Consider the following 72,089-nt stretch of genomic DNA (forward strand, 5'->3'; position numbering starts at 1 on the left):
TGTCCTGTTTTTGGTGATTTATTAATGATAAATTATCACCCATGTTAGATGTCTTACAGATGGAATGAATTGATACACATGGACTGTGAGACTTTTATTTATAAATGTACATTGCAAAAAATAAAATAAAAAAAATCTTAGTTTTGTGCACAAATGGTCTCATAATATAAATCATGGTTAGCAAGAAAAGTCATAACTGTCATTATCATCATGTACTGAAGCCACCGAGGCTGAATAAAACTGACAGAAAGAGCTTATTCATGTGTTTGTTTAGACAAAGAAGAGAAGTTAAAAACTAAAAAAAATAATTGCACAAAGCAACTGCTACATCAAAAATAATAAAATCTAAGTTATCATATATACACTGTTCAAAAAAGTTAAAGGAACACTTATTAATTTGATTACAGCATCAAGTCAATTAAACTTCTGGGAGTTGATCGGGTCATTTCTGGTCATTCAAGTAGCAGAAGGGGTTAATTAGTTTCAGCTGCTTTTGTATTTGTGGAATTAACAGCAGGTGGACTGTAATGTGCAATAATGGGATAAACCCTAAAACAGGAATGGCTTTACATGTTGAGGTCCACTGGCATTTTCCCTCCTCATCATTTCTGGCTGTTTGTTCTTTAGTTTTGCATTTTGCTAGGTGCTCCAAATACAGGAAGAAGCTGCTGTGGTCTGGCTATTGGAGAACATGGCTTGTTTATGGCTTGTCATCAGAAAGAGCATGGTTGTCGAAGCAGATGATTTTGTTAGAGTCTTGTTTAGTGTCCCTGAAGAAGAAATATGGAGCACTGAGAATCAAAGCCACCACCCAAACACACAGACTTACATAGGATGCTTTGCATACATTTTGGTGGTACTGAGCCACACCACAGACACACATCTGTCCACACTGATCACCACCAGAATGTAGACACTGGCAAACATGTTCAGAAAGCTGATGGTGGTGTTCAGCTTGCACATAAAGTTGCCAAAAGGCCAGAGGAAACCTGAAGCTACGTATGTCACACTCAGGGGCAGAAATGCTACAAAGACAAAGTCAGCCACAGCAAGGTTGAGGAACCAAACTGTGTTAACAGTTTTCTTCATCTTGAACCGGGTCACCCAGATAACCACTCCATTCCCGAGCACACCACAGACAAAGGCCAGGGAACAGAGTATGAGAGGCATTGTGTTGTGTATCATTATATCATTGCCAGTATCAGGTGCAGCAGTTGTACTGATTAGATCAAAGGAGTCGGTGGTCGTCTCCATCACTGTCTTAAGAATGACATAAAGAAACAACAAAATTAAATCATTTTGTAATGTCTGTTTTTTAAAGCTCTTCTTTCTTTCTTTCAGTGCATTCACACTATCGTTTAAAAGTTTGGACACACCTTCTCATTTAAAAGTTTTTTTCTTTATTTTTCGTACCTTCGACATTGTAGATACATAGTATCTACAATGGGACATCAATTACATGATGCAAGATATATGGAATTATGTAGCAAAGACAAAATGGTAAATGGCCTGTATTTGTATAACACTTTACACACTCAGTTATCCACCCATTCACACACTGGTGATGGTAAGCTACATTATAGCCACAGCCACCCTGGGGCGCACTGACAGAGGCGAGGCTGCTGGACACTGGCGCCACCGGGCCCTCTGACCACCACCAGTAGGCAACGGGTGAAGTGTCTTGCCCAAGGACACAACGACCGAGACTGTCAGAGCCGGGGCTTGAACCGGCAACCTTCCGATTACAAGACGAACTGCCAACTCTTGAGCCCCATGGATAAATAACTTTAAATATGTCGGATATTTTAGATTCCTGAAAGTTGGTCACCCTTTGCTTTGTTGACAGCGCTGCAGTCTGATTGGGGCCATTGATCTAGAGTGTGATTAAAGTGGTGGGTGGGTTCTTTTACATTTTGAGAGCAGCCAATTGAGTCTAATAACAGATTAAATGCCATGTTGAGGCTGTCATTTTTAGCATCTACATGGATGTTAAAATCATCCACAATAATTATTCTATCTGAACTGAGCACTAAGTCAGATAAATTGTCTGAGAAATCAGACAAACTCTGTGTAAGATAGATGATAACAAATAAGACTGGTTTCTGAGTTTTCTTGAAATTTCTACTGGTATAATGTCCATTCCTTGTGTTTCTTAGCCCAAACAAATCTCTTCTGCTTGTTGCAGCTGTTTGACCATAAAGGCCTGATTCACAAAGTCTCTTCTGAACAGTTGATGTAGAGATGTGTCTGCTGCTGGAACTCTGTGTGGCATTTATCTGGGCTCTAACCTGAGATGCTGTTAACTTGCGATTTCTGATGCTGCGTATTTTTATGGTGAGGAACATTATTCTGAGATTGTGCCTTCAATTTATAGATGTAGCCTTTAATTTTTTTTAAATCTTTGCCTCTTTAAGGTAATGTTGTCTCAGTCTTGTTACTGACTTGTTGCCAGTTAACCCAATTAGTTGTAAAATGTTACCTCAAGCGGTTTACTTTTCCAGCCTTTTGTTGCCCCTGTCCCAACTTTTCTGTTGCTGCCAACAAATTAAAATTAAACAATTTTTTTTCATCAAATAGTAAAATATCGCAATATAAACCTTTGACATGCTTTCTGTCTTCCACTGTGAATAACACATGGCTCTAATAAGATTTACAGGTCACATGTTTTATTTTATACAGCAACTCAATTTTTTTTCTTCTTTATTGGAATTCAGGTTGCAAGTCTTGATTCCAGTTAAGAAAGTGATGAAGAAGTAAAGAGCTGTGATGATGACAAATTTATGAGATAAACTAATCAATCTCAATCCGCCAAGTTATCAGAAATTTATATCATTAGAAAATTAAAACCACTGCCCAAAGATACACCTCAGGGCTGCACGATTTTGCATAAAATGAGAATCACGATTTTTTTTGCTTAGAATTGAGATCATGATTTTCTCACGATTTTCTTTTCCAATATAAATATTTATTGCACTTATTAACGCCACATCAACTTCGTAACAGTTGAGACTGAACATAAAAACAATTCAGTTCAATGTACTGTATTGTGTTTACTGTGTCCCAAAGTGCAGTTCCAAAATCCATCAAGTGCTACGACAAAAGTCAGGCCTTTATGGTGAAATAGCTGGCAAGAAACAACTGATAAGGAAAACCAAGAAGCAGAAAACATTTGTTTGGACTGGACATCATACCAGTAGAAATCTGCGCTTTGGTCTGAGGAGTCCAAATTTGAGATCTTTGTTTCCACCCGGTCTCTATATGCTTGGTTGCCACCGTGAAGCATGCAGAAGGCGTGATGGTGTGTCTAACTGTGTCTTTGCTCTAACATATGTTGAAAATGTGACTCATGTAATGCTGAGCAGGTTATTTCAAGTATGAAATTGTGTGTTCACCTGTGATCACACACTTTGGTTTCCAATGCACATGAATGGTCAACAAAAAGAAAGACTTCACTGAGTGAAAAAGGATAAAGATACAAGCTGGTGATGATCCAGTGTAGCTGGTCTCAGGAGATGAAGAAACAGCCTGATCACCTTCTCTACAAAATCAAGATGAGTTTAAAAACTAAATTTTAGTTTTTCAAGGTATGTATGCTACTTTATATTTAAAGTGCTCATATTTCAACTGAATGCTGTTATGTGTATGCATCTCTACACGTATTATAGGAAAATTTATAATAACCCATATGGAAAAGAAATAGAAAAAAACGTATAAAAGATTTGCATAAGATGTGGCCTACTTCATATAGTGAATCATATAAGGCTTCTATGATTTACTCATGAAAGTGGCCACTTTCTCATTACTTTCATATATTGTTTTAGTAAATATCCAAAACATACAAGTTTCATTTATATAATTTTTCAAGGGATCTTATATCTGTTTTCACTCTTGTATGCTTTTCATACAAGTTTCACACAAGACATACAAACTTTATAAGATTTATATAGATCTTTTCCATATGGGAATCCACAGCAGATCTGATCAAAAGCAAAACTTTGTTCTTTCTTGCTGTCTTTCAATGTTAAAGTACAAAACCCCATTTAATTCAATATATTTTCAAGTCATATTCCACCACAGTTTTCTCAGTATTCCATTTTGAATTATATTTATTTTATTTTTAGCTTAAAAAATAAAAAAACACTAAGAAGTGTTAAAGTATACTTTAACACTTCTTAGAAGGGGACCTAGTACAATACACACACTCACGGACTTCTGATTAGTTCAATTGTTTTATTTACAGTGTGCTGTCAGACTGCAATATTCATGTTTACTTTTCTGCTCAGCTTGCTCGGTCACTCAGCTCAGCTGCACCATTATTTCTCTTGTGCCAAGGCTGGGGGTGGGTGGTGGGGCATGATTAGGCAATTGTTATATGCTGTGTCTACCAGCCTCCCCGGGAACTGCCCCTGAACCCACTGCCCCACTCTTCCCCTGCAGCTGAGCATTTGATATCAGTGTAACACACTGCCTAGAATACAGTTATGTGACATCATCATCAATGAATATGAACTAGATGGAATCGATCTTGGCTTTTAAATTTTTTGTTGACTTTGACTACATGTCTGCTCTTACTTATTTCTGTTGCGCTCTCTCTCTCTTTGTCATCTTCATCCAGCTTTCTCCCTTTCTCTCCCACTCGATCCCCTGCTTCAGTCTTTCTACTGTCACCAAAAGTTAAATAGAACAGTGAAACACTATTTAAAAACTAATAAAGTTATAAGTTCTGTTTCAATTTATAACAGTATTCAAACTGAATTCAGGCTGCCCTTGGCCACTGACAGGCAACAGCCTTTTGATTTGTTGTCACTTGGCTCTGTAACTGTACTGTCAACAAAGGATGAAGCCAAATGTGACCAGAATGGGAATAGAAAACTTTAATGAACTAAGACAAAAACCTCTTGTGATAATGGCCCATACTTTTTTTTCACACCTTGGCTGATAAATAAAATAAAATGTAAGTAAATATAATACTTTTTGTTCAGCCAGATAACACTATTTATTTCAAAAAATATTATCATCCAATATTTGATGTGTTCAGTTAATACTACTGATACACGTATCAAAGTTTATTTATAAAACCACACAGGAACAGTGAATAAATGAGCAAGAATGATCACTATTGTCATTATTTCTTGACATCCCTGGGGTTAAAAAACTTTTAAACAGAGAAACTATCAGTGATATTGTCTGAGATAGTCATATATGTTACTAATGGAACTGTAGGAATGTCAAATATTTAATATAAAATGTAAATGTTTACAGGAGAACTCAGTGGTGGTCAGCTCATAATAAGATATTAACATAAAACATAACACGGATTATTAATATATGGAAATGAATGGCAGACTTCATGAGTTAGTTAAAGCAAAAATAATAATAATGATAATAATAGCACAAAGTTAACGCAGAGCTGTGAGCCAAAGAGGCAAGAAAAACAATACAGCACAGAAATAATACATCACAGTACCATTAGCTGTTTCCATAATTTTATGAGCGGGGTTTATTTGAACAAAATTAAACAAAATTACATTTAACAAAGGTTTATAAAGATTTACTCTGGAGTCATGTTTACAGCTAGTGAAAAGTCTCAAAGAAATTTTCTATTAAAGGTTTTAACATGTTTATTTGCTTCACATACAGCTTTATACCTCAGTAATCGAATCTGACTTCTCTCTGCTCTGCCTGGTGTTCACTGACTTCATGTCTCTGGGAGAGCGTGTCTCCTCTTCCTTGAAGGCACTCTCCAGCACATTCAGGATGGATTTTCGTATTTCATCCTTAAAATCTTGTCTCAAGAAGACATACAGCAGTGGATTCAGGCAGCTCTGAAGAGGGATCAAATTCTCGGCAACGATGAACACAGTTAGAATGGTATGGTTATATAGTGCATTTGGTACCATAAATACCACCAGCTGAATCATGTGAAAGGGAGCCCAGCACAGAAAAAAAGTGACAATAACGGAAGCAATAACTTTAAAGGGGCGACTTGATTGACTGGCCAACACGTTCTCACTCCCAACTCGTCAAATGTGTGACGCATGGTCAGGCTCCCTCTGCTTCACTTATCGACGCGCAGGGTACCCCCCTGGCGTCGAGAATTGACGTGCAGGGTCCTCCTATTGAATCCTATGCTGATCCCTAATCGTTGTTTATTGACGACAAGAGATTTCCGCGGAAGAGCCTGTTGTTCGTATATTTATATATTTCCAAAATCACATAGTGACGTGTACTGAACACAATATATTATATAATGTAAACAACTACCTGAGAAACAGCAGATACAGCAGATAAATTAATTATAGGCCATTACTTTTGTATCGTTTATTGCATTTATGGAGGGAGAGGTGTATGCTGGGTAATGGCACAGCTAGCGACCGGGTGACTTTATTCACCCTCTTAGGCTGTTATCAGTCCATACAATGGGCATTATTAGCAGAAATCAGTCCCATAGATGTGGGCCATCCACCTGCTAGATTGTTCAGAAGGTTGTTATCATCCATCCAGATGGAGGATCACTGACAGGAGCGTGGGAAGACTCCAGAATCCACTCTGGCTGGAATCCGGTGGATACAGCAGCGTTACAGGTAAGACCATTTAAACGGACAGCATTTATAGAAGGACTATTAAAAGTCAGCGAGTGTCAATAATGTTAATTAGTGTGAATGCTTGTAAAAGCATTCACAGTATTGTTGTTGTAATCTTTATTCTATTTTATTATTATTATTATAGATTCCGTACGTTTTTTGTAGTCCTACTCCTTCAAAACCGTTCAACTTAGAAAAACCATTCAAACACCGTTAGATTCCTCTTCTTTTGGACACGACTGCTTCTATTTTTCTCATTTTTAACATTTATATTTTTAATTTTATTTAACTTTTTTCAACAAAAATTTCCCATGTATTTCAATGGGGAGACCCTTCAAATCCTCATTCAACTTACTCATTTTTAAACTCCTACTACTTCCACATACATTGACATAGAGCCACCATTCAAACTTTAAAACGAAGACAAGACATTCAACTATTCAACTTGTATTTATCTTTTCAATATCTATTATACTTTTTCTTCAGTTCCAGATTAAGTTTCATGATGTTTTTTCAGCCGTTTCAGAGTTTATAATGGGTGTGTATGGGACGGAATGTTGCCGCTAGAGTGAGACAGCTCAACTGCTAGAGTGGAAGCAGGTCGAAAATTAATCTTAAAATATTTTTTAAAACTGCTGCTGTGTCCACGGTGTTTGGTCTACAGGTATGATTTTACCCTCAAAACGTAGCCATCGCTGTCCTCTTTCATCCAATGTGTTTACTATTGTAGTAGGTGTTATGGTTCTTTCATAAATGTCACCAATGCACAGCCTACTCCCTCCAACTCCTCCATAGACTCTAATGTTAAAATGGCTCAGAAGGTTCGTTTGAAAACCAGAAGTACAGGCTGTCTTTACACTGTCACCACGTCCATATAATAAACTCCACAAGCATGAAAACTGAGAATTAGGTAGACTAGACATTGCTGGCGCTCACGGTGAAAGAATTTTGTCAATAGGACCTGTACTTTTCATTTGGGAGCGATTTGTTTCGACCTGACTTTTCTGTTCATTTTAAGCAGCAAAAGTGAGGTGCATGTCTGTGTGCGTGTGTACTGAGCCATTGGGTGCAGTCACTATAGCAACCAGGCTCACACCTGCCTGCCTAACGAGCTCTGTCTCTCACTCTGCCAAGATTCTTCTTAAAACACTTCTCTTTCAACTGCTGCTGTGTCCACAGTGTTTCCTCTACAGCCATCATTTTACCCTCAAAATGTCGCCATCGTTCTTCTCTTTCCAACACCGTGTCTTTCAAAGCTCATAGATACAAACTTTTTAAACTGTGTGGATCCAAGTGGAGGGTTCACATTTTAGTCATTCAGTTATTCAACGCATATGAACTTTTAATATTCATTCAGAGGTTTTTTGACTCTGAATTTTCCTTTCTCATTTTTATTGAAAAACCTTTCAGCTATTTTCCAACTTCTTCTCTGTGGATTTTAGCTTTTAGCAGTTCAGCACTTTTGTTTTCAGGCGACAATTTCTGTATTTTTCATGTCATTCAAAATTTTTAACTTAAATTCAGCAATTAATTCATTTCAGTGCATACATTCAGATTCAAGCATTCACACTGCAGTTTCTTCAGAAAATGCACTTTCTAGTGTGCTTATGTTAGTAATACACCGAGTGCTAAAATAACAGCTTTAAGATGCATTTGTAGATATTATTACGTGTTTTACCGTCTTTATGGTGCTAGCTTAAAGTTACGGTGTAAACGTTAGCTTATATTGTAGTAAAGCTGTTACTGTTTAAACGATGTTGGGACAGAAATATTAGCTTCTGTCATGACTGATGAAGTTACTAGTTAATAAAGTTTCCAGTAAAGTGATTAATCGCAGCCACAGATTGACAGTAAATATCCCGATTAGCTTCAATTCATCTGTAATAAATATGTGCAAGTTTCAGTGCTTCGTTTAAACTGTATGATACTTATCTGACCCAGGGTCAGTGTAAAATACAATCCTAGCTGTGTGAACAAAGCCTGGCTCCTTTAATCCTGCATGACAAACCTCAGGATGCAGGTTCTTATGACTCTTTCCTGCTGGCACACCTGTCACACCTGAGAGTCAGCTAGAAACTTACAGTGACGTGGACATCATGCAAAGACTGCCAGACTCTGTAATACTGCAAATGATCGGTGAGTCAGGTTAACACTAAACTTTAAACAGTACCTCTGTGTCTCTGTGTGTGTTGAACATTTAGTATTGAGTCAGGCTGCATCAGCTGAATGTGTTATATGTAAATATCAATATTTTCTATTCAGGTGTGGGGATAATATGTAAGACTGCAGTGAAGTGATGTACCAGATTAATCCCTGGCCAAAGGTATCGTACTTAAATCAGACTACTGATCCAGCCACATCAGCCTTTTGTGAGGTCTGTTTAAAGTAGACTAAAAATGAATTCCAGGTTCCTGAGAGGTGGACTGAGAGCACAGAAACACATGTTCATACATACAGCTGTAGCAAGCATACATTAATTTTAAATAGATTTGTTACTCTGATGTCTGTCTCTCTGTTAGTCCTCTGACAGACTGGTACCTGTCCAGGTGTGCTCTACCTGTGACTACTGGGACAGGCTCTGGCTCCTGTAATAGAAATTTTCTATTATTCTCATTTAAAGTATTTAAGTGCTTATGCATATGCTTAGTTGTGATACTGTTATAGACTGTTCAGTGAAAGTTTCTAAAACTAGATGAACTTACTTCAGCATCAGCAGTTTGAGAAAACAACTCCCTTTACAGGTGCTGATAAGGCCAAGGGCACAAAACAGCATAACCATTGATCCGTTAGGTTTCATAGCAAGGCGCGTGAAGTGTGGTATGATCAGTTTGTAACTTCCTCCCTCTTCCTTGGAATGCATAAAGGAGTGGGAGCAAGACTTCTGTGGCAGAGCTGGCATGACTGTGAACTGTGATGTTTGATGTGTGTTGGCTCTCCTGCGCGCAGTAATAAATAGCTTGATCACAGCTCTTTCTGTGTTGCAGACTTTATTTACAAACTTCCACGATACCCCCCACCCTCCCACTGTGAACATGAATTGAATATTCAGAAGAAAATGAATGGATAGACTGACATTTGTTTAAATACTTCTAGAAATCTGAGCTGTTGGTGTGGTAATAACATTAGAGCTGGCAATCTTTCTTACTGAATCTCTACTGTGAGTCATGTTACCTGAGATTAATTCTATGTTTACCTGTCAGCCTGGACAAATGTGCTGTGTGAAGGATGTAAATCAAATCAGATCTTAACTGCTTACATTTAAGGAGCCTGGTCATATTTAATTGTAATATGAACCAATGATTTTCTGATTGCTGATTCTAAGAGAGTCTTTGTGGAAACCCTGTTTGACTTTTTGTCATTTTAATTCTCTTTTCCATTTTCCAGAACAGTTCTCCACAGTCGCTGTCCACATGGGTCAGTGGGACCAAGCAGCGCTCTGCTAATGTGAGACTCTGATCAGCAACATCCTGCAAGACCCAGGCAGCGTTTTCTATCTCCCAGCTGGTGTTTTCTGTTTGTGACTGGAGAGTCAGATTTTTGTTGAAGCTGGAGGAACAGCCTCACACTTGCAGAGGTAAGTCAGTTTGTAGAGATCCCTCCCATCTTGACTTTTATGTGCTAGATTTCTTATCTGAAACAGTAATATTTCAGTGACTGCTGCTTATACCACAGGTTAATACACGCTACTGATCCCTGATGGGAGAATCATCACCTCTGCCAACAAAGAAGCCTGGTGGATGTTTGTTTACAGTCTGATGATGGGACATCATGCTCTACATCTGCAAAGTGTGTCTCTTGATTATTATTCATACACAGTAATGTGAATTATGCTTATATCTACTATAACTGGACCAACCTGGTGCTCTTCATTTATGGAGGCTGTTGAGTCTGAATGTTGGATGTTGTGTATCTCGTGTTCTCTGGGCTTTGTTGTCCTCAGTCTTTTTGCAGGATCAGAAAACAAAACCAGGATGACCGTAAATGTTTCTTCTCCAATTGGATGATGATAAGACCGTGACATGGTATGCCACCTTTAGTCTTGTGATGAAGCAAAGCTCAGGACGAAGTATGATTAAATGGTACCCACATGTGTGCTGCTGAGAAGGATGTACAGGGGCACCTGCAGCCAAATCCAAGCCTCCTCAGGTTAGTTGTAGTTGCAGAATGCTATAGGACTGAGACAGCTGAGGCATCAAATGTTTGATTAAACGGATGAAAAAGAGAAGTTTCTTCCCTATAATTATCACCAAATTTCCCCTTGTGGGACAATTAAAGGATTATTCTATTCTATTCTATTCACTTTTTAAAATCTTTAGCAACTTCAAGTCTGTCAGCGTGCTGAGGTCACAGAAACAAGAAAAGAAGCTTCAGACTTCAGAGTGTTGTTTACAGTTTTCTGTCATCATGATCTCCCCTGAAGTTTATCACTATTAGGCAAGCAGTAAGTCAACAATACTGTAATGATGATTCTGACTTTGGTCACTGTTGCATAATATTTTAATAATATACAATTATTTTTTGTAATTCATATTTTTTCTGTTAATCAAAAATTTACTTTGTGAAATTTGTATTTGAGAATGAAGAATGTGACAATATATTTTTGTTCAATATTTAATTTCTTTCAGTTGCAATTGTTAAATGAAAAAAAAAATAATTTAGCAAACTAATTTATCAAAAATATATATACATATATCTGTATTAGTTTTAATACATTAATTTGACACCTGTATTGAAAATACCATATTGTATTCATACAGAATCAGTTTGGTATCATTGTTTGTCTGATTGCTGAGACTAAGAGCTAGTTTGATCTGTTTAGATCTAAAGTATCCAAAGTTGAGCTCTAATGTTTCTTCACCCCTGTGTGTGTGATATGTGATTTCCTACATGCTGACAGAGCAGAGCGGCAGTTTGTGCTCACAGATGGTGACGGTGTGGAGAGACGGTGGTGTTTCGTCAGAAGAACCAGCAGAGTCACAAAGGGCACGAGTCCATCTCACCACCTTGACTTGCTGACTGATGCTCGTCTGCACTGCACAGAGGAAATCAACTGACCGAGGTTTGTCCAGTGACGTGTTATGAAATGTATATTTGTTTTATGCTTAAAGATATGTTTTTCTTGACAGAGGGGCTCTGCAGAGGTTAGACAAAGCAGAGAAAACATGTGCTTTACATTTTACTGTGATTTACTGGGACATTTGTTGCCTGATGTTCAGCAGGAATGGAGGAATGGAATCAAAGGGAGATGTTTTTGATGTTTTTGTAATGTGAGTAAATCTTCGGTATTATTTATTTGCTTGGTTATTTTAGGAGTGTTTCTGAGTGAGGGAGAGAGGAGTCATCATCCAGGTAAAGTGACGTGGATCAGTGGACACACTTGTCTCCCCTTTAAAGGAGATACTCTTAGAGAGAGACGATCCGAGTCATCCCTAAATGTTAGTGCTTTCAAATACACAAACATTTTTAAAGGACAAAAACGAACATCCAACTTTGACTGTAATACAATTAAATTTTTGCATGTGTGTTTTCAAACTCTCAGATGGGCAGGATATCAGTCTTGGACTGTCTAACCTGCCGGAGCAGCACTGAATGACCACCACACATGAGCATGTTCCTGCAACATTCAGCAGCTTTGCTTTTGGTAAGTAGAGTTACCTAACTACAGTAACTATAAACACATGATATCCATTTCTAACGGCCTGGTTACTTCCTGTCAGTTATTTTAGAAACCATGTGGTCACCTGACCTAACACTGGTTCTTCTTCTCCCCCTTAATGTTGAAGTGTCAAATGTCCAACAGCTGGAGAGGAAACTAAACCAGTGTACTGGGATGTTTCACCAACACGTGCCAGATGCTGTTCCTTCATGGTGACATCACCAGAGACAGCCCCGCCCACCTCAGGACCTCGCCATTGATCATGATGATTATAATGATGACAGCGAGCGGAACTAAGACTGTAGAAATCCACGACCAGAATGTTTATATGCTTTCTAATTATTCATGATTACTGAGAGCCTCTTTCTGTGTTTTGTCTGTTTTGGGTTGTTTTTTTTTTTTACCTCATTTGTTACTAAGAATGTTCACCAAACTCACACAGTTTACATTCTGTATGTTTCCATCTTTACCAGCCACACTCTGCCTGCATTTAGAAAACAAACCTTAGAAATCGTCGTTTTTCTCTTTTGTAATTTTGTAATTCAGTGAATATACTGCACTGCTTCCTTTTATTGCATCATACATTGCTTTAAGTTTTTCAGTGTCCAGTTATTTTTTACTGCTGTTTGAATTCTCTGTATGTTTGACCCTGTAGACTGTTTAATGGACTGCTTGTCTTCCTGTTTGTAACCACTGCCTGTTTTTGACTAAAGATTTGGATTTCTGACTTTAACACAGCCTCTATGTGTCCTCCCTTTGTGTCCTCTTCCTCTGTGAATGTGTTGCATGTGTCACAGATTCATTTTATTAACAGCTTTCCCACAGTGAGTTGCATCAGCATTCATTCACAGCACATTTCAGAAGGATTCAGATTAATACAGTGATCTTATAGTCAGAATTATCCTGACAGACTGCCACTGTAAATTATCTTCAATATAAAAGTTCAGTATTTCAAAGCAGGCGTTATGAAGAATCATATTGGCATTAGGACTGTAACAATATGTACATACAAAGTCAGTTTTTTAATTATGCTAGAATATTGGAAGACAATCAACTTTTAGTGTTTTCTGTATATTAATTATACTGAAACAGAGATGGTGACCCTAACTGTACAGAAGTATACTAAACAACTGACAATCTAACAAACATTATTGGCCTGAGCCGTCATGCACAGTGAGTCTGATCCTGTGCTGTGAGAGTCTGACAAGCATGTTTCTGGTCAGTTTGGAAGAAATAATATCACAATGTAGATCTGTTTTTCAATATTCCTTCTCTTTTACAACATAAACTGTGATCAAAGCTACTTCTGTTCACAGCATGTAATAATAGTGACAGTCCAGGGCATTGTGGTCTGTTGAGCTAGGGTTAGGGTTAGCAATTCAGACATATGTAATCAATATTACTCTTGCTGGATATAACAAACACCTAGGAATTCATATTATAATTTGATTTTCATGAAATATTCATGTTCAGTATCAGTCATTTTATATTATAACTACGTATCCACCCAGGCTCATGGTGGGGCAGGGCTCAGTCCTGGGATGCTTGAGTGAAAGGTAATGTACACCCTGACCAGGTATCCAGTCTGTCAGAGTTGTTCTCAATATTTGGTTCAAAAATATGAGTGAAAACAAAAATCCAACTAGGATTCTTGCATATGATGGATGAAGTCTGTCTTTGACTGTATTGTCCAGCTGATCCATCAAACCCCCAGCAGGTAAACCTTATCATGACATAACACAGTAACAATGTAAAAAATTAAACAGCAACAGTCTAAATGTAACGTGCATTCTAAACTCCTCTTCAATAAATTATTTGGATGTGCAGTGAGTCATTCAGGACTGTAAAACGTGAACTACAGAACCCAGAGTCTTGAGTCTTCATCATTAAATCTCTGGTTGCTTCATTTTTCTATCCTATATCAGATACTTTAAAGGTTTTAGTAAAGTTGCATTCTCATGGTGAGGCAAAGTGCTTTATGTGTGTGTGCGTGTGTGTCATGAACGGCTGTAAAAGCCCTTTAATTACAGAACAAAGCGGGGTTTGAGTTCGAGTTACGGCAGACTGTCGCTACTTCTAAACGGAACGCAGTCTTCCTACGGCGGACAGCTAATAACAGGAATCGGACGCGCGGTCCACCCTAGTCCACAGCAACCACCATAGCAACCGCCTAGCATGACTTTAAAAACATATTCTGTCTTCATAACTATCAAAAACGTGAAATGATTTGTAAAGTATGAGAGTGTTACAGCTGCAGAGATATGGCGGTATCTTTGGAAGCTGTTTGCATAGCTAATAATACACGATGTAACCATGGAGACAGTCAGTCACGTGAGCTAGCGGTGCATGTTTACTACAGTGAATAAGGTGATTGTGTGCACAGCGTCCACACGCTGCAGAGGGTAAAGACATTACTTCAGTATTGTTTTATATTTAAATATATTTGCCTTCTGTTGACCATCACCTCAGGTTCACCATTACAGTTTCAGCATACAAATGTCTAAATGTGAACACATTCAAAAAAATCTTGTCTCAGAAATAACCACAGCTGTTCATGTTTGTCATTAGAGTTTTATTTGTAAGAAAATTGTGAACTTCAAATTGTTTATCAAGTCAAAGAACATCTGACACGTCTGAGTCATTCCTTTGCCCTATGAGAGCTGGAATAAATATATATCCTGACAATTACAGTTGAAACAGTAGAGACAGGTAGAAATGGGATCAGATTAATCTTTGCTTAGTCAGACACGTCCTGTGTTGGCCTTAACCCAAATTTCCCTCGGGGTCACCCTTCAGGATCAATAAAGTTTTATTGAATTGAATTGAATCTTATTAAATAACAAACAATAGCACAATTTTGCATCCATTTCCAAATTGTAGTCAAGCAGCCCAGTCTCATAAATAGGTAACAGAAATGTCTCAAATGTAGACGTGTACAGTCTAGTGTAAGCATTAAAAGATCATAAAGGAAACACTACTATTTATGTGAAACTAATTGTAATAAAAAATGAACAGGTGCTTTACAGATTTAAAAGAAAGAATCTGAAAACAACACTTTTTTGGTCTAAGTGATCAAAGTAGAAAACAGAACTGATGTTCAAGAACAAACCGTAGCTGCACTGATATTACACATCTCGATTGTTGTGGTGAACAGACATGTTGCTTTTAAAACCACATGCAGTATGTGACCATGACTGTCCACTGAGACCATAAACGCCACTTCGCTGAAGTCTTCTTCTTCTTCTTCTTCTTGCCATCAGAATGGAAGCAGAAAGAGCACGAGCTGCTTTGATCTACAGAAAGGAAAAAGCAGAACATCTGAGCTGAAACCATTAAGATAGAAACAATCGTTCAATGCAGTGTCTCACGTAGCTTAGACTGTTACAACTGTTGATACAAGCTCAGTACAGTTAACACAGTGTCAGGGAACTCCAGTGTGGGAACTAGTGGCTTTAGGTTTGTAGTCATTTAACTTTCATCCATTCATTCATTTAATTCAGGAGGAAGAAATGTCAGGTTGGTGCAGCCTGGTTACATGCATTTGGTCCCATGCTGTCTTTCACTAAATGACTTGGTTCACTTTATGGCTGGGCTGTATGTGGGGTTATATCATGTTATTTGGGCAGGAGTACTTAGAAAGTTTCTCCATAAGCAGAGCTTCTAACTCTTTTAGCTTTTAGCACATCTGTAGCTGTGCAGGCTGACAGGTTTTTGGTGGCTCTTTTTACCCCACACTGGTTGTGAGTGTGTAAATAGCCCCACTACTTCTTTTGGGTTGCAGTTAACTTGGGAGAAAGGGGTGGGTCTGCCAGGACTAGATGAATAAAAATGATCTGGGATACATAAATTTCATAATGCATGCATATATCTCTATCAATTAAACCTGGCCTGAGGGCTGCCATTTTTTACATTCAGTTATTTCTCTTAGAAATGTTGGATCTAAATAATGAATGTGTTACAGTTAAAGTGAAACACTGGTCAGTGTAAATGGCTCATTGGGACATAGAAACCTTTAAATTAAATACCATCACCTGATATCGAGTGTCAAACAATATCAAAGCTGTAAAATCTGTTTACAGTCAGAATTTACAAAAACTATGATTGTAAATAAATTCAAACAAGTGAGCTTTTCTCTTTGTGCTGAATATCAACACTGTGACTTCTTAGACTGTAAGTTTTACATCAGCACAGTTGTAGAAGCCGTCACTCCAAATGTCTTTTGATAACAAGAAAAAAATACCTTGTCAGTAGACGGCGTGAAGCTCTTCTCCAAACATCTTCTGCCATCGGCTTTGTCTGCTGGTTTGAAGACAATAAACCACAAAAAAGATGATTTAGTCACTTTGTCTGCATCATGCAGCTCGACTGTGTTGTGTAACGATGTTAAATAGCCGTCGTTATCCCTCTGCTGTGTCAGTAGGATTGTACTGTACAGCATCTCATTGATATGTGAGGAATGCTTATGTAACACGATAACAGACGTCTGGTCTTACATCATTAAAATATAACGGGCAGGAGATATTTAGATATTTTTATATTTATATTTATATTACATTTTATAGCTGACAGATATTACTAAATAGACAGAATTTACTAAATGGTTGAAAACATGAAAAATATGTCCATAATCACAAATGACCATGAGAGCCAGTAGAATTAATTCAACTACACACTCAAAAGACGTCCTTAAATGCTCTTTAAGTGGCAGAACAAATGAACAAACAGTTAATCGCTTACTTGAGATGAAATCTGCTCAGCTACTTTGAAAACAGCTTCTAACTGGTTCCTCCTTTAACAGGATGACTGCTCAGGGGTAAGGCCATCATGCAGTACAGCAACCTTTATGGTTCTGCTTTGATTCACCAGGAACTATTAGGGAAACCTTTCAGCGCCTCCTGTGAAAGACACAGGGATAAACACAAACATTTATTAACATGTTCCACAGTCTTCCAGTTTGATTTTCTCATCCTGTGGACAACAACGTACAGAGATGCAGGTTTATTGTTAACTTTTGTAAGGTTTCTTTACTGAACATATCCAGCTGCAGCTCCACTGTGATCCTGAACTGGATAAGCACTTGAGAAAATGTGTCAATAAATGGACAAACATCAGCTTACTATATTTATCCAAACAGACGGGACCAATAATGCTTCACTGAGTTAGAGACTTTAACAGTCTCTTCTATGTAAGAATGTCTCGTGCTGATGGACCTGCAAACTTGACAACAAAGGTTTTTCAGACTACATGTAGCTGTCCTCTATGTCAGCTCACACATTTACATTCATGTCACACTTATTTCTGCTTTCCCAGTTTTAACATTATTACTTACATTTTGATTAGATACCTTGATTTTGTAAATGATGAGATTACATAATTGGAATACAATTCAATATAATTCATGTATCCAATTCAAGGTCGCGGGAGGATGAAGCCTATCCCAGCTGATACAGGACAAAGGCAGGCTGCCAGTTATCGCAGGGCTAAGACAATAAGTGCAACAGAAAATCCACTTAAATGTTTGATATTTCTAATAATAATCATAATTATGACTATTATTTGAAATATTATTTAAAGGTTTCTTTATAAATACATTTCAATTTTTTTATAACCCCTAGAATATAAACCTGCACTGTTTCAGATTCTGACCTCTGACCTCAGTGACCAGGCTGTGTCCTCACTGCAGCTCCCTCTTGGAAGTACGTCTGCTTCTTGACTTCCCCCAGTGATGACCGCCTGCCCTTAATATCACGTGCTGTACCTGAGGAACAAAAAAGGACAAACACTTGCCTTCATTTAAGAAGTACATTCATACAGAGATAATCTATGGAAACACACTAGTTCACCCTTTGGGAGGAATCAGTTCCTGTGAAACATTTCTGTAAATCAACATCGTGGAGAATGAAATGAGTTCTTCAGGTGACTCAGCAGTCCCACACTGACAAATGAAACTTCTGTGGAAGAAGAATCTGGATTTTTTTGATTTCCAATCCAGTTAAACTATTAAGGATTAAGCAACAGTGCTCATCTTTGCTCTTCTGAAATCTGTGTTAAACAACAACAAACATAAATTAGTAACAAAAATACAGCTGAGTAGAGGCTTTACAAACCACCAGCCGCCATAATGCTAAATTTTAATCTTCAAATGTTTCTGAGCCGTCTTCAACCTGCTTTTAACACATTAAAGTCCCACAGTCAATGCAGCCTGACTCAATCCTAAATGTTCAGCACACACAGAGACACAGAGGGACTGTTTAAAGTTTAGTGTTAACCTGAGTCACTGATCATTTACAGTATTACAGAGTCTGTCAGTCTTTGCATGATGTCCACGTCACTGTAAGTTTCTAGCTGACTCTCAGGTGTGACAGGTGTGCCAGCAGGAAAGAGTAATAAGAACCTGCATCCTGAGGTTTGTCCTGCAGGATTAAAAGAGCCAGGCTTTGTTCACACAGCTAGGATTGTATTTTACACTGACCCTGGGTCAGTATAAGTATCATACAGTTTAAACGAAGCACTGAAACTTGCACATATTTATTACAGATGAATTGAAGCTAATCGGGATATTTACTGTCAATCTGTGGCTGCGATTAATCACTTTACTGGAAACTTTATTAACTAGTAACTTCATCAGTCATGACAGAAGCTAATATTTCTGTCCCAACATCGTTTAAACAGTAACAGCTTTACTACAATATAAGCTAACGTTTACACCGTAACTTTAAGCTAGCACCATAAAGACGGTAAAACACGTAATAATATCTACAAATGCATCTTAAAGCTGTTATATCAGCACTCGGTGTATTACTAACATAAGCACATTAACATTATTGACACTCGCTGACTTTTAATAGTCCTTCTATAAATGCTGTCCGTTTAAATGGTCTTACCTGTAACACTGCTGTATCCACCGGATTCCAGCCAGAGTGGATTCTGGAGTCTTCCCACGCTCCTGTCAGTGATCCTCCATCTGGATGGATGATAACAACCTTCTGAACAATCTAGCAGGAGATGGCCCATATCTATGGGACTGATTTCTGCTAATAACGCCCATTGTATGGACTGATAACAGCCGAAGCGGGTGAATAAAGTCACCCGGTCGCTAGCTGTGCCATTACCCAGCATACACCTCTCCCTCCATAAATGCAATAAACGATACAAAAGTAATGGCCTATAATTAATTTATCTGCTGTATCTGCTGTTTCTCAGGTAGTTGTTTACATTATATAATATATTGTGTTCAGTACACGTCACTATGTGATTTTGGAAATATATAAATATACGGACAACAGGCTCTTCCGCGGAAATCTCTTGTCGTCAATAAACAACGATTAGGGATCAGTATAGGATTCAATAGGAGGACCCTGCACGTCAATTCTCGACGCCAGGGGGGTACCCTGCGCGTCGATAAGTGAAGCAGAGGGAGCCTGACCATGCGTCACACATTTGACGAGTTGGGAGTGAGAACGTGTTGGCTGTGTGGATTTTTTTTTTCTTTTGGGGTAAATGTATACAAATTGTGCGTGTATTTGTTGTATAACCAGATTTTCTGGTTTTTTTCTGCATTCTCACATTGTTTCTAACAACTGCGCATTGTTGACTGTTTCAGACTTTAAGACGCCGTGAATGTCAAGAAATGGTGAATAGGGAGATGGAGTGCTTAGAGATCAAACTTTATGATATCCCTTTCATCAAATATTTGCATCCCCCAAAAGCCTTTCACCTAACAACAGTGCCGTTAGTTCGCGTAAATTTCCAGTTAAATTTAAAATTATCAAAACAAAATATGCATTGAGTTTCGATGCCATCTTTAAAACATAAATGTGCAACACATTATGTAATTCTGTTTCTCAACCGCTGTGTGCGTTTTGCTTTTTTTTGTGAATTTATACAAACAGGAATTAGTTTTTAATCCTAACACTATAGAAAGACTTTGTTCTTAGACAGGCGACCTGAAAGATAAATGTTTGTGTTAGAAGCAGCTTTGCTGGATTTGTTTTTAACTTGGTGATACATAGTGTGAAACTTTTTTTTCTTAATTCAGCATTTTTACAGGTTTTAACTGTGTGGTCTTTCTGTCCTTTCTGGAAAATGTAGGTCATCTTGTGAAATGAGAGCGTGCACCGCTCTTCAGAACTGTCAGCTTTGCTCGTTTCATGGGTCCTCTACTGATAAAACTGATTTTTTATGGATCTTAATGTTTAGAGACAATAGCGAAGGTACTGACCTGTGTTTCTCTTTAAACTGTAAATCTTAAATTCTAAGGCTACATATTATTTATCTCGCACTGAGTTTGCTTGGCATATGCCGTATATAAAGGCTCTGGACCTTTCCAAAATGACGTAGATGCGGCTTTAGCGTGAATAATTTATTACAATATCAGTTTCTGGGAAGTTTTCAGTTTTCCCTCCTGTGTCTATGAACACTATGGCTGGTGCAAGCTTTTTGTTTATTTGTGAAACTGAGCGTGGTTGTGGACAATTCCGACTGCGCTGTTTGATTTGAGTTTCGTGTTGGATCCCTTTCTTTAATTGTTAATTCTCTGCAAGCAGTGAAGAACCTAGGAGTTCCAAGTTTTCCCGTGCCCCAGTGGACAGTGCGAGGCTCTGCGGCTGATCACAGCATGAAAGTTGAGGGACAGCCAGCTGGTGGAAAGACCGGTTGACGCCAGGACATGCGTCGGAGTCGACTTTGCTACCCGCACAGAGCGTTTCTGACAGTCGGGCGTTGCTTATGCATAAGAGAAAAGCAACAATACAGCGTGTTTGTCTGCTTCAAGACATCAGCGGTCCTTTCACACGGTAAATGTCTGTCTGTCAGCGCTGTTTATTCAAACTGTGTTTAAAAGACTATTTTGTTGTACAAAAACATTTCTTCTAAATTTGCAAAGTTACCGATTTAAAAATATATATTTTCGATTTTTAGCTGGATGTCACACATGAGAGACTCTTGAGTATATTTATATAGCAAAATGCCCAAATGTGCACCAATGCACTCTAATGGAAGCCTTTAAACTGTATGTTGATAAGTACATGAAGCGTACCCCTGCCTCTATAGCTGTTTGTAGTTTGTATCCATACTTTGCGGATCTGCTGATTTGTTTTAAATGTGGCACTTTTTTTCCCCACAAACTGCAGATGATGAAATCCTCTTTATTTGAGAAAGTGTCCTTAAGCTATTGCTGCTCATACTTACTGAGTTCCTTAGTAATTCTTTACTATGTCAGTAAACTTTTTGAACTTTCTCTCTCTCTGTCTAAATATTTGTGTCACAATGATTTCTATAAAAACATGTTGTTTATGGGGATAATGTGACAAATCTTTTGTGGGCCATAATAACGATCAATGGTGATTGAAGAGGAAGCTTGAACCCTGGCTCTGGACATTTTCATGACAAGTGACAGCACAGACATCTGCTAATGAGAAAACATGTTTTATCAAGACTGATATGAAGCATCGTTAAAGTAATGCTGCTGGGAGAAAGAAGTGTTGACTCATGTTTTTTAATAGATGACTTAAAACACTAAAGTCTAATTTGAGGGGTTTATTTTAAGTTTACAAAATATAGCATCTGGTAAGACGATGAGTTTTACTTCTCGCCCTCCGTGTTATGTGTATCCATTTATCATGTATGCTACTTTGATCTGTGGACTAAAATGTTTCATTGTATTTGTTACAGGTACCGGGTGACAGCACCTGCAGACAGCTATATATGTGTCCTGTAAACAGGAAAGAAATGATCAGACAAGGAGATGTGGCTTGCCGTTCCTGAATACTCCGCCATTGTGAGAAAACAGCGCGGAGCATGCGCTTCAGGCTGCTAACAACAGGCCAAACCATTGTCTCACACTGCCACCTACTGGTACAAAAATGGAGCGTTCGCTACCAATACCCCAGGGTAGTTACCAGGTTTACTGTTAAAATTACTGTTGTTATTTAGGGCATTCCCAAATGGAAATATCACTTACATTGTAAGTAGAATTACTTAAATGAATTCACATAAATGTGATCACACATTAGTGGGTATCACACACTCCATGACAAAAATAAAATGGTTCCCGACATTCACAAAATCATGACATTTTTAACCTTTTTTTTTTTTTCTCAAACTCTCTTACTAACTCTTATCATAACCCATCTTATTGTCACAGCTATCACACATGTCTGTTTGTCTTTGTGTACATGTAGATTTTTCCATCCTTCGTCTGTTGTGTGTTGTCTTTCCAGTCGCAGGCTTTGCCTGGGGGGGGTGACTTGAACAGGTAACTTATTTACCAGTAACAGCAGATTGCGATGCAATGTTCGGGTTATTTTTGGGTCTCCAGCCTCGGGATGGACTACGTAAACTGGGCTATCTGCTAGCTGCTCTATAACTATATAAATAGCCCTCTCCCAATATGATCTCAACTTGCCAGGTCCTCCCCGCTCACTGAGGTTTCTGACCAGAACTCTGTCTCCTGGCTGGAGCATGACTCCTTTTGCCTTTTTATCATATGTTATTTTGCCTCTTGCACTAGACTTCTTGCTATTTTCACTAGCAATCCGATAAGCTTCTGACATTCTTTCGGCCCATTTCTTGGCATATCCTGTAGATGAGTATGTTTCATTCTCCTCATTCAATCCAAACAGCAGATCAACTGGTAGACGTCGTCCATAGAGGAGAAAGAATGGTGAGTAGCCGGTAGACTCATGTCGAGTACAGTTGTACGCATGTACAAAATGTGGGCGGGTGGTCTTTTCACTGTACTTTTTCCTTTTCCGTTAATGTTCTCAACATCTGGAGTATTGTCCTGTTGAGACGTTCTGAAGGGTTACTTTGAGGATGGTAAGGTGATGTTCTGGAATGTCCGACACCAGATAATTGCTGTAGTGTCCTGAACAGTTCATTCTCAAATTCACGACCCTGGTCGTGATGTAGTTTGGAATCCAAATCTGGGTATGAAATCCTGGAAAATCCGTTCAGCAGCTGTTCTCCCACTCTTGTTCCTTGTGGGGTATGCTTGAGCAAATCTAGTGAAATGGTCAATTGCCACTAGAATATACTCATAGCCTCCATGGCTGGCTTCCAAATGCAAAAAGTCAATACTAAAGGGTAGTCAGATGTTATACTACCCATGGGAGCCCTGACGTGTGTTACTGGTTTCTTGGACATGATACAGGGACACTTCTGGGTCACATAGGCTTCAATGTCCTTAGCCATAAACGGCCAATAGAATCTATCCCTTGCGAGATGTAACACTCGGTCTGTCCCAACATGACCCATCATGTCATGCAAATGTCTTAATGCTAAAGTCCTGCACTTGGCAGGACAATAACAACATTGTGGAGCAATCTCAGTGTAGTTAGCTGCTTTTTCCCTAAACACAATCAGTTGACTGAGCCTATAGTCATCCACTTTGGTCATTGTGAACGTTGAAGGAGATTTGTTCCATATAGACACCTTATACTAGTGTTTCCTACACTTAATCCAACACTGCTATGTTCTGTTTTAATCCAGATTCCTTTTACAGTTTGCAGTGAAATTTGTTAAACCATTGCTTAATGGGCCAGAAGTACAAGTCACTCTTTACTAACACATTGTAGATAAGTTTATTGCTGGACAACACAGTTAGCAGTCTCACAGACTCTTTCGATTTTTGAAGTTTTGTGTGTAATGGTTTAGTCTCTCACACCTTACCCTTTTCTCTCCAGTATCACAACAGTGTGACTCCCAAAGTACGGCTCAATAAACAAGCAAGGACTCTAAAGTCAGAACAGAAAGATACAGTTGGAAGATTAATGATTGCGTTTTTTGTGATGCCTAGTAAACTATCCCCTCTTCTTCTTCTCTGTGTTGTTGTTCTTGTGTGTGTGTGTGTGTATGCCTTAGAAGTCAAAGTATACATTAGCCATACGTACAAAAAACATTTTGAATTTTATTTAGAACTGAGATTCTACGTTGTAAGCAGAAATCTTATGCTCAGCCAGAAGCATGTTTCCCCACTTTCACAATGCTAAGATGTCAACCCACAACCCCCAACAGATGGTTTGTCACACGCTGGGTTCAAACACTCAAAAAGTGACACAACAGCAGGTTCAAGAAGGGCAAGTCCCCCTTTATTTGCACAGCCTCACACACTATAGATTTTTAAAGTTGTGGTGTACAATGGTTTAGCCACAGATGTGACTTCTACTTTTGATAAAGATCACTCCACCTGCATATTTCTTAAGAAATGAAGCGCCTTATTTATAAAGGTCTACTCAATAACAGACACCGTGTGCTCTGTGACATTATAGTCTTGTACTTCTGCTTCCATTGGTTTGCATTTTAAACTCCCAACCTTTCAGGCTGTTCTGTGATGTAAAAGTGAACCACGCAGCTTTTTTATTTTCTGTATGATGGAATGATGGAATGGAATGAGTTAAGTTATTTAAACAATTACAAATGACAGTGTGATGGTGTTAAGTCAAATTGTCAAATGTTGTCATTGTGTTTCTTAAATTTGTAAAGTCTTAGTTAAAGTAGTAGGATCAAAGCCATTTCTTTGATCCTGACCACCTCTCCAGCCACTCTGTGCTGGGGGAGGTTTTATTGTAGGTACATCCTATCTGGAAGATCTGTTTCTTCTGTTGTAAGCTTCCTACTTTTATGATCCTTTTGGTGAGCACGAGGTCACACAAACGCACCCCCATGACACACACATACACACACACACACACAAGTTCTTGCACATGCATACACGTGCACACACATACACACACATAGCGCCTTGTCTTTGTAACCAAGGGGGGTTTTACAGAGGGAGGTGCTGTGATGTGTATTGTAACAGTTTGTCAATAAAAAGGCTGCGAGGACAGCTGCTCTTTGAAGGATTTGGGCTAGAGACAGGTGAGGAGCATTATGCTCCACCGCCTGGTTCTGACCAAAACTTCCCTCGTTAGCAAGTTAAAGACCAGTTGAAGATGTTCTGTCTTGATTTCGCTCATCATGAGGAATAAGTCTCTAAACTAGCGGGGCCTGTGGAAACACAGACTCAACAGATGGCCATAGTACTTTATGTGGATCAAATATGTTAAGGATAATGTTTATCAATGTAAAATTGCAAAGAACTTTTGAATAGGATACAACATTGTAAACAGTTACCTCAGAACCTGCTGCACCTGCCGATATTCAAGGTGAAGAAAATTAAAAGGTTTTTTTGGTTTGTTTTTTTTTGTTGTTGTTGTTGCTCTACATGTTAAAGAAAAATATATTTAACAATTTAACAAGACCTGCACCTTCAACACATGTACATACAAATTTTGGAAAAGGCTCAACATTGCTGTTGTTCAATAGTTTTTAGCCGCTCTCAAAAGTAATTTTAACGCTTTAATATTTCCAGCTCATAAGGACACTTAGCATTTGGATGCGCATTTGAAATACCCTTTCAACATCCACTTTGTCTGTAACGACAGTATCAAACTACAGAGCATTGTTTTTACTAAAATTCAAAATTTTAGTCACTGAGAAGAAAAACAAAAAAGGCAGGAAGCCTTCGGCTACACAATCGCGGCAAAATCAGTTTAAATTTTTAGCTTGGAGCTGCAGTTAGCAACTACATGCAGCCTTTGATTGCTGTACTGTGAAGGATGCTGTGATAGCCATGCTGGTTCAGTGTGCCTTCAATTTATAGTAAATCCCCAATAGTGTCCCCAGCAAAGCATCATCACACCTCCTCCTCCATGCTTCATGGTGGGAACCATCCATGTAGAGACCATTTGTTCACCTTTTCTACATCAAACAAACACACAGCGGGTGGAACTAAATTTGGACTCATCAGACCAAAGCATGGATTTCTACTGGTCTAATATCAATTCCTCATGTTTCCTGATCTAAAAAAAACCAACCAATTTTTGTCATGAAATACTAAAATGTCGCAATATAAACCTTTGACATGCTTTCTGTCTTCCATTGTCAATAACATATGGCTTTATGAGACGTGCAGGTTGTTATGTTTTATTTTTATTTCATACAGCAACACAATTTTTTGGTTTTTTTTTGCAGGTTTGAGGTTGCAGGTCTAGAATGTGTTAAGAATGTGATGAAGAAGCAAAGAGCTGTGATGGTGATGAATTTATGAGACAAACTATATAAACATTTGTGTGCCGATCCTAATAGTGATAACGTATCTAACAGATGTCACTGTGACTTTCAATTTGGAAATAAACATGAAAAAGGAACACCAAAGGTTTCAGGAAAACTGTTTTGAAATATGGGGTAGCATGATGGTTAACACTGTTGCCTCACAGAAAAGAGAGTCCTGTTTTTTTTTTTTAAATCGACTGTGTGACCGGGCCCTTTCTGTGTGGAGTTGAACCATGAGAAGTTGGTATTCATAAAACCATTAGAAACAAAAATAAGACAACGCGGTTGTTTGTTTTCTTTTTTAAAAATGTGTTTTTAATAAAAATGGAAGTGTAACTTCCTGTCCTTTGACTTGAATGTGTACTCAAAGTGGCATTTGTTATGTGTATCATAATAGTTGTCGCTGCCTGGAGTTGGGTGAGAAAGTTCAGTCCAATAATCACTGTGTAGCTGCTGAGCAAATGTACTTTAATGAATGTAAAACTAAATTATGATTCCCATCAAATAAGAATTAAATAAAGAAACAAAATGCCCATTTCTTATCCACTAGGTCTTACAGAGTTCAACCAAAACCAAAACTATATCATGAACTACCACAGTTACTCAATACATGTGGCTTCTTGCTCCATGTTGTTCTGCATGTCTGTATTTATGTGTGTGTGCAAGTTAGTTTAGCCTGTATGAATTCCTTTCTCATAGTCACATGGATATATGTAACCTTTTTTTTCACTTGTTTACTTTACGAAGAACTTAGAACTCTCAGGTTTTGATTAATCCCCTATTCAACAAGTTTCCAGTCCGATTTATGTGCAAACTAGATAATATGTGTTTTGTTATATATGTTTGAAATTACTATTGTAAGTAGTTATATATTTCTTATCTATTTTTGAAGAGGTTTTTCAAGCGGCCATGCAAAACTTATCTATTTACACATGAGACACTGTTAGAAACACATTTCAGTTAAGGTTCTTTTTAACATTATTATGAACATACACTGCAATTAAAGCTGATAAACTCCTTATTAGAAAGTATTTAACTCCTTGGTGTGAAAGGGGGTGAAAGGGGGTGTTGAAGGTAGACCTAGAGGAAAACATGTAGAGATAAAACATATCTGTAACAACTGCAGAACTAGGGAGGACTTTTCTCATACAGAACAAGACCCCTGACTGGAGGACGGGTACGATTGCCATGCGGAAAGGCCACAAGGAGGACTAACCAGGAGGGCTAAAGTTTAAACCATGGCCTCTCTCCATTGATAGCCAATCACAAGTATTTTCTGTTTTGAATATATCATTTAGTTATGAATTGTACAGGACATCTGGGTGTGCACACTGCTTGACACTGAGAAGTCCACAGCTGTGTCCTGGGCTATTGAAAAACATGGGGAATTTGTTTATTTCACAGCTAGTTGGTAGTCAATACAATATGCTGCCAGATCCCAGAATACACGTGTATGTTACAGTCACAACTTTTCTTTAACAGTCTCAGTATTTTTCCTTCCTTGTTTTTATGGGTATTTCTCCAAATCATGCATTAATCATAATTGTTGATTCTCTGGTATATTTAATAATAATAATAATAATAATAATAATAATAACAACGACAACAACAATAATAATTAATCATTCTTGAGAATTCTGCATTGCTAGCAATGCAATGCATCATTATTTCACAGGGGAGTATTATCAAGATGTGACAATAGCAAAAGTGGCCAGTAGGTGTCACTGTCAAGCTTGGTTTCAGATTGTTTTGAAACTTGCACAACGGCTTTGAATGTGTCATTTCTTTTTCACAAAGCCTTGCTTTGCTCATTACTGGCAAACACTGAAGTTGCTTCAAGAACAGGCGCATGATCACTTACAGATAAGTGGGGACCAAGGACAGGAATCCAGGATGAGTCCCAACTTTGAACAAAACCAACCAACCAACCAACCAACCAACCAACCAACACACACACACACACACACACACACACACACACACACACACACACACACACACACACACACACACCCTTTACTCACGTAAAGGACTCTGTGAGATAAAGCAGTTATTTTGTATATTTATAGACAGAAAATAAAGTAACCATGTGGATTAACAGTGTGATTTGATGTTGTGGTTTTTGTTACGAGAAAATTGTGGAGAAAAAGATAAAAGAATGTGTACATGAGCATAAAGGATAAATAGATAAATCTGTTTAACAAAATAAAATAAAGGAAGCAGAACTCACATCTCCTGTATCTACCTTTTGTATATAAAACAGAGCCACCTGAAGGCTTGTTACAGTTTTCCTCTTTAGACTGCTGCCCTTTAACACTGAAGCATTTATATAAAACAGTTCCCTCTGCTGGTATATGTAATGTGTTTTCTGTGATTTTAATGATTTCTCATCAAATGAGTTGTAGAACTAGTTGTTACGTTCCCCTAAAAGGGTCCAGGCAATTAGGGAAAGTAACAAAAAGTGTCCGGGTCGGAAAAAGGAGACAGAGAGGCAAAATGGTTAAATTAAAGAGTTTTATTAAAGTTTCTATTAATAACTCCACTAAAAGAGATGGACAAGCCACTATCACCATTTAAAGAAACAAAACAAAACTCAAGCGTTGATCAGTAAACTGAAAAGTAAGTCAGAAAAGGGTTGGCAACCAAACACACTCCATACCGCCAAGCAGGAGCAATCCCAAGATACAGCTCACTAGCTACAAACACACAGCTCATTAGGTAAAACCCCTCACATGGCACTCTGGCACCAGAGCTCACTCACCTTTCTCTGCCCTTAAATACCTTTAATTGCTGATGTGAGTCAGCTGTGCAAAAGAAAAATGTGGCACCTAAGGCAGGAGAGATGGTAGGACATGCTCACACAGGCAACTTCAGGAGGAGGCACTGCTCGGGCCGTAACACTAGCACACAAATTCCTCTTGAAAAATTCATATTAGGAAAAGGATTTTGTTTAGTTGACTCATGTAGTGATTAAGATGTGAGCTGTAGAACTGTATCCATATATATCTATATCCATCTATGGCCAAAAATAGTTTATTAATGTGTGACAAACAATACTACTAATGAAGCACCATCAGAACCAGAGATGGGCAGTAATGTGTTACAAGTAACAAGTAGCGCGTAACTATAATCTGATTACTTTTTTCAAGTAACGAGTTACTATTGCAAAAAAGGTAATTAGATTACCGTTACTTTCCCGTAAGCACGCTGCGTTACTGTGTTACTAAAACCGTGATTCTTTTGTGAGTGTCTCATGACAATGACGTAAGCGAGTGCGACATTCATGGCAACAGCTGTGTGCAAATCAAGAATGGATAATATATCGAGTGCGGAAGAGAGTATGAGCGTGCAGCGTTTAAAGCGTGGAAGTACTGACCTTACTTTGAGTTTGATTATGTAAAAAGTGACAAAAACATTAGCGTCTGCTGTTCAATGTGTGGGAAGAAAACTTCTTTTTTACAGCGGAAAAAACCCTTAACTTCCGAGCAAGCACCGAGTAAGCTGCCACGGAATGGGAAATTCACAGACAAACTCGCGGATTCTTCCACTGACTGCTGCGGCACACCTGTACCAGGGCAAACCTCCACTTACCCCACTCCTGCTATACAGGTGAAAACAGAGCAACAGGACCACTAGTCTTTGCTTTTATTTATTTTCTGCTGTGTTTCACTTGCATTTATTTGAAAGACTGAGTGTAAACACAAAAACCTATTTTATTTTGTGCAGGAATGTGCAGAAAACAGGTTTAAATGTTAAACAAATTTCTTCCTGTCAGAGAATGTTGCATATAATTTTTATTTTTGTTAGATGCCTAAAGTTCAAAGATTAAAACTAATAAAACAAAATTTAAAAAGAGACTTTTCCATTTGATTACATTTTATATGATGGATTAGGCCAGGGGTCTCAAACTCAAATGAGCCGTGGGCCAGGAACTAGCTTTACTGTCTGGGTCAACTTTGCTAGCGAGAGACAGAAAGGCATTGAAAGGCTGCTCCAGCAGACCTTTATTGTTTCGGAGGAAAACACAAACACAGTGTACATTCGAGTTTAATAGCTTACTTACAACATCAGGCACTCTTTTTGGCAGCAGTTGCTATTTTTATATTTACATGCTTCCACCTCGAACTGAATACCAGAAGGCACAAAAAACTATCAAAATGAAACAGGCGGTCAAGACAAGAAACACTTTGTATTGTTCTGAGTGGTTGCATTTGGAGGAACTTATTTCTGGAAGGCAGTCTCTAAGATGTTGTGGATAGATTTGTGGACTTGATTCTTAAAATCCTGGCCCATGAATGCATACAGCAGTGGATTCAGGCAGCTGTTGAGACAAGCCAAACAGTAGGCGAGAGGGATCCCGATAACCAGGACATACTCTAATGTTCCACTTGTAGTAGTAGATCTGAGTTTCTCAAGTTGAATTAGATCCATAATGCCAATGGGAGCCCAGCACAGAAAGAAAGCAATGATTCTGGCAGTGGTGATCTTAAAAGTGTGACTTGATTGCCTTGCCAGAGTGCAGCTTCTTCTCAGACAATGGATTGTGACGGCATAACAGGAGACGATGACAGAGAAGGGGATTGCAAATTTGAGAAAGTTGGTGACAAATGCCGGCTGAATGAAAGATGATGGTTTAAAGTCATCATGAAGGTCAAACTTGTGGACGCAGATGATTTTGGCTTTAGTGTCATTCATTTCCTTTGTTTCCATAAAGAAAAACCATGGAATGCTGATTATCAGATTCACCATCCAAATACACAGACTCACATAGGATGCCTTACGTACATTTCGGTGGTTGTGAGCCCAGACCGGCCACACCACAGAAACACACCTGTCCACACTGATCACCATCAGAAAAACGACACTAACAGATAAGTTTAGAAAGCCTAAAGCGGTAGTTAGCTTGCACATGACTTGGCCAAAAGGCCAATGAGACTGTAACAGGGATGTCACGCCAATCGGAAGAAGTGCACAAAAGAAGAAGTCAGCCACAGCAAGGCTGAGAAACCAAACTGCTTTAACAGTTTTCTTCATCTTGAACCCGGTCACCCAGATAACCACTCCATTCCCGAGCACACCGAGGACAAAGACCAGGGAGAGAAAAATGGCAGACATAATGTCGAGAGAATGTCTCAACTCAGTATACTGGTAAACAGGTGCAGTGGTTGTGTTGAATTGATGAAAAGATCTAGTGGTCATCTCCATCACTGCCTTGGGACCTGCAGTGGTATCACAAAAAAAAAGATAAATGCATTATGTAAAATTCATCTTTCATTTTTTGTTTCTATTGCAAGTAATTGCATTATGAATATTTAGTCATTTTTTCAATTGGTACTTAATGTCTAGTTAGTTGTAAATAAATCTTAAACACTAACTGCTTCAATTAAACGCTGATTGCATTTAGCAGTGAAGGGTCACTTGTGAGTCAGATCCCACATAGCAGACAGGTCTGGCCCAGATCTGGTCTCAAGCCGGCACTGCTGGCTGATTTCTGGCGTGATAAGTGGTATGTCATCCATATATGGGCCAGGCCTGGGGTAGATGGCACTGTTTATGTGTTCACTGTTTATGTGATGGCTTGGCACATCTGGCCCAATTGTGGTTTGGTTTATGTGGCCCAGGCTCATAGAAAACAGGTCTTCCCTGGGTCCGGCATCAAGCTGGCACTTCTGACTGACTGGCGTCATTGCAGGGTGTACGTCAACCAGTTGTTGGCCTGGCAATAATGGCACTATTTATGTTCCTATTTTCCTATTTTAGTTAGGAGACCCAAATGCCATGCTGCAATACAATACTGTTATGGTAGCAAATGTATCAAATGCAGGTTTGAAAGGTTCGTGAGTGTACACTTTATCCAAAACCTAGTGAGGGTTTACTCGTGTCTACCACTGGGTTGCTGTAGCTCAGGAGGTAGGGCAGGTCACCTACTTATCGGAATATGCCATTTATTCTGCAACACATCTCTGTGCGTTCATCATTTGTTTGAAGCCAGCTCATCTCCTGCAACCACATTTCTGAGCATACGCGCTTCTTTTGCAGTTCGGACTGCTTCTGACATTTCTTTGGAGGTGGAGGAACACCAACGTAATTGCTTAAAGGAGCTTGCTTCTTTGACATCTTTAAGAGTTCTAAACAAATTTTGCAGGGTCATGTGTAAGCACATTGTGTGGGCCATACCTATTTTGCTATGTGGGATAGTTCAGATGTCATCAAGGCTATGAAAGCGGCACAAAAAAAATTTGTAGTTAGTTTTTGTGGTATAGATTATTTCTTGATAGAAGACCATGAACAGTGACAAATTTATTTACAGATTTTGAAAATGAATAATTTCTAGATTTCAGTAGTAATGAGTAGGAATGGTTACCGGTATCCGGTTCTGACATAAACGGTAGTAACCAAACCAAAAAACAGCGCACATTTCTGTGCTTTTTTCTTTTTCTTGAGATGTCATACACTTTGGATTCCAGCCAGTCATTTCCCCTTTCCTAGGATAGCACGCGGGCCTAAGGTATGTACATTCTTTTAGAGCAGAGCTACAGATTAAAAATGCCCAAGTCGAAGCGGTCAAAAGTCTGGCTGTACTTCACAACAAAAGATGCAAACTCAGCAGCCTGCAACAAGTGCTTTAAAGTGATACTGTGCAAAGGAGGTAACACCTCGAATCTGATGAAACACCTGGCGACGCATAGCATTTTTTTAAAAGTCGAGAAATGAACTGTATTTGATAGCTTACTGCAAGACCTCACACCGAGTACATCTACTGTGAGTGTGGTGCCTGTTATCGGACCCGGAGTTAGCAACATCCCCAAAGAACCCGAAGAGGAGAGTCCTGGCCCCTAGCCCTGCCAGTGTAGCAGAAATGATGACGGATGATGATGGCAGCAGCAGCAGCCGTTCTTCTCTGGGTGAGTAGCTTAATGTTGTTCGTGTGTAATTTACATTGAGTAGGCTAACCACGTTATTAAATTAATGCACGTAAGGTGAACTAGCAAACACCGTCGTAGTTACATGCGGCTGTCTTCTTGTTTGATAGAGTGATACCATATATGCCCGATAGCTGCAGAAAAGGCTAACATTGATATCTTTTTACAAAAAACAAAACAAAACAAAAAAACAGCTGAACATGAGAGGTTTTAGGACAAAGTTTGTGTTTTCCATTGTTTAAGCACCGGTTCCAACCAAAGGAGGTATGTTGTATCAACAGAAAAGGCTAACTTGGTTATCATTTTGCAGAAAAAAAGAGACTGCTAAAAATAAAAACATAAGAGGTCTTTGGACAAAGTTTGTGTTGTCCATTCTTTAAGCACCGGTTCGAGCACCGTTTAAGCACCAGCACCTTTTCAAAAGTACCAGTTTGGCACCGGTATCGAATAAAACCTAAACGATACCCATCCCTAGTAATGAGATAAGTAAAAGGAAGAATTAAAGAGTGAAGATAATATGTCATATTTGTATATTCGCTGATTATATGTTATATAAAGGAAGACTGATTTTTAAATGATTACATGGCATTAAAGGAGGTAGTGTTGTTTTTTATGACATGTATACACACTGGTATAACATATTTAATGGTGTCACTATGTTGAGTATATTGAGTTGAGTATTTGACCAAAAAGCTCAAGTTGTGTTGGACCTATATACACAGGTTAACTGTTGTCTTCATTTATATCATATGTTACACTACTTGTGCATGAACACCTGCTGATGCACAGTTGTTGTTTTGCAGACTGATAATTCATATAAAGAGGTAGTTAAGATATTTTTATGTTTGGTTTTAATAGGTTCATGGCTCATGTTTCTAAAAAGAGGATTATTATTATTATTATTATTATTATCATTATTATTATTATTATTATTATTATTATTATTATTAGTAATAATAATAATAACGTATACAAAGTAAAACACTGAGTCAATCAAAATTAAGGGACATGACTGGAATACAACTATAACTGAAAGTGACTAATGACGTTATCAGTCTGTGAGAGGTGTAGGAAAATGAGGTCATGGACATTTTGTATTTCTTTGTCTGCCATGATGTATCACTCATGAAGCAGCATCTATACCTTTGTCAGTTTTGTTGCTTTGTGTTGACTGACAACCATGAGAAGTCAGCGCTCAGTTAGCTAAAAGAATTAAGAATCACAGGGTGACTTTTTAAATAAAGATTAATTAGTGTCACCCTCTGTACTTTAATGTGAATATGTGCAAAATACGGCATTTGTAGGCAGTTATAAACGTCATATTTTTAATAGTATTGTTGGGTGATAAGGTGAGGTTTCAGACAGATTCAGAAGAAGCTGAGCAATTTGATTTCACTAAGTCAAAAACCAAATTGTGTGAAGTTGCCTATCCATTATGTCTGACAGAGTGAAACCAAAATAAAAAGAGGATAATGAAGAATCTCTGGCATAGATGTATGTCACTGCTTGGACCATATTATAGAAATTGGTGTGCGTATGTGTTCATTTATATTTGCATGCAGGTTGGTTTATCTACATATAAATTCAATACTGCTGGTCACATATATTTCATTTGTGAAAACTTCAAACTCTTTGACTCAGAGGGTTTTAAATTCCATATGCAGTAAATAGCTGTTTTTATACAAAAAATAGTAATTTGCTCATTTCACCAAATTTTACATTATTCCAATACATTCCTTAAAAGTCACAGTTACACACAAGAAGGCTTATTTCACCAACCTGACCACTGAGTCAACCACTCATGTCACTAAATGTAACAATTAGTGGGTCATTTGCTTTGATCAGTGTAGTCAATTTAGTCATTCTCTTGTATTTAATCTATTTAAATGTGTTTGTTTTCTCTTTGAATGAGAATTACATTGGAATTATATTAAAACTCACCATCTTCACAAAAGCGGTGCTCTTTCTTAAAGAAAACAGTGTAGCTTATATACTTAACATTAAAAAAATAGTTGAGTTTATTATTCCCAATTCTACAGCAGCAAAATAATAACTATTATTTACCTTTAGAAAAGCTCTGTTGTTGGTTGTTGATGAATCCACTCCAGAAGAGTCACTGATCAAACTCTGACACATTAATATAAAGGAGGTATGTTCAACCCATTCTGAGAAAAAAAAAACCTGCTGAATTTGGCTTTCAGAAAAAGTCTGAAAGCAGAATGAAATCATCTGTATTTTCGAGTGGCTACCGTATGGGTTTTCTGTCAGCATCCTGTTTTGTAATCTAAATGAAGTCTCTTTATTAGCCGTGAAAGACGGCTGTAGTGAAACAAGCTTGAAAAAACACCTTGTGTGTCTTCAAAAAGTAACATGTGACTAAAACATCAACAGCATCAAGGTTGGATTCTTGTGGAAACATAACGTGAGGATTGAAGCTAAACTGATTTTTTTTTAAAAAGATTTATTGAAAGAATCCTTTTTTCCAAAACAGATTTGGACAAATGAGAAGGATTTCCCATAATAATGTCAGTTTTTAATGCAACATTTCGAGAAATACTCTATGATCTCACAGGATGACGTTCATCCTACACACTCTGCTTCACCACAAGTGGCTTTCACAACCACAGTTACTTTTAACATTATATTTAAGCCTGTGAGTTCTGAGCCATCATTGTTGAGGAATCTAACCATATGCTGAGTTTTACTTTTTCTAAATTGTTGTGTTGTCAGCAAAGAATGTAACGATTCCTACTAACATGCATCAAAAATGACATTTTCTCCAAAACATAAAGGTTATGGTTAGGGTTTAGGGTCATCGCTGATGCTGACTTATACATCTTTATATTTTTAAAGCAAAGCATAACAAGGCCTCAACTGCTCATCTACAGAAAAGGGTAATCGTTAATGAAAGAGGGGAGGGGTCTGACAGGGGAGTAGGAAGAAAGGGAGGAGGTGAGGATGACAGGCTGTGAGGAAGAGGAGCTGTCAGACTTGTGTCAGGGCTAGAGACCAACTGTGAGGATAGAATTATTTCCTGGAGAACATAAAAATTTGAAAATGTTTCTCTGTTTTCATTATTTCCTGGAAAAAGGATTATTATTATCAAGGTTTGAAGTTCAACACTACAGCTGTAAAAGAACTATGTAAGGTAAGATCTTTAATAGTAAGAGGACATTTTCAGGGAATGAATCTCATGTTTGTTAATGTTCATGCTCCTAATATAGGTGGTGTAGGAGCATCCTTATTCAATCAGATTAGTAGTAGCTAATCAGCCACCAATACATTTAGGATGGATCTGTGTACTTTATCCTTAAAGTCACGGCCCATGAACACATACAGAATTGGATTCAGGCAGCTATTGAGAAAGGCCAGACTTGTGGCCAGAGGCATCCTGATAGCTGTGACGTAATCTAAGGTTTGATTGTGAGTAGCAGATGTGAATTTCACTAGTTCAATTAGAACCATGATGTGAAAGGGGGCCCAGCATAGAAAAAAATTATTATAATAGCAGGAATAATCTTAAAAGGGTGCCTTGATTGCCTAACAAGACCTCTGAGACGATGAATTATGACAGCATAACAGGAGACAAAGACAGTGAAGGGCACTACAAATCCCAGGAGGAAGTGGGTAATGATAGTGACCTGATGATGAAATTGCCCCAACTTTTTCACAGATGGTACTTCATAGTCATCACAAAGAGCATGGTTGTCGAAGCAGATGATTTTGTTCAGTGTCCCTGAGAATCAAAGCCACCACCTAAACACACAGACTTACATAGGATGCTTTGCGTACATTTCGGTGGTTCTGAGCCACATCACAGACACACATCTGACCACACTGATCACCACCAGAGTGTAGACACTGGCAAACATATTCAGAAAGCTGATGGTGGTGTTCAGCTTGCACATGAAGTTGCCAGAAGGCCAGAGGAAACCTGAAGCTACGTATGTCACACTCAGGGGAAGAAATGCTGCAAAGACGAAGTCAGCCACAGCAAGGTTGAGGAGGCAAACCCAGATAACCTTTCCATTCCCGAGCACACCACAGACAAAGGACAGGGAATAGAGTATGAGAGACATTGTGTTGAGACATTGTGTTGTGTATAAGCCCAATATCATTGCCAATATCAGGTGCAGCAGTTGTACCGTTGCACTTTTGAAGAATCCTGGAACAAAGTATGAACGGTTAATATAAGTCAAGCTAAACTGTATAAAAACAAAAAACGACAGGAAAGGAGAAATAAGAGAGCAAAAAAAGAGTCAATGTACCCATCACAAGCCAAAATTAAAAAAAAAAAAAAAAAAAAAAAAAAAAAAGCAGAATTTTACTGCAAGCAAAAGACAGGGGAATAGTGTGGGGCTGCTAACATCCTGTTTTGCAATCTTGCTCGTATAACTTCGACAGTTAGCTGTCTCGCTTTGGTTTTTGACCAGTGTAAAGTTACACAATTCAAGGAAATCCACAACCAATAAGACATAATAGCATAGAGTAGAACATACTATTTAACTTGTTCCATCTGTTCCTGATGTTTCTGCTATGAAGAGCATCCACATCAGATTTTAACTGACCAAAAATATTTCTCTGCCATCTAAAGCTTACTTGTGAGCTTTATTTTGATATCCCTGAACTAAATTCTCATCAGTTTAGATTTAGATTTTACTAAATCATCAGTAAATTTAAAGACGTTTGTCTGCCTACTGCAATGTAAAGACTAGATGATATACATGTAGCTTACACCTGCTGGGTTAGTTTTAACCTTATTTCTTCATTCAACTTGAATGTCATAGTATTTAGTGGATGAAGAAAATGAATGCATGGATGGACAGTTTCCTATGTCAGACCAAAGCTAAACCCTTAGCAGTTTCCTCCTGTCCAAAGTGAAAGACCCAGGTTGCTTTGGCATGCCATCTCCAATCCGGTCGTTAAGTCTGACGTCACTAGCCGTGTCTGGGCCTAAACTCCGCTGCAGGTCCATATATCAAATGATCACTGTGGCATTACTGAGAGTTGAAAAACTGTCTAAAGTCTTTCATCTTTAATAAAATGATCAGCGTTCTGCTCTACCAGGTGTAACAATTGAGTTTAACATCCAGGCATCCATGAAAACGGAATTTATGACATTTAACGGAGTTAGAAGTTAGCAGGAAGTTAGCTCGCTAGCTTCCATCTAAATACAATATAGCATGTCCTGACTGCGGGGTTTTGGAAACAAATTAAAACGTACAGCTCTGCTATCACTTCCAACATAAATGAAGACAGAAAACTAAACAGCAGCGTTTGTAGGGTTACTGAAGTTTGGCTAGCTGGTATATGGTAAATGGCCTGTATTTGTATAGCGCTTTTCCAGTCCCTAAGGACCCCAAAGCGCTTTACACAACCAGTCATCCACCCATTCACGCACACATTCACACACTGGTGATGGCAAGCTAAATTGTAGCCACAGCCACCCTGGGGCGCACTGACAGAGGCGAGGCCCTCTGACCACCACCAGTAGGCAACAGGTGAAGTGTCTTGCCCAAGGACACAACGACCGAAACTGTCCGAGCCAGGGCTCGAACCGGCAACCTTCCGATTACAAGGCGAACTCCCAACTCTTGAGCCACGATCTCCCCCGGTATATAATGATGTGCTACGTGACTGCTAGCGACCCAGCTATGTTAGCATAATATAAACAAGCTAACTTTTTTTCCACTCGATAAAAGTTAACGTGAGGGTTCTCAGTGGTCAGGAACAAATGTAATCGCATGGCAGGATGCTGTAAACGGACCAAACTTCAGCCAGGAGAACAACTGAGATAATCCATCCACAATACGAGCTTTTTCATTCATATACTGCTGCATGGGCTGTGGTGTAGTTACATCGTAAGGTTTTAAAAACTGAGCTTAAATAAATGATTAGCGGTAATAAAAGCCGAGGGAGGTCAACAGTGATCACTGACTGTTTTTAGGAGCTTTTTGAGATTAAATAGAAGAAAATACAAAACATTAAACATGTTAACAACACAAAAGCCATATTAAACGCAGACTACTTTAGGCCCGGAAGTAGGATTCGTCACGTCATCACTTAACGATCGGATACCAGAGAATCTCGGGGCTGTGTCCTGAGTCAGTTTCTCTTTTCCCTCCACACTAATGACTTGATCAGCCCTTCAACAATTACAGAATAGCTGACGTAGATGAAATGACCATATTTGCACTGTTTAATCTGTTTAATGACAATAACTTAGTCACAGCCTAAACACACCTGAAGGTAATAGTTAGCTAAATAAAAACCAGCATTTCAGTAAGGAGAGATCTAGAAAGAATGAACATGGTTTATTGATTAACAGAAATTAGAGGTGTTTGGCGGTTAGACTCCGATAGCCCGTGTCGATGGAACGGGACCTCAGATGTGAAAGGGATTAGAGCAGGACGCCAAAGAAAGAAAGAAAGTGCGGCAGTTCTGGCCTATGGGGAAGGGAACGTCTGCACTTTAGGAGTAATGAATAGCACTGAGAGGCATAGCAAGCATAAGCACGGATAAGAGTGAGAAACTGGGAAGGTCTGAAAGGATCTCGAACAGGACTAAAGGCGAGTCTGCTGGATTGTGTAACAGACGGTCTGGAGCATCAGCATGAATGTTGGGCCCGGTGGCCACCCAGTGCCATTCGTTCAGAAGATGTTAAGGCCAGGAGAGAGGTAGAGCTTGGGTTAAGGCACAGCGCTGCAGATGGCCAAGGGAGCAGAGAGCTGTGGAGGCTGAAAGATGCAGAAAGGAAATAAGAGCGAAAATGGTGTGGGCCTGCTGATGGCTGACAGAACAGAATACCTGCAGAAGGCTGAAATTGCAAGTGCAAGAGCCCAGCTTAGACTCGGGGCTGCTGATGGCCAAGAGAGATAAGAAATCATGCACAGGCTTAAAATGCAACCCCACAGGTCCAAATGACTGCACAAAACCTCGCTCATGAATATTGAAGCTAACAGGCTAACAAGCTAACAGTTATCCCTCTCCAGGGAAAGTTATTCCAAAGAGAATCTGCACAAACAAAGACAACGGGTAAGTATTATTTCAAGTACAAGGTGAACAAGCAAGCATGCGAAGGAGCCAGGCTTCACTAACTGCATGTAGTACAATGATTCAGCAAAGACTGAAGATCAGTGCTTCTAAACAAGGACATCAGAGAGAGAAACACAATCACAACACATGCAGTGGCATGGACAAGTACAAATGTGTTGAATTGATTCTAATATTTACACTCCTAATGCCTGGAAATGTTAAATTAACCAAAAGAGTGGTCATACAAGACAAATCTCATTGTAACATGCATTTGTATAATATACATCACCAAATTAGTCTGAAATGTTCTTTTTGAGTAAAAAAAAACTGTTCTAGATAGCATACTTCTTTTGCCAAACGGCAGCACTTCTTGCTCTTTTTCCTGTCATTCACTGAAGACTCACGGCTTGCAGCAGATGAATTGGAGGAACTGGAATTTGATGGGAAATGAACACACACTTATCACATTACTTTTCCATTTCTGGTGTTTTCTTTTTCCCCCAGCTGTCTTTACTGTTGGTGAAGCTGAGTCATTGAGATGAATATCCAGGGAGTGTTTATTATCTTAAAATAAATTCTTTTAAAAAGCAAAAATGTATTTAATATGAAGGCAATATGAGCAGAGAGTACAAGCATGTTGAGGGACTGGCTGTGTTAGTTCAGTGAGAGAGTTATTTGTAAAGAAAACAATTTTCACTAGCAGTCAAAACCAATGTATCCACTTATGTCTACATTTTATTTTATTAAATATGAACAAAATTATAGCAGAAGTGCTGCCATGAGAGAGAGTACCATTTTGTTTATTTGGCAGTTCAATGAAAGGCTTCAGTTGTTATAGGCTGGGTAAGTGGCTGCGTTTTTCCCTTGTTTTCACTCGCAGCCCCACCTTTTGGGCAAGGCTCTCATCAACACAGCTGGTAGGCTCACCTGACAGCAATCCAGGGATTACCAGCCAGCAGTATTTAAGGCCAGCGGCTTCATTTGCCCTCCAACGGTTTGTCTGCTAACCACCGTTACTACAGGTCACTCTTGTTCATGCATGCTATGCTTTTTGTGTCTCATCTTTATTCTTTCTGTGTAAGGGGTGATTGTGGCTCAAGAGTTGGCAGTTGAGCCGTAATCGGAAGGTTGACGGTTCGAGTCCCTTCTCCGACAGTCTCGGTCATTGTGTCCTTGGGCAAGACACTTCGCCCATTGCCTACTGATGGTGGTCAGAGGGCCCGGTGGTGCCAGTGTCCGGCAGCCGCGCCTCTGTCACTGCGCCCCAGGGTGGCTGTGGCTACAATGTAGCTTGCCATCACCAGTGTGTGAATGGGTGGATGACTGAATGTGTAAAGCGCACTGGGGTCCTTAGGGACTGGTAAAGCGCTATACAAATACAGGCCATTTACCATCATGAACCAAGCAGCCAGGAACACAGGCACAAATGCAATCTTCAAAAAATGGGTTTTATTATCCCCGAAAAAAGAAAAGAGGATTATAAAAATTCAAAATGACAAAAACAAACTTTTTTTTAAAGAACTAAATGGGCCCATAAAAGAGGTTAACTTAACAAGACTCTACTCAAAAGTTACTTAACAAAAAATAACTCAACAAACTGACTTGCCCAAATTAGAAACAGCTCCAGTTATATAGTAAATGAATTAACCATTATATACACCAAAGGTGAAAACTAGAGAGATAACAGCTAACCATCATTCAAGAAAAACCCCATTCCCCCTACATGATCACAATAGATGGTGCAGTCCATTTTATTGGCTTCTGCATTTAAACCAGCTCCACCCTCAGCCTCCTCTTTCAGCCAAACCAGGAAGGACTGGAGCGGAGGCCAGGTAACTCAGAAAGAACAGAGATATAATTAATATAACATATACCCATATAAAATAACTAACAATGCAAAACAGAGTCTATGCCACTATTTGAACTATGGCTTAGTGCTGTCATGCATTACAGGTAAACTCAAAATATTAAATTAGTTATGATCACAGAAGCTTTAGAGCATGTAAAAATAAAAAGACCTACAACTGTGTAACCTGTTTTCCTCCTTCCTGTGAATATTTTAGGCATTTGAGTTCTGTCCTGCACATACATTTCCCTGTGAGACTTCTTGTAAATAAAATCTATGTTTTGCCTCTCAGTCTGTTCGTGTCTGCTTCTGTCTCTTTGGGTCCACGTTCTCATAGCGGCCCCCAGGCCAGCCGTGACATCAGTGAAGAGTGAGAAAAAAATTTGCATTCACGTTTGCAGTTTTGTCTTGTTATACAATATTTGAAATAAAAAACAAACAAACAAAACACTACATTTTTGGAAATGTTTGTGGGTGTTTTCTTGTTTGTTTGTTTGTTTTGTACTACTTACACTGCTCACGCCTTACAGTATTAAGCACTTTGAGGACACTGTTGTTGTGATTTGGCACGATATAAATAAAATTGAATTGAGTTAATGAACAGAGAACCACTCAGAGAACCACTCCTCAGAGGAGGACTGCATGCTGGGAACTCAAGAAGGGATTACCTTAGAACTCAGGGAAGGCCATTTGACACGACCAATTGGGGGTGAGGGACCGCTGCCGTGCTGTTTTCAGAGAGAAACACCTATGTGAAACCTGAGCTCACACTGGATTTTCTAGCCATTAATCTGCACTCCTGTTACTGGCTGTGTGTTTCTATAAATATCATATAAAGTTAATAGATTTAAAAAAAAACATTTTACTGCTGGGATCCTGTGTAATTCCTTTTCTCTTGTTGTTAAGGATTTGACCTTAAAGATTTCAATGACAGCAATAAAATTCACTCCAACCATCACTTATCCTAGCTGACCTGTACTCATTTTTAAAATTAATCCTAAATCCTGCAGTACAACAAAGGACTTTACTAATGAACACTGATCATAATCTTTAGCTGATATAGCATTCTCCGTTCTTTGTCAAGGGAAGCAATTCAGCAAGAAGTAGATTTTATTCCAGCAGTGTGTTGCAGTGTGGTGAATTTAACAAACTGCATTTGTTAAATTTATAAAAGCTATAAATATATCAGGAGGTTATGGCGTGGAATGGAAAATACAGCTACAATAAACATTTATATGATCTGCTCAACTTTGTTTCTCATCTTAATTGTTTGCATGAATAGTTGCTGGCTACTTCTTTACTTAGTATTTGGAAAATTGTAACAGCTCTTATAATGGCTGCCACACAGATACTTCCAGCTCTAAGTTAGGAACCTTCCTCAGCAAAATGGATAATTGGAAAGCACCCACAGACCAGTGAAAGAAGGGTGCACAATAGTACAGGTCACCTTAACATTGACAGATGTTCTGTCAACACATTACTGCTGCCACTGCTGTTATACAGTATATTTTTAAGTGACTTTGAATGCTCGATATTGTATTGTTTTGAGATGCAGAAGCATACCAATATATATGTGACTAATGGAGTTAGAGCCTTTCATATTTATAGAAAGATAAGCAAAAATCTCACTGTACCTCTTCTTACTTGAGGCACATTGAGTGTCTCCAGGGAAATAATATATTAATAATAATAACAATAACAGATTGCATAAGGTTGATGATTCAGAATGATTTGGCTTCACTAAATCATAACATTACATAAGTTTGAAGTAAAAACAAAACTGTCAGCAATTATGTGTGTGTGTATAAACCCTTGATTTACAGCTTAGGTGAAGTTTAGAAGTATCAATTCTGGGCTGATTTTTACTTGACAGGACTGAGGTCTGTTGTTTGTGGAATGTTTAGCATATAAACAGCTCCCTCTGCTGGTCAGTACTATTAGGGCGTGTTATGTTATTGGATAATTAGAAATTATTATCTGGTGTATTATCTCGATTTTTCATCAGTTCCAATCCTTTATCAATTCTTTCATCAATTCCAATAAATTATCATTTAACCAATAAATACATTTCTAATTCAAAAGTTATAGAAAAAATATCAGTAGTATTCTCTTGTGGTCTGGAAAGATTTGGACTGCATTCATCCAAATCAACTCCTAGTAATAAATTATCCTAAGTAATTTTCTAAATGGCATTTTTGAAGCATTCTTACTCCATTTGGGGGATTCCAGATAATTCTTCTAATTATCAGTAACAGGTTATGATCAGACAATCCAGCAATCAGGTTTAAATACTTTAAATTCTCTCAAGTCTATTACTAAACACAAATCCAAAGTGTGTACTTGCCAAAGTAATAATTCCTCTAGGTCGTTTAGTTACTTACATCAGATCAAATTGATCAGTTATTTGTTCAATCTTTCTTTCTAGCTATACTGTCTCTCCAGTTAATATTAAAATCATATATTATAATAATGTTTTTCTTAGAATTACATTATTTTTTAACATAGTTTCAATTAAATTCTATTGAATTCATTTTGTTAATATAGCACCAGATCACAACAACAGTCACCTGTAGTTGTGATTTGGATCCCCAGCAATCAGCCAGCTCAACTACCTTTGAGCAAAGATTTGACAACAGTAGTTTGCTATTTAATGGTCAGGGACATGGATATCCCCAGACAATAGCAGGTAAATTGTACTGTTTAGCAAACATGTTCAGGTATTCTGTTTAATAGTTTTAAGCTCTAGCCACACTTGTATAACAAAGAGCAACTATATTACATTATATATTTTGGTTGTTTGCTTGTGATGAAAGCCAAGACTTGAAACACGCTGGCATGGCTTAAGCCAGAGGAAAACATACTGCAAATACTAGTAAAAACTGCTGGACATAGGTTCATGTGGTCAGTAACTTTTAATAACAATAAAAATAATAATGATAAAAATAGAAATACGCCAAATAACTTCGAATATAAATGATTATACTGAATGCTGAATAAACTCAACATCAAGAACAGGAAAAAAAGTCTTAAATGTGTAGTGATGATTAAGATGGGGCACAGAACAAAACCAAAACGATAATAATTACAGTTTCAATTAAACAAAATACTAGCGAAAGCAAGCAAATATGTCTCCTTTTGACAATATAGTTTTTGGTAAACATTTAGAAGTTAACTTGGAATTTCATAGGGCATACATGGTGGATGGACACATTAGGCCTCTCTAAAACCTAATGAGACATGACATTTTACTTCATTTTACGACAGTCAATACAAAGGTGACTATTAGTTCTCAAGAAAACCAAAAACTGGAACGTAATGGAACGGAACGTCTAATAAAATGTGGTTTCCTCTTATCAGGTAAAGAGATTGTGTGAATGACTTTTTGGAAAGTCTGTAATAGGAACTCCTGTGGTTTATGCAGGTATTCCATAAACTACAGACTCAAAATCAATAAGCTTCACCATTGGCTAGGTTTGTTACAGATTGGAGACTGCAGTTTTTAGGGACATCAGACATAAAGAAAAGGTGACATGGGACAGTTGAAGACAAATGACTCTGTGTTTCTTTACTGTGACTGTGTGTTTCCTGTTAAATTTATGTTATATAATCAATATTTCAATTGCTCTAATAAAAGAATTGACCAAATATTGTCAGGTCTGCACTGGCAGACCGCATAGACAGGAGAGAGTGGACCCAAATGCAGACTAAGGAGATGGAGTAGAACTTTAACAAATAACAAGCCTTTTATCTTTGGCTGCATAAAATACAAACTCAAAGAAAAGGGAAACAAAGAATAAACTAACAAAACCAAAATTGGGAAACAACTAAACACTAAGTACATGGAACATGAAGGTGAGACACAAAGGGAAACTTACACTATAAATACACAGCAGGATGATCAGGGAAGATGGGGCAGCTGGGGAACACAGGAGGAACTAAACATAACAGGGCAGGATGAGAGAGTGTCAAAACAAAACAGGAAGCACGACAGACATGGGGACAAAAACTAAGACGCTCAGGCTTTAGACTGTGACCAGGGAAGAAACAGACATGGGGACATAAATGACTGGGGAGACAGAAAGGGAACACGGACCATGGAGACTAAAGTAACTAAACAAGAAACCTGGAACACAGGGAAGGCACAGTGACAGAAAACTAAAGATAGAAACTATAAATATAACATAAGCAGAAAACAACTAAGAGAACCAAAACAATGAATGACACCAAATCAAAGAATATTAATAAAACCCCAAAACACATGGACATTGACCATGACAAATATGGGACAACAAAATTACCAATCATTATCACATTCACTAAAAAATAACTGTATGTAACGTGATGACACCTTTTCCATTCCTCTAAAATATGCTAAAGTTAATAAGTACTTCAAGTTACTGACATATACTATGTTTTTTCTTTCCTTTAAAAATTTGAATTGATGCTTTGTTATTATAGTGTAAGTACTGGTAATCAATCAAGTTTTTAGATAATTTAAGTTACAAATTAAATTAAGAATAAAGGGGTCTGGGTTTTATGGTGCTTCACTTCCTTCTTAGAGATGAGCACAGCGACTGTTTGGACTAACCCATCCTCTTTATCAGGTTCTGCTGCATGAAAGGTGTTTCCGTGGGTCATTTTATTGAATACATGCTGATCTCAAGAAGTGCAGAAAAGACGATGACTCCAAGACCACATTTGGCTTGAATGGCTCAGAATGATGTAATTCCTTAATGGTACCCAAGTATCTTGGTATGTCAGCTAGGCAGCTTCCAACCCAGTGTCAGGTGATCTTAGTATCTGGCCTGTATAGTGTCTTGTTCCAATACTTTGGATGCGTATATATTTATAAGTGCTTCTTGTGGTAATGGGCACATTGCTGAGTGTACATGGGAGCCATATGCTGGTGGTGATGTCTCTTTCAAACATAACTGCCATTCCACGAGAACCTTGGCTACAATGTAAAAAGATTAACTCTGAGATGAGGGAAACACATGCTCGTTTTGTTGCCAAAAGACACCTAAAGAAAGAGGACTAAACTCTAAGTCAGTACCATGGTAACTAGGACACTAAATGTTTATCTTTAGACAAAAAAAATCCTCTGATTCCTCTGAGACTGTATTAGTCTCATTGTACCCAACAGCACAGCCATAGTGTTAATCTTGGAACCCAGAAACCTTGGTTGAAACTCCCTGTCCTATATAATAGTAAATATTTTATAATAAATGTAAATATAAGAAGAGATTCATGTGAGGAGAGGAACTGAAGACATGAAATTTGATTTAAGTTATATATAAGAATATGCCTATATAAAACTAAAGACTAAATAATTATACAAAGCTGCTGTTTTGTTAAACATAACATCATATCATTTATCTTATACAGTACATTAATAGGAGATAAGCTGTTATGCTAAATGATTACTATAAAATCTAATTATTCACATGGTGTTGTTGTAAATGTACACACAGACCAAATAGGTTATACTCACTAGATAGTGTTTAAAGTGCCACTTTCCACTTAACCAAATCATACTTGTTAAAGGTTAAAAGAAGCAGTAAAATGAACCAGAAACAGAAACATATGTAATACTTATTTTGAAATTACTGACTCGCTCTTTTTTTCCAGGAAGTGGCATTTTACAATCACTTCCAGCTCTGTAATGGTACAAACTTAATGCAGACTTAACGTATGACTTAAGAAACAAACAACATTAGCCATTTCCATTAAATTAACATTATAAGAGCAGTGAAATGGGTATAAATATTTATTAAACCTTTTCATATATTTCAAACAACACAGATTTAGAAAGATTTTCTCTGAAGTAATATTGTTTCCTTATGGTTCTTTGTGTCATTAACAGCCTTACACATCAGTTTTCAAAGCTGAAATGTATTTGTGCTAACTGACTTAACATAACTCTGAGAGCGTTTCTCCTCTTCCTGGAAGGCAGTCTCCATTGCAGCTAGAATGGATTTGCAGACTTCTTTCTTAAAATCTTTGCCCACAAACACATACAGCAGTGGATTCAGGCAGCTGTTGAGAAAGGCCAAATTGGTGGCCAAAGGGATCCCAATGACACCACTTGAAGTGTCCATTTCTTTCGCCAGCACAATTAGATCCATAATATAAATGGGAGCCCAGCAGAGAAAAAATGTGATGATAATGGCAACAATGATCTTAAAGGGGCGACCTGATTTCCTTGCCAGTGTGTGGTTTCTTCTGAGATGATGGATTATTACAGCGTTACAGGAGACAATGATAGAGAATGGGACTGCAAAAAGCACAAGGAAGCGGGCGATGATAATCGGTGGATAACGAAATTGTCGCAGTATATTGGGAGATTCTGCATTATAGTCATCAGAAATAGCGTAGCTGTTTAAGCAGAGAGTTTTGTTTTCATTCTCACACGCTTGCTCTGTGTCCATGATGATGGAATATGGAAAGCCGATCATCAAAGCCACCCCCCAAACACCCAGAGTCACAAACAAGGCCTTACGTACATTTCGGTTGTTCTGAGCCCAGACAGGCCACACCACAGACACACATCTGTCTGCACTAATCACCACCAGAATGTAGACGCTGGCAAACATGTTCAGAATAAGTACCATGGTGTTGAGCTTGCACATGAAGTTGCCAAAAGGCCAGTGGAAGTCTAAAGCAAGGTTTATTACATTGAGGGGTAGAAATGCTACAAAGATGAAGTCGGCCACAGCAAGGTTGAGGTACCAAACTGTGTTTACTGTTTTCTTCATCTTTAGCCCAGTCACCCAGATAACCAGTCCATTCCCGAGCACACCAAGGAGAAATATCAGGAAGTGAAAAATGATAGACACAGTGATGAGAGACTTTCTAATCTCAGGAGTAGTTGTACTGATGTGAATGCAAGAGTTGTTGGTTGAGTTACTGTTGGTCATCTCCATCATTTTCTTGAGACCTGCGGTATTAACATAAAGAAAGAACAGTATTAATGTATGTCAAAGTCAGTTTTAGTTTTTATACTCAATTTAATTACTCTTACATCACAACTTGATGTCAAATGCAAATTACAAAGAAGATGAATCTTGTTGATATGAGCACTTAAAACATATTTTGCTAAAACAACACAAATGATGTTGAGTGTTTAGATTGAGGTACTAAAGTGGATGTAGATTACAATACTGATGAGCCCAAAAGAACCTCAAGAAGAGCAGCGATGATTTCAATTCACGAGTTGATGTAAACAATTAAAATCAGTTAAAGTTATCAAATGTGCTCTCTCATCTGTTGGCTCTCTCTGCAGTACAGTATCACTTCCTAATACAACGCCTAGTGGTGCTATTCTGCAGTTTATCTGTGTAAGCCATTTGATGAAAAACTTTAGATAATGCCTTATTTTATGCTGTAATCTTCATGTGCTTTATTCATTCATGTAAATATTGAAAATGACAGCTTCAGCATGGCGTTTAATCTATTATTAGACCCAATTGGCTTCTCTCAAAATGTAAAAGAACTCACCCACCGCTTTAACATCACTCTGGATCCTTTTCTGACATATGATATAGAAACTTAACATTTAACTGTAACTGTAACTTCTTTAAACCCTCCTTTTGTCAGATCATTTCCTAGTAACATTTAAATTTACGATAATGGATTACACTTCATAAGGGAATACATTTCATCAAATAGATGTCTTTCTAGGGGTCAGGTGCAGTGTGTCCTCGACAGTGGCCAGAGGTGTACACCCTGGTGGACTGAACCCCAGCTACCAAGACTAACAATTGGAACATGGAATGTTAACTCTCTGGTGGGGAAGGAGCCTTAATCCCACTGAGTTGGTGTGCGAAGTTGAGAGGTACCGGCTCTATAGTCGGGCCCACTTCAACGCACGGCTTGGGCTCTGGAACCAGTCTCCTAGAGAGGGGCTGGACTGTCTCTCAGTCTGGAGTTGCCCTTAATGAGAGGCGGCAGACTGGGGTGGTTATCCTAGTAGCCGTACGGCTTGCTGCCATACATTGGGGTTTTTCCAAGTGGAAGACAGGGTTTGTACCCTGCACCTTCAGGTCTGGGAATGGATCCTGATTGTTGTCTGTGCTTATAGCCCAGATGACCCGGCCTTCTTGGAGTCCCTAGACGGGGTGCGATTGGGAGGAACGGCTTGCAAGAATTTAACTCGTGTGGTGTTCTGTTACTGGACTTCTGTGCAAACCACAGGTTACCCATAACAAACACCATGTTCGAACATAAGGGTGTCCATAAGTGCACATGGCACCAGGACACTCTAGGCCACAGGTCGATGATTGACTTTGTAATCGTGTCATCAGATTTGCAGCCGTATGTTCTGGACACTCAGGTGTAGAGGTGCTGAGCTGTCAACTGATAACCACCTGGTGGTGAGTTGAATCAAGTGGCTGGGGAGGAGGCTGGAAAGACCTGGCATCCCTGAAAATAGAGTGAGAATGCATTGGGAATGCCTGACAGAGACCCCGGTCTGCGAGCTTTCAACTCCCACTTCTGGCAGAGCTGTAAGAGCATTACAGAGGAGACTGGGGACATTGAGTCTGAATGGACAATTTTCAGATACACCTTTTCAAACACAAACAAAAGTAAATCATAACACACATGATGATGAACTTATGACGAGGTGAACTGGAAATCAGAGGAGGGACAGATGCTGCTGGGGCGGGACAAACATCGCTTGTGGACTTGTTTGGTGCTGCAGGCAGGTACTATCCAGGTACAGAGAGAGAAAGTGTGGAGCTGTTGGTGATGTGTAGCATTGTTGCTGAATTTTGGAACTCACATATGCTTAGGTTTTTGACTAGGTATCTTTAAAATATACAGTGTACTTGCAATAAAATTTTTGGCTTAAAAAAATACAACTCAAAATATTTCATGCATAACATAGATAATAACATGCATCTATAAAATGTTTCTGAGAGCTATTATTTTAATTTTTGTACAAAGTATCAGTATCGGGTCAGTATCGCCGATAGCAGACTGAATTTTACTTCAGATTTATTTAGATCGTAAAGGAAATCAGTGGTATTGCACATCACTACCACAGATGCTGGAGTTTTTGCGCATCGTTAAATGCAGTTTGTCCGACATTGTCCGACAAATCAACTATGACAACTTATAGGTGCAGACGTCCTGGGCTTGAGCTCCAAACGGCCCATTTACGTAGGGCCCAGTCTCTGACATTTTATATTCATTTTACAGTGAAACAACTTTGAAAAAAACCCAGGAGTGGAAACCCGAAAGAATTTAAAAAGTCAATGAAATTCACTCTGTGTGCGCACACTGCCGAGAAAAAAATGGAGAGGTGCTTTCATTTTGTTCTAATCGCTGCATAGAAATATGACTAAAAGCACGACTCTAAACCATCTGGTCACTCTAAAAAAGAAAATTGGCGGTCTGTGAAGCAACCCACATCTTTGTATGCGTCGTGTATCGGGATTCTTCCTGTCCCTCTGATGCTCCAAATTCAATTATATTCTGTCCTGTTTCAGAGAAATACCTGTATTATTAAGTTTCATAAATATGTAGGGTCTTATCTAAAATCCATGGTGAGGAAGGTCTACGGATAAGAGCCAAAGATGACTGTGCGCTCACAGCTTTGAGCCATCCACGCACGTCAATTACGCACTACTTCTTAAAGCGTAAAACATAAATGAACACTCATAACAGCAACTATCACAAACGCAAGAGACACAAAATAAGTTTTGCTTTTTCAGAATTAATTCTAACACATTTTGCAGTAAATTGCTTCTGTTAATCAGGCAAATCGCGTTTGTGTGATATGCTCTTCTTCCAAAGCTCGATAGCTTTTCTTAACTTAAGTGATTGAAATTCATTTACCTCAGCAGCCCAAGATACCTGATGTCTTCATCTTCCGTCTGTTAATTAACTAATCAGTGCTCCGTCTTGATGATCAGAAGCCCGCACTGCTAAGCATTATAAAGCCATTCACTTCTTACGTTACCACTGACCACTGTAACTTTTGCTGGGAATCTAACTTCCTCCGGGGCAGTGTATGTTCAAGTTAAAAGATGAATAGCTATGAAATCACCGCCCACTAGCTAATCAGTTCTCCAGAAAATAGCGCATCTATGGAAAATTCCTCTGACGTCCGTGCGCTGATGGGGTCTAAAGTTTTTCTGTTTCCCTCGTGAGTACTGCTATAGTTTCTTGCATGGTTCACTGCTACAGACATTTGCTATTGTGTTGGTGCTCGTCTCATCTAAATCTCACAACTCATCAAGACAAGTTGTACTTTTTTCAGTCAGTACCAGAGGTGCACAAAGAATAAGCGTTCTTTACCTAGGTTCTTTACCTTGCTGTGAGATTTAGTGCTCTTTGTGGATTTACACTACTGAATTCAGCAAGATGTTATCCAATATTTCCTAATCTACCCAGGCTTATTCCAATAACTAGACTGACAGCATACTGTTTGTACTACACAGTATGTAGATGAAATTCAATTAATTAATCTAAGCATCATCAGCTTAATCACTGCTACACATGATGTAACATAAAACTAAACATGAATACAGCAGCCCAACACACTGCTTTGCAGTAAATTCACATTGTAATCCACACAAACCTGTTTATTTTGCTCAGAATTGCCACAACTGCTGAGTAGTTTCATGCAAACTTTGAAGAGCACGCAGTATATTGTATTGCAAGAAGTTTCACAATATGAAAGAAAAACATAACACCATATACAGATCTAATATGATTTTAAAATGAGGACTTATGTAAACTTTAAATTTCCACTTTATCACATGTCACTGAGGAGTTCTTATCTTTCGATATAACCTCTTTTCTTCTGTCTTTCTTACATCTTTTTCCATCTTTGGGTGAAATTATCTTGCACTTTTCTCTCCCTGGGGAATGCAGCAGCTGGATCTTTGACTTGCACTATATGACAAATGGCATAACAGTTGTTTGCTTGCTGATATTGTTAAGCTGATAAAATGTTGCATTTGAAAGTACAGGACATTTAAAAACATTGCTCATAATGTGAGTTGGGTACAATCTGACCAGCTTCAGTGGCACAATGATATGATCGTTGCACAAATGCTGTCCTCTCTATTAAGTTTTTTCTTAAGCTGTGTGAAGTAATTTCAGCTGGTGGGCAGGTTGTTTACTGCCTTCTCTGCATAAATGTTTGTGTCTTCCATTAAACCTTTGTCACTGTTCTTGGCTGACTGGTGTGTGACAGTGTGTCTGCTGTTATCAGGGGAGTGTAAAATAAAATAACTGTTAGTGGTATGCAATTCCACAATTTTTGGTGTCAATCTGAATCCAAGTAAAGAAAAGTGAGAGTGGTGTGTTATGATTTATGAGATATATAAGTAATTTGCCAAGCTTGAACACATTTTAATAACCTCTAAATCACTGTGGTTTTTACTTTACCAAAATAAGTAGTGAACCCAATAAAATATATAATATATGATTTCCGAATATCATGATTATTTTTAGGGCTCTATCAGTGGTATTCACTTATAGTGTTTTGCTCACAGGAGTTGCCCACAGCATTTGTTTGCGGTGAATTGCTTCAGACAGCTCACTGAACTGTCTGCTTGTAAAGTTGCCTGGCTAGAGCAGCTGTGTGTGGGTCTTTGCCCAGGACTGTCCTGGGGGCTCAGGCTGCCACAAGAAGTGTGATTCTGTCATTCCCTTTATGGCGGCTTTTTGTTTTTTGTGGCAGCCTTATCTCAAACAGGCTTTATTATTTCTGCCCTAATCAAAGACATAAAGGTAATTTGGTTTGATGGTTGTGGGCAGCTTTTTCCTGTTTTCATGTCTCATGCTAAAGAGCAATTTAAATCCAGTTTCTGTATGGTGTTCATGCTGTCTTCATAAATGAGACCCTTCCTCTGGTTTGTGTGCTCTGCTTTCTTGTTTTCCTTGTGATGTAATTAGACAACCACCTGTTTGACTGTGGGCAGCACTGTCCTGGTTTCATCTTTCATACTACATAAATAAGCAGTTTCAGTGTATTTGAAATTGAATTAATAAAGACAGTTTCAGCGATATAATCATATACAGCTGCAAAAAAGTATCACTTAACCTACATTGTGGCCATAAAATATAGAAGTTACAATCCCCATCATTTTGAAAAGAAAGTCCATGTGGTCTGTTTGCCCACACCCCCACAAATGTGGCATAAATAGAAAGCCCAGGATGACCCCTTGACAGTACAGCATTACTCATATAGATTGCATAAATGCTGCTTGATAGTTTCAGATGTATGTCCCTGAGATAAGACAAAAATTTATTGCTGGGTCTTAGGAGGATAAACATATTTTAGTGGCCAACACGGATGGGATTGTTTACAATGCATGTACAAAAACACCAAGTCATGAAGATACTTGCAAAACAGATATTTTTAATTTTACATAACCCTTTAATAAATACAGCTGAGTAGTCTATGAATATAAGCAAATATATTACAGATAAAAACAAACAGAAATCACTATTTGGCAGCTGAACACTTTTTGGCACAAACCCTGGTACACTGGTACATCTATAATTGCGATTCATTTGACTCATGTAACATCCAGGGGAAACCCCAGGTTAACTTAGCAAATTAATAACCAGCTTAATGTGACCGCTTATCCTGACTGCCAATATTAGAGAAAAGGAAATATATCCCTGGTATGCTAAACTCATATCACAGTTGAGGGTTACAGTAACAGAGCCTAAAGAACTTAACATGTGAATGAATCAGAATCAGGATATTTCATTAATCACTGAGGGAACTATGTGAGATTTTATATGTGTATAATGTCCGCTTATAGTTTGCGAGCTATTCCAACTAGCTGATGTGCAGAATTTTAAATTCTTAATAGTTTGAAGTAAATGTTTCATGTGCTGATTCATTTTCTAACATTTATCTGGTCCTCAAGATAATAATTCATAAATTGTTTAAACATTTTTCTATTGGGATGTCACCATGAGTGGTAATTTGGATTTGATACAAATAAATATAGTATATAAGTAGTCCATTTAAATAGCTTTATACTTTAAACACTTAACTATTTTTTCAAACTGTAAACAACCTACTTATTTACCTTCAAGAGCAGAGTTTCCTTTTGTGGTGTTCTCCTACTGGTCTTTCTCAGTGACACATAAACAAAGATTTTAGTGGGTAGCAAAGTTTGGTGAAATATAAATCAAAAGTAAAAACACAATGTAGTGTTACTGGTCCATTTGTAGAAATTTTTTTCCTGACAAACAATCGTAACATTAGAAATGATTTGTTAGCTTTGTGCATCTCTGTAATGCTTCTTCTGAGATACTGTGAAAGCTGGTAGGACTGAGGCATAGTTCACAGCAGAGCTGGTCAGAGAAAGAGAAGTGGTACAACCCACACTTTCAGTCTTATTTGCTTAACTTGATCAACTGACTTACTTTCGGAGAAGTCAGTTGATCACATGTAATGAGTAGGAGACCAAAAAATCAAGGAAATGTGTAAATATACAAACATGACAAAAATCACCTTCAGCTGTATTCTCCAAGTGTACATTAGAACACATGGATTTTTAACATATTTAACATAAAGCACCGTATAATGTGACCACTGTACTCCATCTCTTTTTTGCACAGGCAAGTAAGTAAGTAAAGTTTATTTATTAAGCGCTTTTCATAGACAGGCTGTCACAATAATATAGACAATATAAAAGGTTAAATGTAAATAAAAGTTTAAGATAAAAAAAACAAAAACTAAACAGAAGGCTTGTTTAAACCGAAATTTCTTTAACTGCTTTTTAAAAGAATCCACAGAGTCACCCAGACGTAGTTGTGGCGGTAGACTGTGCCACAGACTGAAAGGCTCTGTTCTCTTTCATCTTCAGTACGTGGAATAACCAACAAACTCTGAGTCTGTGAGCGAAGACAACGAGCAACAGTCTACTTTGTAAGAAGCTGGGATAAATCATCTGGGGCCTAGCCGTTTAGCGCTCTGTATGTTAAAACAAGAATTTTAAAACAAATTCTAAAATCTATTGGGAGCCAATGTAAAGAATATAACATAGAAGTAATGTGAGCTCGCTTGCTGGAACGTGTTAGTAGCCTGGCCGCTGTATTTTGTATAGCTTGGAGGCAAGAAAGAGATGTCCAAGCCGGTAAAAAGGGCATTACAATAATCTAAATGCAATGACACAAATGCATGAACAATTTTTTTCCAATTGAGCTAATGAGACCATATGTCGCAGTTTAGAAATGTTCCTTGAATGAAAGAAACAGGAATGAGACAAAGATTTTACATGCAAGTCAAGGCCCAGAGAAGAATTAAACATTACTCCAAGATTTCGAATGTTTGACTTGGCAGAAGGATGGAAAGAAGCGAGAACCTGACTGATTTTAGAATGTAAGCTGTGTCCCAAAACGTCGGCTGCATCTTTCGGAGGCCGCAATTAAAGGCCGATTACATCACAGCCAGGCGACGAAGGCTGTCACAATTCATCGACTCCTTCAAATGCGGCCCACAAATGCGTCCTTCATTTCCCCGAATTTGAAGGATGGGTCGGGTGTGTCCTTCGTGGCCCACCATATGCCAGAATTCATAGCGCGGCCCAGCCAATTCCAGTTTCCAACAATGGCGGCCGCTACTAAGTTTTAATATTACTCTTATTAATCTTTCTAGGTCACAAAATAAACTTTTAACATATTTTCGGGCGAGAAAGTAGCCGTGTAAACTTCAAATATCTGCTTGGTTTATCAAGACATCGCATATTTGCAAAAGTGCTCCGACGTTTTCGGAGATGTCTGTTACCCACCCGCTTGATAGCTAGCATGGGGGGTTCAATGGTCACTCGAGCCGGCGAGAGCAGTGGACTCCCAGCTTCATCGTTTTCAGACCCCCGCTGTCTTTCACTACTCTGGTTAAACATATATAAGTCACTGGGATAACTTAAAAATGTAAGTGTTTGGCTTTTTTTGGTGTTTTATTTGTTCCGGAGTATATCGGTTTGGCTGAGATCAAAGTTATTAGATTAGATTAGACTAAATAAAACTTTATTAATCCATCGGTTGGGTTCCTCCGGGATTTTCACACAGCTAAATAAACGTCAAAAAGAAAACTGATTAAACAGAAGTGTGAGACGCTCGAGAATTGACGCCAGTGTCCTGTTATATTTTAGATGGCAAGGAGCACACGGCTGAGTTTATTAAACTCCACCGAGACAGCGGTGATGCAAATCTGAAGGCTAGACTGTCCCGTTTGACAGCCTCGCACTTCCGGCCTTCTCGGTCTTCGAAGGACCTGGCCCACGTAGACCGCGAAGGCCGGGTCCTCAGGAGGATGCGGCCTACATTTTGGGACACAGCTGTAGTCATCATGGTCTCAGTCTTGTACATGTTTAAAACAAGGTACTGTCAGGGACCTGGGTCTGAGGGACCCAGGGTCCTTGAGCAGTGTGGTGTCATATGCCGTGGGAGTGTCTGGTCGGGTGTGGTCCAGGTTCCTGTTGCCCATTCCCTGGGGTTGAGTTGGCCAGCTCATCACCTGCTTGCAATTTCCGGGCCTCCATCTGGAAGGTTTTTAAGCCAGCGCTGCCTGCCACTCCTCGCCAGTTCGTCCTGCTACCACTAGTGGTAAACTTGGCCTCCACCAGTGTTGGGAAGGTTACTTTTAAAATGTATTCCACTACAGATTACAGAATACATGCCCCAAAATGTATTTTGTAATGTATTCCGTTACGTTACTCAATGAGAGTAATGTATTCTAAATACTTTGGATTACTTAATATATTATCATGCTTTTTACAACTATTGCTGTGATTTATTACTATTACTGGAGGTCCGCGGCTCCTAACCATAGTAAAGGGACCTCTGGCTAATACGTCGGGTTCCGTGTCGGGCTCGTAGCCGAAAAATAGCTTTACTTTGTTATCTGCGTCAACTTTGCTTGCGAGAGACAGAGAGAGGCGTTGAAAGGCTGCTCCAATGGAACTTATTGTTTCGGAGGAAAACACGAACACAGTGTACAGTTGAGTCTTAATAGCTTACTTACAACTGGGCTCGTCAGGCACTCTTCTTGGCTGCAGTGGTTATTATTATATTTACATGCTTCCAGCTCCTGTTTCTGCTCAATGACAACTCGTACTTTACCACTCTCCTTTTTCTCCCTCCTCGCGCTCACAGACACATAACGTGTATGGCAGTCCATTCTCGCTGCAGCACGGACTACACTGCCCATGAGGATATATTCTTTAGGGCTATGCCTGTAGCATTCTGCCTATTAGCTTAGCACAACAACAACAACAAAAAGGCGCTCTCTCACCCAGGAAACACACAGTCGCAGAGAGAGCGCGCGCGTCACCCTGTAACCATGGCAACCATAACGCTGCCGCCTGGAACAACAGAACGTAGCTGTCAAACAAAACCCAAACAGTCCTGACCCGTGACAATATGAAACAGGAAAATACCGCCGTGTAATCCATTTATTTCAACAAAGTAACTGTATTCTAAATACCACCTTTTTAAACGGTAACTGTAACGGAATACAGTTACTCATATTTTGTATTTTAAATACGTAATGGCGGTACATGTATTCCGTTACTCCCCAACACTGGCCTCCACTGTGTTTGGCATCCGTCTGCCTGGATCTTGGATTAATGTGTTCTCTGTCTCCAGTGTTCTCCAGATACATCACCCGTCATGCTCATCAGCAGCGCTGGTTCTGTTTTCACCCTGTTCTCCAGTCTGCCTAGAACCCTAGGACTACATACTCACCATCTCATCAGCCTGCCCTCCTGCCCGTGCTTTAATGGTGGATCTCTCTCCCCTGGACACCCTGGAACCTGGACCAGCTTCCCCGCATTCTCAGCTATCCCTGGGACGCTCCCACAGCAACCCCTCCTCTGCCTAATAGCTGGTGTTTCCAAGTAAGAACAAGACTCTCCACTAGAACCACTCACGTCAGCCCTTTAATTGTTTCCCAGATCAGTAAAACCTCTCTCCTGTGTTTGCAGAAGTTCCCGCCCGTGTTCTCCTTGTGTTCCATGTCTGTTTCTCCGTCCTCCGGTCTCCCTCAGTTCCTGCGTATAGTTTCTGTTAGACCCAGCCTTGTACATTTTCCCTTCAATAAAATTGTACATAGTTCGAGCAATTGAGTCTGCTCTTGAGTCCACAGCATTCTTGTTTGTGACATGTGGACTCAATTATTATTATGTGTTTTCGCTGCATTGTGCTGCTGTGTGTGTCCACGTTTGTATGTATAGGCAGGCATGTGTGTGTGCAGTGGTATTCTGACAGGCACCTTCAGGCCTGGTGGGTGTGGCCCTGCTAGGGGGGCTGGCCACACCTGAAGACCATGCCAAGCTCGTTGGGGGAGCTATTTAAGAGCATGAGGAAGCTCCTAAGGGCGGGGGATTGTTGAGTTAGACTCCATGTTAGTGGTTCTAGTGTTGTTAAGTGTATGCCTGCTGGAGTTTGGTGTCCTGACAGCTGCGTCTGTTGTTTTTCGTCAGGAGGAGAGCGGAACACAGGACTGCAGCATGCACGGGGTGTGCGGAGACACGGGAGCAGAGAGCAAGGAGTACAGACACTTGGGAGAAGGCACGACACAGGAGTTGAGGGAGCGCACTGGAGATTTATTGTGTGTTAAATTTACTTCACTGTAAATAAAAGCACTATTCCAGGATTTCGGTCCCTTCTCCAAATGGCAAACCATGACAGGTATTTGCTAGAAAGCCAATCAGAAAGTTAAGCAATGGATTAGGCTGGACAGCCTATCCAGCTGATGAGGCTTAAAGGACATATGCAGCTGATTGTTATTGGCATAGAAATGATAAGAAATGTCACTAAAAGATCGAATAATACCGGCTAAAGGAAGCATATAGAAAGAAAATAATTATGGACCCAAAACTGAACCCTACAGAACCCCACAGGTTAGGGAGGCAGTGTTAAAGGTGAACTTGTCAATCCTAACAGAGAAGGTCCTATCTGATAAGTAGGAAGAAAACCAGTCCAAGGCACAGCCAGATATACCAGCCAAAACCTCAAGCCTGTTAAGTAGAATTTTGTGGTCAATGGTATCAAAGGCTACACTGAGATCAAGCAAAATGATCACAGAACAATTCCCTGCAGCAGCCATTAAAAGATCATTATAGACCCTTAAGACAACGGTCTCAGTCGAGTGCTGCTTTTGAAAGCCAGGTTGAAAAGGGTAAAAAAATCTTTAATCTGCATAGTAAGATTCTGAACATGATTTTCTACATTTTTTTCTAGTAATTTGCTTATAAATAGCAATTTTTGAAATAGGCTGATAATTAGAGCTGGGATAGAGAGTCTGTTTTTTCAATAGAGGAGTCACCTCAGCATCTTTAGAAATAGGATGGAAGCAAGCAACTGGGCAATTTTAATAAATTGCTCCTGTTGTCATTTTTGGTGTTTTGGTGATTTCTAATCTTTAGGTTTTGCTTCTTTGCCTCCTTTGTGTTCTTTGCGTTACATCTAGCTATCCTGGTCTCTATGTTTGTGTATTTCCTGTTTTACTTTGACTGTCCATGTCCTGTGTTAGTGTTTTCAATTTTGCTCTCCTCAAAGCAGCAAATTCATGGTTTCATTTCTTGAGTAGTCTAAGGCAATAGTAAATGTATTGACACAAAATGAAAGTGTTTGTTTCTTGGGGGAATCAAAAGCTACTGATCATTTGGTTTTGCCGTTAGTGCTGCAGAAATTGTCTTACAAATCTGCATTTGTTATTAGTCTGCATTTGACTTATGGACTCAACACTTGTTTGTTTCAAAACTGCAACTACAGACAGTAAACACATTTTTTTATCCATGTGCTGAAAGAAATTTCTGTTTTCTTTCACTGTTATTTATGCAGATATGTTATCATCTCTACACAATTCCTGAGGGCTAGCAGAGAAAACTTTCTAAATGAATCACTAAATGATTGGGTTTTTTGTTTGTTTGTTTGTTTTATTCTTTAAGATCCCAGTGATGTGGCATGTTCTCTCCAGTTTCATTAATCCCATTCACCATGGAGGCTGCACTGCTTTCTGTGTGAGCTTATTATCAGACATGTAAAGCTACTATTTCTCACAACAGCAGTACAACACAGTTGTGAATTGTATTCAGACAGGACTGAGGAGAAAGAAAATGAAAAAACAAATAAAAAATGACAAAAGAACATAGGATCTGTGTACCCTGCCCAGGATAGGATTACTGGGGCCCCACCCTGGAGCCAGGGTTGGGAAGGGAGTGCGATGGAAAGCACCGGGCATTATCCCAAGGGTCCTGCCCTTCTGTAGGCACACCACCTGCAGGAGGCGCCGTAGGGTTTGTCTACTGCATACATATGTTATGTCATTTTAAGACAGATCTGGCCAAGACAGCAGCAAATATATATAGTAAATATAGCATCACAGCTCTATAACCATTTAAGACAATTTAAATTTTTTTTTTTTTTTAATTTTGAAGGGGGGGGGGGGAGAAGCGTGTTACATCAAAATGTCTTCAATATATACACATAATTCCAAGGTCAAAATGGGAGATGCCCCCTAAGGTGGTCCAGAATGACTGAGCTTAGATCCTGTGGGACTTCCAGATACAGACGGACAAAAATGTTGATAGCTAACCAACCATTTATAGGCTGTGTCCAAATTCAGGGGAAGGATGCTCCGAAGGATCCTACGATCGTTTGACAGCTGGGTAGGACGGAAGTGAGCCCCTGTGAAATTGGACAGCCTTCTAGCCTTCGTTTAAGTCCGTCCTTACTTCCGTTTTTTCCCCTCACTAACGCCACAGCGCGAAAACTTTAAAATGGACTGATAAATATCGCTCCGTTTTTTGTACATTTTTAATCCTTGAGTAGTGATGTGCGGATCGATACTGAAATATCGATTCCTCCGATACCAGTCATTTATGTTCTAGAATCCATTCTGATATTAAAATATCGATATTTTAGTAATTTAGGGTAAATTTGTAGTTTATCATCTACAGGAACACAGTGGAAAGAAACTATATCATTTGGATTGTCTACATTGGAAGGAACTACTTCTTCTTCCGCCTGTCATAGTCATGTGCGAAATACGTCTGTATAAATGTGTCCGGCCCCTTGGCGTGCACACTCACAACAATGGCTGAGCGTAAATGGAGTCATGTGTGGACGTATTTTACTTCCACAAATGGCCGAGACGTGATTTGCGATACATGTGGCAAAAAAGTGAGGTGTTGTGGCAACACCACTAACCTCATCAAGCACCTCAGAGTAAATCATATCACAGAATATGACGAGCTTATGTTGAGGCGAACTGAAGAGGAGGCGTGGATAGGGACAGGTGCTGCTAGGGCGAGACAGACGTCTCTCATGGAGTCCTTTAGTGCTGCAGGCAGGCAACATGTTCAAATAGCACACAACTTCAGTTTTTTTTATTTCTATATGATAATTGTGCATTATTAAGCGATAAGAACAAGTAATCTGATGCCCTTTAATCATTATGAAGCTATAATTTGAGATACAATAAGAGATACAATAAATAAAATATGCTTTTGTACAAAGTATCGGTATCGGATCAGTATCGTCGATACCACCCTGAATTTTACTTGGTATCGGATCGGAAAGGAAATCAGTGGTATCGCACATCACTATCCTTGAGGAGCTAGAAAAACTTTATTGTTGTCGCCGGCATGTATTGTACCTTAGGCTCATCAGAGACAATCATATCCAGGTAAAATAATTTTCTTTAATCTACACGCATGTAGGAATTACTTAGCTAGTTTCATGGATAATCTCAGTGACTGAATTATTGCCGGTCATTCGTACACATTTACTGTATTATATAAAATATATAAACTAAATCTCTTTGAAACCTATAGAATCTAATGTTTTAGTTTCTTTTTTTTCTTTTTTTTTACATAGCACTTTATCAAACTGTTGTCTGCTACAGAGTTACAAGTATTATATTAGTAGTAATATAGCATCCACCATCTCCTGCTTGCATATATCTGAAAACATCTTACTGGTGCGGCAGCCGTCGATTGAGCCAGCCCTGCAAACACTGTGGATGGACGATGCAGTGGACAGTGGGAGGAAGCATCCTAAAGCTCTCTTTGCAGACAACCCTGTGTGATTCTCCACTCTATCTTATTCAGTCCCCGAAAGTCTATGCAAGGCCGAAGTGTCTTATCCTTCTTTTCAACAAAAAAGAACGCCGCACCCAAGGGCGACGTGGAGGGTCCAGTTATACCAGTCGCCAATGAATCAGTGATGTAATGTTCCATGGATTCTCGCTCAGGCTTGGAAATGTTGTAAAGCCGACTAGTGGGCAAGGGGACGCCAGGGATCAGATCAATCCCACAGTCGTACAGCTGGAGTGCGGGAGAAAGGAGGCCTTCTCTTTGCTGAATACCTGGGCCAAATCATGATACTCTGGCGGAACTGCCGACAAATCGGGGGGGGGGGCAACGGGCTCTGCAGCGCTGGTGACAGCCGAACTCGGAGTGGTGGAGCACAAACACTGTTCATGGCAATGAATGCTCCACCCGGTAATGCTCCCCCTAGCCCAGTCGATCTGTGGGTTAATAATAATAATAATGGATTGCATTATATAGCACTTTTCGAGACCCTCAAAGCACTTTACAATTCCAGTATTCATTGAATGTGTTGCTGAAGCCAAGGAAGCCAAGGATAGCCTAGCACCAAGTGTGTATCAGGTGATTTAAAGAGAAAAAGGCTGATCTGCTCTGAGCAGTTGCCGGACAGAGTAGCGTAATTTTCTGAGTGCGGTGAGTAACAGTAGGGGGGCTGCCATCAAGAGCGGAAACTTGGAGAGCTTCAAAGAGGGAGACACTGGGTAGACTCAATTCGAGGGCTAGCGATTCATTCAAAAAATTCTGCTCTGCCCCAGAATTAGCATGCTACACGGGTGAGTGAGGGACCGAAAAATCACCTTGGCCGGAAAACTAAGGTGGGGGGTAGTGTTAGCAGTGGCACCCGCCAGTATTCTCACCACTACTGACCGGCAGACTCTTTTACCCGCTTCGGGCACGTATCGTCAAAGTGTCCCCTATTCCCACACACAAAACACTCACCCGTGCGCAGTCTTCTTCTCCAATTATAGCGACACTAAACCAGGCTCGTCCCAGTTGCATCGGCTGCTCCTCCTCCTCCGCCGGTTCCTCATCTTCTTCTCTCCACTCAATCAGGGCGCTAGCACCCCCTGCCGGCTGCCGCCCTTCTCCTGATCGTTTCCCAAACTCTCTCATATGGTCATCTAGCTGAATACACATAATGATCAAAGCGTTTAAAGTCTTGGGCAGCTCTTTTGTTGCCAACACACGTTTATTGTCCTCATTCAGACAGTTCAGCAAGGCTCCCCGGAGCGCGTTCTCCACCATCCAGTCTCCTCGGCCAGGATCCAGAAATCCATGGAGAAATCTGCCACACTCTTACGCCCCTGCTTCAGGGTAAACAAACGATTAGCCGCGCAGTCCGGGTTTAATCCCCTGTCAAAAACACAACGGAACCTGCTCAGAGAATCTTGATAAGAGATGTTATGTTGACCATTCAATTCAGCTTGTGAATCAAAACCCTCTGCTCTTAGCCAGTTCTCCATCAAACGTCTTTGGGACTGGTAACATGTGTTCTCGCCTAGGTAGTGGTGGCGAGGGAGGTAACGGGCAGACAGCGACCGTATTTAGTGATGGATTAGATGGTGGAGCCTTAGCAGAAGTACCATGTACAGTGAGTAACATACCTTGAAGGTCCAATACCACCTGTCGTAACGCTGTCTGTTCCTTAACAAAATGTCTCATCATCTTTTCATGGCATTCCAAACCTACACCCTGAACTAAGAGTTCACGCTGGATGGGGTTTGAGTCCACTGGGTCCATGGCTGGCTGGAGTATTCTGTCACGGTTGGAGAAAGAGAGGACCCAGGCGCGAAGCTCTGAATGCAAGGCAGTGTGTTTATTTACAGTGAAAAAGGTTAGCAACAGTTCAATGTGCAAAAAGTGGTCAGTTGTGTCCTCCTTCCCATGCTCAAACAGTGCATGGTAGTGAAATCTCCGTTCCTCCTCCAGGTGTCCTCCTATGCTCGTGATTCTCCTCCGTCCCTGTTCCTAGTCACACACAGAACAGCGAACAGTTAATCACTCGTTGGGCAGGCAACACTTTACAACACGAACGGTCCGCGAATACTACCAGGCTTAGTGCAATACTCCAGCGCTGTCTGTCGCTCAGCCACACCATTAAATAGTCCTGCCTAAGATAATTTGGCTGTATACTTTTTGGACCAGCAGACCTGCCATAGTTCTTCTCCAATGAAAAAGGCCTTTTAGCTAATCTTTCTTTTTCATTTTTTCTTGTTGAGCCTGAAAGAGCACTAGCCTGTAAGTTGTTGCTATCTGTTGTGTTAAGCTTTCCCACGATAGTTTTGTGTAACTGTTTAGAGTTTTTTGTGAGAAACTTTGACGTGTGGGATAAACGGCCACGATGCTAACACATATGCCCATCTATGGGATTTCCAATATAATGTTAACATTGAGCTAACCGTTAAATACCTAGGGCAAATAACCAAGGTTTCAGGATATGTTGATGTGTTTACGTGTGATGTACATGATAGTGCATGGCTTAGTGTGTAGTACTGTAAAGGCAAGTCAATTATAGCAGAAATGTAATATTTTGTTTTTCATTTCTGTATTACAGTTTTACAGTGCTTACAGTAACCATCTAAAACGTACCTGCTGGCTCCTGGATGTTTATTGTGTACCTGTTATGCTATCTGCCAGTCTAGAAACCAGCTTTACACCCTAGTCAGGGCAGAATAACCCTTAATTCCCTAATTACATTCTTAGGTAAAAGAATGTACATGAAGAGAGATAAATGGAAAATTCAGTTAAAAAAAATAAAATGAGCAATAGTTTGTAGGCAGAGCATAACTCACATCTGCCAGAAAATGCTCAGGATTTTCTACGAGTCTGTTGTGGCCAGTGCGATCCTCTATGCTGTTGCATGCTGGGGGAGCAGGCTGAGGGTCGCAGAAGCCAACAGACTCGATAAACTGATCCGTAAGGCCAGTAATGTTGTGGGGATGGAGCTGGACTCCCTCAAGGTGGTGTCGGAGAGGCGGATGTTGTCCAAGATAAAGACAATGTTGGATAACACCTCCCACCCACTCCATGACATGCTGGTCAGTCACAGGAGCACGTTCAGTGAGAGACTGAGAGTACCGAAAAGCACCACTGAACGACACAGGAAATCATTCCTGCCTGTGGCCATCTCCCTGTACAACTCATCCACCTAACACACTGTTTACTGCAACAGCTACACATGTTTCTTTTTTAGCTATTTATTAATAAGTGACTTTATGTATATATATATATATGCATGTATATATTGTGCTATTCTTAGTTAGTTTACTGTCTGTCTTTGTTAATGTTTGTTTGTAATGGAGCACTGTAACAAAAAAAATAATTTCCCCTAGGGATCAATAAAATATTCTGATTCTGATTCTGACATCTCCTGGCTTTACTTTTTCTGCATGAAACAACTGTAAAAGTTTATTCATCTCGTTAATAGCCTTACAACTCTTTGCACCCACTTCTGAGCATTGGGTTGGAAGGTATAGGAGGACCACGTCTCTTCCTGTATGGAAAATGTTTTGTCTGTTTTTTTTAATTCTCGTGGGAAACTGAACAGCTGGCAGTTGTTAAACAGAGTATCAACATTTTCTCTATGTTTTTAATCGTTGTGTCTTTGGTGGAAATGCATTGGAAATTTGTCACTTTTCTGTCTTCTGGATCGGACTCTATTCCTTTCTTCAAAAGGAATTCCTCCTGCTTTTCGTGCTACGCTCTGGTCATTTCACCTCGAGGTAAATGTGTTTCTCATAGAAATAAATGGGGACGAAGTAGCAGGTGGATATTATGCAGACTGCAGGACCTTAATGATTTTGAATAATCAAGATGAAGTATTCCTGCTGGTTTTTACCTAATCTGACAGCAATAATGTGTGTGCGCTTATTTTGCCCACAGGCTAAGAACATTTCATCTTATAAACACTATAAATCTTGTTTCATTTGTTTACTTACTCTTGATAATATTTGGCTTTGGAGATCTACCAAAAGTACTTATGCTTCAGAAATGACAAATGATTTCACCCTTGCCTGTGTAATTGTAATTGTAAGAGAGGGCAAATGTCAGAGGACACTGACTGACTTAAATTAACATTAGGTTGCAACTTAGTCATGTGCTGCTGTGTTTTGTATTATTAACATGTGTTCTGTTATTGGCTATTTGATAATCATCTTCTTGTGTTAGATGTATTACATATGGGATCAATTCATACACATTTGACACTTCATTTATAAATGCAGAATAACAAAAAAAATGGTTGTTTTGTGCACTCATGTAGTGATTATGAAATTTACATTATATGTGCATAGGCAGTTAATAGGGATACACACACACACACACACACACACACACACACACACACACACACACACACACACACACACACACACACACACACACACACGTGTATATATGTGTATATATGCATCTATGTATGTTTTGAATATACTTTTTAACATACACATACAGTCCCGATTGAAAAATAGCAAGAAATTATGTTTTGAATGGTTGGATCTTAACAAGGTTCCAAGTAGAACTTCAACATGCAACAAGAAGAAATGGGAGTGAGACAAAAAACATTTTTTGAGCATGCACTTTATTGAAAACAACACTTGAACTGAAACAGGCTTTTCAAAAGTTTAGGACCACACCTCCAAAAAAAAAGTTCCAAACATGAGCTTAGTAATGAGTAGCTCCACCGTTATTATTGATCACTTAAAAACTTTGTTGCGGCATGCTAGATGCAAGCATTTCCATGAAGTAAGTGGGAACATTTCTCCAAGTGATGAAGACGGCCGCACAAAGGGCATCTACTGTCTGGAACTGTTGTCCATTTTTTTAAAACTTCTCTTGTCATCCATCCCCAAAGGTTCTCAGTTGGATTTAGATCAGGGGAACACACAGTATAGTCCAAAAGAGTAATCTTATTCTCCTGGAAGTAGTCCCTTCTCCTGCATGCATTGTGTAATGTAGCGTTGTTCTGTTGAAAAACCCATTCATTACCACACAGACGAGGGCCCTGAGTCATGAGGCATTCTCTCTGCAACATCTGGACATAGCCAGCGGCCATTTGACGCCCCTGCACCTCCCCTCGTCAAGCTCCATTGTTCCACTGAAAGAAAAAGCACCCCAGACCATTATGGCATCCCCTCCACTTAGGCACATAGAAAACATCTCAGGTGGGATCTACTTGTCATCCCAGTAACACTGGAAACCATCAGGACCATCGAGGTTACATTTTTTCTCATCAGAGAATAAAACTTTCTTCCACCTCTCAGTGTCCCATGTTTGGTGCTTTCTTGCAAAGACCAAACAGTCAGTTCTGTGGCGTTCAAGGAGACGAGGCCTTTGAAGACGTTTTTTGTTTTTGAAGCCCTTCAGTCTCTGATGGTTGTGGGGCTGCAGTCGGCACCAGTAATGGTCTTAATTTGTGTTGAAGACCGTTCAGTGTCTTGACGGACAGCCAGTTGGATCCTTCAGACTCAGTGCTGGTGAAATTTCTTCAGGTCTTCCACTTGCCTTTTTTGTTCCATAACCTGCAGGATTATTTAAGAAATTCCAAATGACTCTCTCACTCTCACTTGCATCCCACCTTAGCAGCAATGGTGCGCTGCGAGAGACCCTGCTTATTCAGTTCAACAACCCAGCCACGTTCAAAAAGGGAACTTTTTTTGCCTTTGCCATCAGAATGTCATGACAATGTGACTACCTGACAGAAAATGACAATGAATCCATGTTTTTGCACAGATTTGGCTTTTTAAAGGCTGTAAAACAGTTGATCAGCTGTAAAACAACCTGTTTCATTTTAAGTGTTGTTTTCAGTAAATTGCATGCTCAAAATAATGTTTTGTCTCACTCCCATTTCTTCTTGTTGCATATTGAAGCTCGAACCTTGTTAAGATCCAACTATGCAAAATATGATTTTTTTTAAAAAATTTTTTCAAGTACTCTCAAACTTTTGATCGGGACTGTATATATACTATCTTAGGTATGTCTTAGATGGACGTACAGTGGTTCTTCGTTTATCGTGGGAGTTACGTTCTAAAAATAACCCGTGATAAGTCAAATCCATGAAGTAGCCAACTTTATTTTTTACAATTCTTATAGATGTTTTGAGGCTGTAAAACCCCTCACTACACACTTTATACACTTTATACTCAGGCACGAACATTTTCACACCTTTCTCTCTTGTTTAAACACTCAACACAATTTAAGTAAGATCAAACCATTGAACAGTTTTAAATATCCAATGATTACTGGTTCAGAATGTGCCTTGTTTTCCCCAACACTGGGATGCTCTTTGCTATTTTTGTTTTTAGATTTCTAACATGAGGCTTCCAGCAGATTTTGCAGTCTGACGTCACACCCAGAAATCTATTCTCATACACCCCTTCTATAATATTTTTTTCTGATTATAAATCAAACATTCAAGATGTGATAGAAGTGGAGACTATATAGACTTTATAACCTTAATTCTTTATTTGTAACAGGGACAATGCACTTTAATAAACATTGCTTTAAATATACCGGATTTAGCTATGAGCCAATTTTTTATCTGTAGTTCCCAGACAGAAAGAAAAGATAACAGAAACACAAGCAAAGGCTGCAGGGCATAGACCCTTATCATGATGGAGCCAAGGCAGTTTGTTTTCAGTAATCTCTAATGAAAAAAGAAAATATAAACAAACATAAATGATTATGATACTGAATGCCTGATAAACATCTAAAACAGGAAACAAAGTCTTAAATGTTGTTGTGATCATAAAAGATGGGATCAGATACTGAACAAAACTAAAAATAGATATATATTTAGTAAAACTAAATACTAACATATGCAAGCAAATATGCAAAATATTTTCTTTAAGATGCCTAAATTAAGACTAAAACTAAATGGCATTTTAGGCAAAAGAGGGAAATGTCACAATTAACAATGGTGGAAAAGACTAAGGTGAGAAGAGTGCAATTGAATTTAAGTTATACAGTATATAATAATATGTAAAAATAAAGAATAAATAATTATACAAAGCTGCAAATGTTAAACAAAATAAAACACAACAACCATAACTCTTATGTCATATATTAACAGGGAATATGCCAGACTGCTGTTATGCTAAATAAGTAAGAAAAAATATGAAAATTCACATGATGGTCTTACAAGGAACTCAGTGGTATTCCGGTCATAATAAATATATTGACTGAATGTGTTATCTTTATTATATAGTTAATAGTTTAAATGCCCACCTCTCTTACCTAATATGGCATTTGTGGGACAAGTCACACGTCCAAGTGTTGTGTTACACAAAGTCGACCAGAAACAAATGTAATACTTATTTTGAAATTACTGACTCATTCTATTTTCCAGGAAGTGGCATTTTACAACCACTTTTAGTTCCATAATCGTACAAACATAGCACAAACTGCAACTGTGAGTTAAAGAGACATGAACAACTTTAGCTACTGCCATCTAATTAACATTATAAGAACAGTTATATTTTTATACAATTCAAACAATCAGGTTTAGAAAGATTTCCTCTGGAGTAATGTTTCTTTTGTTTCTTTGTTTCTTTAAGTCATTGCAAGCCTTGAACATTAGCATTTAAAACTGAGTTGTATTTGTGTTTACTGACTTATTGTAAGTGTGAGAGTGTTTCTCCTCCTCCTGGAGGACAGTTTCAAATACATTCATAATGGATTTGCAGACTTCTTTCTTAAAATCTTATTCCATAAACACATGCAGCAGTGGATTCAGGCAGCTGTTGAGAAAGGCCATATTGGTGGCCAAAGGGATGCCAATGATACAATTTGAAGTATTTGTATTTGCTTTCAGGTGCAGCTGTGTGGCTGAACACAAAACTGTGCTGAAAACAAAACTGTTCAAAATGCATGTTTCATGAATCTTATATATTTGTTTGTGTTGTGTGTTTATTTATTTACACAGGATAATTACATGTCATCTTATAAACACTGTATTCTCTTAATTCACCCTTTATTTCACTTGTTTGCCTACTTTTAATAAATAGCTTTGGCATACTGCTTTTGGTTAATTATTTGTCTGTTTTATTTTCTCTTTTTAAATCTTTTTATGACTTTTAATCTTATGTGCAGCACTTTGTGATTCTGTCTTGAAAGGTGCTATATAAATAAAAATGTATTAAATGTATAAGAAGTGCACCAAAAATGATTATGCTTATAAATGACAGATTTAACCATGCACTTCCTGTCTAGTCAACACATAAGAGAAACAAAGCGCATTTTGTCTGATTTTCTTAATTTAGCTATTAGAAGTTGCAACTCAATCATGTGTGGCGGTGCAACGACGTTTTAGTATGCAAACAGCTCCCTCTACTGGTTGATGTTATAATAATCAGTGTTTTCTGTTACTTGTTTTTTGATAGTGATAAGCTGCTGTCATTAGATGCTTCTTATTAGATGTTGGATTAATTGATACACATTTGAGGATTTATTTATAGATATACAATACAATAAAAAATATATATTTTGAGCCCACATGTGGTGATTATAGGATGTATAAGTGGAGAAACAGTTAAGTCCAAATATACTCTCAAAATTTAAATGATGATATGAAAGAATGATCATCATTGTCATCTTTTATTGATGCCACCATAGCTGAGAAGAAGTGAAAAAGTGAAAAAGTACATATGTATTATATTCTTTACATAGACATAGAAGCTTTTGCAAAGAGTTCATTTTGTTAAAATTTTAGAAAAATATTATACAAAGCAGATGAGTGTAAGAATATAATAGTGATGACATATAGTGAAAAAGGAATTTTACAATTCCTTTGAATTTCAAAAACAAGCAGCCTGAATGCACAGCTGTGAATCAAAGAAACCAACAGCAAGTCTGCAT

At 38.9% G+C, this 72,089-nt stretch overlaps 3 protein-coding genes, 3 long non-coding RNA genes and 1 pseudogene across 6 annotated transcripts in view; 2 read left to right on the plus strand and 5 right to left on the minus strand.

The window, feature by feature from the left end:
• Positions 1-5,642: 5,642 nt before the first annotated feature.
• LOC134635438 (C3a anaphylatoxin chemotactic receptor-like) lies at positions 5,643-31,542 on the minus strand. The gene is made up of 2 exons (XM_063484822.1): positions 30,607-31,542; positions 5,643-5,777 (listed from the first exon to the last, which is right to left on the minus strand). Exons 1-2 carry the CDS (start codon positions 31,540-31,542, stop codon positions 5,643-5,645), a joined length of 1,071 nt encoding a protein of 356 aa, XP_063340892.1.
• LOC134637852 (uncharacterized) lies at positions 10,411-11,535 on the plus strand. The gene is made up of 3 exons (XR_010095187.1): positions 10,411-10,730; positions 10,901-11,025; positions 11,482-11,535. It is a non-coding gene; the product is annotated as an uncharacterized LOC134637852 (long non-coding RNA).
• On the plus strand, positions 11,564-12,537 carry LOC134637851 (uncharacterized). The gene is made up of 4 exons (XR_010095186.1): positions 11,564-11,643; positions 11,895-12,019; positions 12,124-12,225; positions 12,368-12,537. It is a non-coding gene; the product is annotated as an uncharacterized LOC134637851 (long non-coding RNA).
• Positions 15,329-19,487, minus strand: LOC134637854 (uncharacterized). Its single transcript, XR_010095189.1, has 5 exons — positions 19,125-19,487; positions 17,887-17,998; positions 16,978-17,135; positions 16,481-16,539; positions 15,329-15,533 (listed from the first exon to the last, which is right to left on the minus strand). It is a non-coding gene; the product is annotated as an uncharacterized LOC134637854 (long non-coding RNA).
• Positions 31,543-36,524: 4,982 nt separating the features above from the next.
• Positions 36,525-37,339, minus strand: LOC134635440 (chemerin-like receptor 1; annotated as a pseudogene).
• Positions 37,340-48,020: 10,681 nt separating this feature from the next.
• On the minus strand, positions 48,021-64,481 carry LOC134635441 (chemerin-like receptor 1). The gene is made up of 3 exons (XM_063484823.1): positions 64,176-64,481; positions 50,171-50,249; positions 48,021-49,078 (listed from the first exon to the last, which is right to left on the minus strand). Exons 1-3 carry the CDS (start codon positions 64,479-64,481, stop codon positions 48,021-48,023), a joined length of 1,443 nt encoding a protein of 480 aa, XP_063340893.1.
• A 7,521-nt stretch (positions 64,482-72,002) lies between these two features.
• The window catches only part of LOC134637843 (chemerin-like receptor 1), a 4,013-nt gene continuing 3,926 nt past the window's right edge, over positions 72,003-72,089 (minus strand). Inside the window, exon 2 of the mRNA XM_063488370.1 lies at positions 72,003-72,089. This exon is cut by the window's right edge and continues 1,204 nt beyond it. The gene's annotated coding sequence lies outside the window, so the exon portion shown is untranslated.

Source organism: Pelmatolapia mariae, linkage group LG10_11, assembly GCF_036321145.2.
Source record: "Pelmatolapia mariae isolate MD_Pm_ZW linkage group LG10_11, Pm_UMD_F_2, whole genome shotgun sequence".
In the NCBI taxonomy this organism is placed as follows: Eukaryota; Metazoa; Chordata; class Actinopteri; order Cichliformes; family Cichlidae; genus Pelmatolapia; species Pelmatolapia mariae.

What these genes read in the sequence shown, in the direction of transcription:
- LOC134635438 (XM_063484822.1), bottom strand. Translation starts at nt 31,542, where the DNA reads ATGGAGATGACCACTAGATCTTTTCATCAATTCAACACAACCACTGCA. An exon ending in GCCAGGATTTTAAGAATCAA is followed by an intron (nt 5,778 to 30,606) that starts GTCCACAAATCT and finishes CAAGATTTTAAG; the next exon opens with GATGAAATACGAAAATCCAT.
- LOC134635441 (XM_063484823.1), bottom strand. Translation starts at nt 64,481, where the DNA reads ATGGTGGAGAACGCGCTCCGGGGAGCCTTGCTGAACTGTCTGAATGAG. An exon ending in GAGAAGAAGACTGCGCACGG is followed by an intron (nt 50,250 to 64,175) that starts GTGAGTGTTTTG and finishes CACCCCGTCTAG; the next exon opens with GGACTCCAAGAAGGCCGGGT. An exon ending in CCCAGACCTGAAGGTGCAGG is followed by an intron (nt 49,079 to 50,170) that starts GTACAAACCCTG and finishes TTAATACCGCAG; the next exon opens with GTCTCAAGAAAATGATGGAG.